The sequence below is a fragment of the Akebia trifoliata genome, chromosome 7 (assembly GCF_017979445.1).
Source record: "Akebia trifoliata isolate Shusen 1 chromosome 7, ASM1797944v1, whole genome shotgun sequence".
Lineage (NCBI taxonomy): Eukaryota > Viridiplantae > Streptophyta > Magnoliopsida > Ranunculales > Lardizabalaceae > Akebia > Akebia trifoliata.
The window spans coordinates 4,391,768-4,463,856 of NC_141381.1; the positions used below are offsets into that span (position 1 = coordinate 4,391,768).

The window sequence follows — 72,089 nt, forward strand, 5'->3', positions numbered from 1 at the left end:
TGGGTGAGAGGACGAGCTAGTACTCCATAATCACGGACAAATTTCCTGTAAAGCCTAAAAAGCCACGCAATTCAGTAATATTGGTAGGTTGTGGCCATGCGACCATAGCCTCAATCTTCTTGCCATCTACCTTGACACCTTGATTTGTCACAATATGGCCCAAATACTCCAATTCCTGCTTACCAAAGTCACATTTGGTTGCTTTGACGAAGAAGCTATGTTTCTTCAAAATCTCTAATGTTTTCCTCACATGGGTTAAATGCAATTCCCATGTAGGACTATAGACTAATATATCATCAAAGAAAACTAATATGAATTTTCGGAGGTAAGGACGAAAAATAGAGTTCATTATAGCTTGAAAAGTAGATGGGGCGTTACATAAGCCGAAGGGCATAACAAGATACTCAAAGTGTCCATTATGCGTCCTAAATGCAGTTTTTGGAATGTCGGGAGCATGTACTCGTACCTGATGATAACCAGCTCGAAGATCCAGCTTAGTAAAATAGGTAGCTCCGTACAACTCGTCCAACATGTCGTCTACTATTATAATAGGAAATCGATCTTTAATCGTAGCTACGTTTAGTGCTCTGTAATCCGTGCAAAACCTCCAAGTATCATCTTTCTTTTTCACCAGAAGGACAGGGGATGAAAATGGACTAGTGCTTGGTCGAATGATTCCTATGTCCAGCATTGCCTGCACTTGTTTCTGAATTTCTGCCTTTTGAAAATGCGCATACCGATATGGTCGAACATTGATGGGCTGGGTTCCTTCCTTGAGAGGTATATGATGGCCGATTTCTCGTCGTGGAGGCAGCTTAGAGGGTTCTTGAAAGACATCCTCAAAGTCGCTTAAAATTTGTTGCATATCAGGTTGAATGCCAACCCACGGAGATTCTTCCAATTTTTGAACATAAACAGGAAAAACCATTTGACCTTGTCGATGCTCCTTTGCAACGGTCTCAAGTGAGGTAGCTTGAATGGGCTTTTGTATCCCTTGTAGCCTTCGTGCTTGATTCTCCCATATGAAATCCATGGTTAGGTGTTTCCAGTTACAAACTACAGACCCCAGCATCTCCAACCATTGTATTCCCAACACCATGTCTAGTCCTGCTAATGGCAAAGAGTAAAAAGTAAGAGAGAATGGAATACCTTGTAAATTTATCGGTACCTTCTCAAATCGCTCTTGACACAAGAGTCGCTCTCCATTAGCAACATGGACTGTGAAGGACTTTGTAGGAACCACTGGAAGCTACAATATTCTAGCCACTTTGTTGCTCAGAAAATTGTGTGTAGATCCACTATCGATTAACACCATTATTGGTTGGGACTTGATGGTGGCAGCTACTCGCATGGTCCGTGGAGATGCCCATCCTGTCAAGGCATGTATAGAAACTTCAAGTTCATCTTCTCTATTGCCTTCTTTTTCTACCTCTTCTTCTTTATCCTGAACATCATCATGGCTTTCAATGAGTAGTAGTCTAGGTCCCTGGCATTTATGGCCTGGTGTGAATCGTTCATTGCAGTTGAAACATAGCCCCTGAGCTCGTCGTTTTTGCATCTCTTCCCAGCCCAATCGTTTAGGAGCTATCGCTATTTTTTGAATGATTGAAGTCACGGTTGTCGGAGGGCGATTTTATGAGATTGGGAGAGTAAACCTCCTTTGTCGTGTCAGTTGTTCATCTCTAGTCCTAGCTAAACTGATGGCCTCTAACGTTTTTGGCTTGAACATTCGTATCCCATGGGTTATCTCTGAATTTAATCCGCCCATGAAAGTTCCAACGAGAGCCTTTTGAGTCCACCCATGTACTTGATTGCCCAATTTCTCGAATTCTCTTTGATAATCCCGAAGAGAACCACTTTGTTTTATATGTGAGAGAACCTCGTCAAAGTCTTCTCCATCTGTTGGACCGAACCGTGCCCACAGCTCGTCGGCAAATATAGTCCAAGTCATCGTTTGATTTTCTTCCTTGTATGTCCGATTCAACCATTGCCACCACTGGTTTGCTTCACCTTCCATGTGGAAAGATGCCAAGCTCACCTTTTGATCTTCAGGAGTTCTTTGAAATTCAGAGAACTGTGCTACTCTATTGAACCACTCAGTTTGATCATCTCCTGCAAATCGCGAAAACTCGATTTTGGTTCGAAGAGGGGGTATATTCAGACGAGAACTTTCTGTTTCATCAGTTTGGTATTGATACGTGTGTCCCTGTTTTGCCGAGTGCGGAGACTGAATTGCCTTTGAGGAGAGAACAGCATCGGATAAAGCTTTCAAAGACTCCTCCAGCCGGTGCATACGATCATTTATTCCGAGTCCAAGTCGTTGCACCTCATCCTGTAATCCTCCCACTCCCTGCTCTAACATTTCAATACGCTCTTTGTTGGTTGTCATTGTAGTTCTGATACCAATGATAGGTCCCAGTCAGATTACAATGAAAAACATTCAGTAACTTAACTTTCTTTGGGTGAAAGACAACCACAAGTTTGAATAAAAATGCTTGACGTCCCATTCTGCTCCCAATAAACTCTTTAAATAGAGTTTCATTACATCAACTCAATAGCTAAACTGACTCCTACACATCAGCTAGTCAAGTGGTCTTAAAACTGATTTGAATGGAAGGTTCAACTGGATTGAAAGAACAGACCGATCGGATTCTGTTGAAGACACAATGAACGTAGAAAACAGGCTGATCGATTTCTGTTGAAAACGCGAAGAACATGGCTGAAAACTGATTAGAATGGAAGGTTCGACTGGATTGAGAGAACATGCCGATCGGTTTTTGTTGAAAACACGAAGAACATGGCTGGAAACCGATTAAGAATATGGTGTGAGGTCGAAAGCAAGCTCAAACAACTAAGCTTTAGATCGTTCGAGTTTCGCAAACCAAAAATACGGGTTTAAAACCTTTGAGGAGTCGATTTCTCTGTTGAGGCTGATAGAACCAAATGGGGAAAAAGATGATGGATTCTTTTTTTTTTTTTTAACTGTTTAAAAGGGTTAAAAAAAGGAATAAATAAGTAGAATTGTTTTCTACTAACAGCACCCCATTGAACATCATTGGGTTTAAAAACAATTAGACTGATTTGTGCTAGGGACACACCACCAAAGATTACTGCTGGTAGAAACTCAAAAAAAAAAAAAAAATTATTTTATTTATTTTATTTTATTTTTTTATTTTGTCAAAGGGGCAGCATGTCTTGCCTATTGAAAAAATTGAACACCTAAATAAGCGAAAAACAACCAACTAATAAAAACAAAAGTTTCTCCCCTTTTTTTTTAAAAAAAAAAGAAAAAAACTTTATCAAACAATATATCAACATGTTTCTTTAAGAAAAAAATCTTTTGTTATCCAAAAACGGATCGACATACCCCAAAAAGAAGAATAACTAAAAAAAAAATCCCTTTTGTTTCATTATTCCATTCTCAATGATCATTATTTCACCCTCAACAAAATTATCCGTTGAAATTTGGTATTATTATTTAAAGTCACCCTAAGTGACTTTCGATTGAACTATATAAAAATAATAACATGCCAGATTAACGTACCCAAAATTGAACCTAAATCAAAGATTGGTATAATAGGTACAGTGTATACGTGGAATGTGTTTGGTTGGAGTTTGAAACACATCAGACTCCTAATCAAGTCGTTTTTCAGTTGAACGCAGCCCAATGTGTTTGCTCTCCAATAAATATTTTCCACTTAGTCATCATTGGTTGCTCTAGGAACGTGACATCCTTCTAAACTATGACTCTCTTTGTATTGCAACTTTGGATTATGTCTAACCTTCACACCTAACCTTGAACTTGGACCAAGTTCAAGGGTTGCAGTTGAATTTCTTTTTGGACCCTCTCCAACTGCTTGAAGGTCTGTAAAGAAACTTTCTTGTCATCACCAAAATGTTGGGAATTCCAAGCCTTCAAAGTAGCCTTCAACCTTTTGAGCTTGAGCACCACTATGTGCATTGGGTTTCCTTTGCTTACATAATAAATACTATAAGCATTTAAGTATTTTGAAATAAATATATATATTTTTTGTAGTAAATACTTTGGCAATCAATTCCAACATAATCAAGGCATTTATTAATAACGTAATAAATATATTTATTGTGTAAAAGACTAACATGTCCTTGTTTTTTTCACTAAAAGAGAAAACAATGAGGGATATTATTAGGAAAAAAAAAGTATTAAACAATGCTAACGTCCTTATGAGGTCTTGGAGGTTGGCATTCCCTGTAGCAAAGAGATGAAAGAAAATCTTAGAAATATTAGTAATTTATTAAATATTTATGGATACCTTAACTTATTAAGGGTATTTATGATATTTTCATATAATAATTATAACGGAAGGTACAAAAAGTCCTTTCAAGGATGAAGTTTGAAAAACAAGACCGTGAATGGTCCATATTTCAAAAAGGGAGAGTTGTTGGTTTATAATTTCAAAATTTTGACTTTAAGGGTCATTTCCCTAGAAATAATTTATTTGCTAAAATCATTTTTATTGACTTTGTACATAATTTGGAAAATGTGTTGTCCCAAATGACTAAGAAGATTTCGACCCATGATTTGGAAACTTGCCCTTTAATATATCTTTTTAATTAACCTGATTCTATTGAAGTCTAATCCAGTTGAATCCATTTAAGTTTTAAGTATAACTTATTTAACTACGCGAAAACTGAAAATTTTGATAAGAAAATTCGACGGACCAAAGCCCAAAAATTTTAAATTAAAGTTCCCCAATTTGATGGCTTAGAGCCTTCAAATTTCCCCCATCCTCCATTAATTTGACAATTTCGATTCGTCAAAAAAAAATTGACAATGAAAAATTCGACGCCTTGATTCATTGAATTTTATGATATTTGCTAGCCTTGAGCTGTCAAATATAGGCTTTTTCCACTTAGTGTTCATGAATCAACTATTGATAAATAAAAGAAATGGTGCACTTTCCAAAGTAATTATCCAATCTGTTTTTTTTTTTTTCCTGACTGGGTGATTAATATTTTCAATAATCAAATCATGCTCATGTTAATTTGCTATACTCTTAGCAGTGAAATGTCCTAAATACCCCTGCTAAATAGTCATTGGTGGGCCTGGCAACCCAGATGAGCTTTATTAGTAATTTCTAGCCATCTGAGCATTTTCACTTTACCAACTGATTGTATCTTAGCAATTGTAAGTTTAAATAGATCACTAACATTTAATTATTAGAAGATGATATAAAATGCAAAATGGTCAGCCTGAGTTCCAATAAACTTGGCCATGAATTTTCAAAGTGTCGAGTCATATAGGATCTGAAATGATTCAATGTAATTTTCTCACTCAATTGCCTCCAAGAAGGAGATGACTTGCCCAATATATCTCTTTGACAAGTTTAGAAATTAACCATGAATAATGGTTAAAAAATGGAATTCTCATACATCAAGATCATCCAACAATCCTATTTAACACTACAAAGACATTCGGATTAAGGACATTTTATGTTTTAAAGTACATTGATATAAGAAATCAAAGATCATAATAGTTGCACTAACCATTTGATAATAACATCCATTTTCATGCTGTCTATCAACATAATCTCATAGAAATTAAATCCCAAAGGGGGGTATTTAATCATACAGATTTGTCACTGGGATGTGTTTGATTTTGTAATTCTCTCTGCCTCCGTTGGGACTTAACTTCCGTGCAAGATCACCATGCGAAACGCCCACGTACAATTCTTCGAGTGTGGTGATTAATTGCAAACCTTCAGGTAGAGTCCTCAATCTTGGACAACTATAGAATTCGAGGCACTTCAAGCTTGGCAAAGCTCCTTCTTCAAGTTCTATCCATTCAATTAGAGATTGTGATTGAATAATGAGAACTTCCAGACTAGGAAACCCACGAGACCTGAAAAATTCTCTACCCATATGTTTTGCTGTGAAGGCGTCATTCAAACTGAGATGGTTTAAGTTGGGAAGGAATTGGAGGTTAGAAGTTGGGGTCTCAGGTAAGTCAGAGTTGATTAACTCTAGTTTGGTAAGATTTTCCATTGAACTGAGCCAGTTGGGCATTTCTTGTAGGCACCCTACAAGACGAAGATTTCTAAGGCAAGGCGGAGGAGAGAAATGTTCAAAAGAGGGGAGTAGTTGTTCATTGAAGGAGAGTCCTATACAATGACTTGTGGTCTCTGCTGATAGAGACAAGGAGAGAAGTCGAGTCATCTTCATTATAGAAGCATATAACTCAATTTCATCTTCTAATTCTGACAAATAACAAATGTCAAGACAAATAACAAATGTCAAGTTTTCTTAGTTGTGTTAAGTTACTTAACTCTCTAGCAATGTTACCTCTGGCGTACAAACCACTCAAAGTCTGGAGGTTTGTCAATCGACCTAACCCAGTTGGGATCAAAACCGAATGAAATGCTTCCATTAGAAGGTGCCTCAATTGTTGAAGATTCATAATTCTACTCGGTAGTACATTAATGCTAGAATATGCAATCTCTAAAGTTTGTAAATTTCCAAGACTAAATAGACTATCTGGAAGCTCTTTTAACTGATGACAGTACCTCAAGCCTAGATACCTTAGATGTATCAGATTACCCACTTCTTCTTGTAAGCTCTTCAACTTGGCAAACTTTAGCTCCAGCACCCACAACAGTTTCAAACGGTGGAACATAGTTTCCAAGAAATTCAAATGGTAAATTGGACAGTCCATATCCGAAATAATTATAGATCGAATACGGATATTATTCAAGTTCATTTCAATTGTGTTACCGACAGCCTCGATCAATAGCCGATGAATATTGAGAGGGATACCTGTTTCTGAATTTGTTTTGGTCATGAACATAGTTTCATCTCCTGCTACAAAATTGAGGTATGGGATTGGGACAGCACAAACAATCGATTCTTCATCTGGAGCTTGAAACATTCCTAGTTCGATTAACTTGTTGATATTTTCTTTGGCTGTATCCTGCATTCTCACTCCTGGAATTTCTTGAATTAGACCTTCAGCCATCAATAGCCGAATCAATCTTTCTTTCCTTATCCAGTTATTTTCAGGGAAGATGCAACAGTACGTTAAGCAGGATTTAAGGTAAAACAACAAAGAATTGAATTTTAGAGCAAAAGAATTTTCAGTACCTTTGTCCTCTCCGCTATGTTCAATCGATGCAATTGACTTATCCAAGTGAGACTTGCATGGAGAATTTCAACCAGACATTCGTTGATCATCCGTAATTCACTCTGGAACACAACACCAGCTACTTCCCGATCCAACCCACCGTCGCTATTCCTCCGAATGATGAACTGATCGGTACAATCATTTGTGTTGTAGATGGTATCTCTGAACCTACCCAACCAATTTTGAATGGAATTTTTCAATTCTGTGCTTATGTTGGTGGTGGCAACTTCTTCTTCACTTAAAAAGTAACCAATTTCAATGAGTTTCTTGGTGAAAAGTTGGATTTGAGATTTGAGATCTGAAAGTTTGGTCTTAAGAAGTAAAATTTGATCCTCTAGACCATAAACTATTTTGGATTCCTGAATCAACAAATTATTCAATCTCTCAAGGAAGGAGGTTACTAAGGTTTCTTCCATTACTTGATTTTAAGAAACAGATGAAGTTTTAGTGTATTTGATAGATGAGATGAGATGAGAAGAGTGAGGTCAACAGTCAACAAGGGGTTCTCTCTTCCTTAAGAAATTACTGTAGCTTTTCAACGTAAAAGACCAAAACTAGCTTCCCTGTCGGTGCTCTCTCTTTTTCTGAAGCAGTTATTGTAACTTTTCAAATTAAAATACCAAAACTAACCTCTCTCTCACTACAAAATAAACGGTTTTCCCCGGCGGTTTAAAATCGCCTCAATATGACAAAGAACCGTCGGTATTATATATTAACGGCGGTTAGTATTTAGCGGGTAATTATGATTAATTTAGCGGCGGTTATAAAGTACCGATAGAACTTTTCGTCCATGGTTATTTTGTATTACCGGCGGTTATAAACGGCCGACAATATATCATATAAACGGCGCTTATTAGAAATCGCCACTGAAATAACAGCAGTTTTTATTAACAGCAGTTTTTATAAAACCGCCGTTGAATGAGGTATTAGAGGCGCGTTATAACTGCCACTACTATATCAGATTAACAGCATTTTTGTAAACCGCGGGTAAATCTTTGTATTAGAAGCGGTTGTGTTAAATGCTGGTAAAATATAATATTAACGGCATTTTGTAAAAAACCGCTGGAAAATCATAAGTATTAGGGGCGGTTTAGAAACCGCCGGTAACAGTATTACTAATATATTAAAATAATACCGGCTGTTTCCAATAAAATGCCATAAATCTTTAAAAAAAAACAGAAAATTAATAACAAAATAAACAGCCACAGCTATGAATATGGCTCTAATTCTAAATATAGACACAGCTATAGTTATGAACAGCCACAGCTAAAACTACAGCACTAAATCTAGACATACATATCATACCTGGATTAATCTAACATTTTAGAATGTCACGCAAACGATCGTCCATGTTCTATTTTCTTAGATACATTAATGCAATATTTATAAGTGGATGAATGTTATAAGTATACAAATTGTTAAAAGAGAATAAGTGAATTGTTACCATATAAGTGACTGAAAATACTTCCATTGGGAATGTACTCATTGATACGTATTTGTTGTCCATTTTCTTGGCAGTAACCCAAAAGACTGACGAAATTCCGGCGCTGAATGGATGAGAGATAGCGTACCTGATAGGAAATAATCTCAATCATCCACGACAAAACATGAAAAAATAGAATGCAAATTTATGGAATTCAAAGAAAAAAAAGATCATCATTGGCAAATTTGCCAACACAATATGAAAGAAGTCACTACAACATTTTTGGTCTACAGCGGCGGATTTTTCCGCCGCTATATTCTAATATTTCCGCCGGTACAAGATATTGCAGCGATGAGCAGTGGAAATAAGATCCGACGCTGTTGCCTCCGTCGCTAAGTGTAGCAGTGGAAAAGAGTATCCGCTGTTAAATGTACTATCTTTAGCGGCGGATATACATATCCGCTGCCATAGATCAATTTTTCAAATTAATAGAATATTCAACATCTAGCGGCGGTTTCTCATACTCGCTGCAGTATATCAATTTAAAAATAATAGAATATGGAACATATAAAGGCAGATTTATATATCCGCTGCAATAAGTAAATTTTTAATTAATAAAAATATACAACATATAGCGGTGGATTTAAAGATCCGCTGCAATAGTTAAATTTTTAATTGAAAAAAAATACAGCATATAGCGGCAGATTTTTGAATCCGCTGCAGTAGGTAAATTTTTAATTAATAAAAATATACATCATATAGCGGCGGATTTTAAGATCCGCTGCAATAGGTCATTTTTAAATTAAAAAAAATATATTTATTTTTTGTCCTGCAATAAACAAAGATCTGTTTTTTCTCCTATGTATTAACAGCATTTTCAAACCGCTGTTAAATCAATTTTTATAAACTTAAAAATTATTCGTATTATTTAACGGCGTTTCCAATAAAACATCGTTATTTGTATTATATTACCAGCAATTTACTAGGAAATGCTGTTATTTCGTATGTATTACCGGCATTTGTAAACCGCCGTTATATATATTTTTATAAATTTAAAAAATATTCGATTTAATTAACGGCATTTGCATAAAATGCCGTTATTTGTGTTCTATTAGCAGCGTTTTAATATCAAACGCCGTTGTTTCCTATGAATTAACGGCATTTCCAAACCGCCGTTATATGTATTTTCATGGATTTAAAAATATTCTATTTAATTAACGACGTTTTAACGTCCACTGCCGTTGTTGGTTGATAATTAACAGCGGATTCTAGAAAACGCCGTTGATGGTCTGCAATTAACGGCGGTATTTAGGAAACGCCGTTAAATTTTCGCCGTAAAAACCGGCAGTTTTTGTAGTGTCTCGATGCAAAAGAAACAGAAATCAAGGTTAATTTAATTGGATACTTGATAGTTTTGAAGTGTGCCCATGAACATTATACAGCTTCGCTTGCCTCGAAAAAATAATTAAAGAGTTCTATAAACCTAATTGTGGACAACTGCTGCAGTTGTTTGAATGTGTTATAATGCTTTGTAGCGTTGAAGGAATCAAACTTTTGTAATGTTTGAATGGTGTATGTGTTTTAATCTTTAATTAGAATCTAATAAATATTTTAATAAATTGAAATGTAATAAGTAAAAGTTAAAGTGCCATAACAACTCTCTTAAAATATCGTACAAACAAATTAAACATAAAAATTATCATTGCTTGATTAGGTTTATTAATGGCTTTTCATGGATCCAATTGCATTGGACTTTCAAATGTCCAACAGTTTCCAAGGATTAAAAAACAAATAGCTTGCTAGGCATCCGCAAGTTTCCTAAGGATCAATTTCTTTAATGATCATATTCTAATCACAACTGTTCATAGGAGACTAAAATTTTCCCTCTATTAATATCTTATCACAAGTTACAGTTATTATATCATTATAAAACGAAGTGAAAATCATGAAAGATACAGAAGAAAGTACCAAGACTGTGGGATTTGAGGTCAAAATTTCAAAGTCCCATTATGTTTTTAAAGTGTTTACTAAAAGGGTTAAAGATCAATTTTGATGATTATTTATTTTTACCAAAATGAGTATTTGGTATATGATCATTTTACTATGACACCGAAAGATCTATATATATAATTTTATTTTTTTTGATCGGTAAACCTATTTTTAACGAGTTCAGTAACTCTGTGTTAATGGTATTTGAACACAAGTCCCTGGTATTATCATCCAAAGAATATTAAAAAAGTTAGCACCTGCCCAAAAGATAAAGCTTATTGTAGAAAAAAGAGGAGAGGAAGCAAAGAATTGGATGAACTGTGTCTTTAATATAATGAAAGAAGGACAAGAAGCTTTGAATGTGTGGACATGATTCCTATTAGATACTTTTCTAGATTTTCTAGAAATCAATCTAACAGTTCATCTAAGATTTATTTCAGTATTTAATTAATTTAGTTTTTAAGTGTATGATGAGAAAATAAGAAATAAAAGTCACACTTGGTGGACCAATTGTATATAGGAAAACAAATTTTATTTCTTTAAATTTTAAATTTAAATTATCTTTGTTTAATGATTTTAGTTGGTAAAGCCTATGGGTTATGTGATACATGACTGGGTACATTTAATTCCCTATCATACTGAGTCATCGATGTCATTAAAAACAAGCTTACTCAGAAAAAGGAAAGTTAAGATGGTGGGACTTTAAACAAAAATCTTGTGTGGGAAAGGATTTAAGTGAAAAATGAAAATGGTGATCATGAGAATTAGGGAGATTGTAAGAAAATAACATCCAAGGGTAGGGTGGGAAAATTGCTTTAGGCAACAAAAGAATAGATATGAGAATTTAGATGTGAAAGCTAGGACTTGAGAAGAAGGATTTGGTCTTCTAGACCATAAAATATTTCCCACTCCTTTAAGCAAGAGAAAATTTAATCTCTCAAGGAAAAATGTTACTAAGGCTTCTTCGTCCATTAATTCTCCTGATTATGTGAAGAAAGAAAACAAAGTCCTTTAGGTTTAAGAAGGCAAGAGGTTTTTGTTTAAATAAATAAAATATTAGATAAGAGATGGACATCATTGGAGTCAAGGTCATCTCCATCTCTCACTTTTGCACCAAAACTCCTAACTAATAACTCCACTCACTACAAGAAATATGGTCTACAGCAACAAACTATTCCGAACTATCGCGACGGCCGTATTTTACTTGTTGGTATAGGATCTTTTAGCGACGACCACATATGCCAACCGTCGGCACAGGGTTTTTAGTGGAAAATACGCACGACTTCCTCTTCTCTATTCTCACTCTCTGATTTTATCAAAAGTTTTTGATCCAGTAAGTCGATCTTCCCTTCTTTGCTTTAGTCGAATATCTTGTTTTCATCGTTTCTTTTTCTTTTCAAATTTAAGATCAAATCTCTCAAAGTCATTTAGAGTTTTTCCATCATGAATTCCTCATCTTAATTTCAATTTTTTTTTATTTTTTATTTTTAGATCTGTGGATCCCTCTCATTGTTTATTACTTGAAGGTAGCTTATGAGAGCTGGTTTTCTCATCAAGTGTGCTCTTCTAAATCAATGTTTTGTTTTGGAGATTTTGAAGTGAAATTGATTTGGAAAAAATAATAAACTCTCCAACAGTTAGTTTCTCTCTCCTTCCTTCACACTACAGACCAGATCTAGGGTTTAAAGATTTTGAATTTATTGGATTTTCTTTTATGATTCATTACTTCATACTACAGACCAGATCTAAAGATATTTCTCCATTTTATTTTTTCTTCCAAGTGGATCCATAGCGATGTTCAGTTTTTTTTTTCTCATTCTTGATTTGTTGTAACGTTCGAGTACTCAGTCTCACTCAGTGATTTTGGTTCTTTTTTTTTATTATTATTTCTTCATATCTATGCATTTGAACTCTCGGTCTCTCTCTTTCTTTATAATCTTCGGTGTCTTTGATTCTAGGTTATCGATATGATATCGAAACTTTTATCAGGTTCGATAATATAGTTTTGTTTTTATTTTTTGTTCGATTTTAATCCAAAACACTAATTTGTATAGTGTTGATTCTATTTTTGGTTCGATTACAAACCAAAAGCCTAATAATTCTATAGTTTTGATTCTATTGTTGGTTAGGTTTCAGACCAAAATCCAAATTTCTCATTTTTATAATTAAGATTTTAATAAAAGAATGTGGTAATTTTATTACAGCGTAGCAATCGAACCCTAAACCCTAAATTTCATTTGCTATATTTTTAAAGGTTCCTATCAAGAGGAGATCGTCTCAGTTGAGCTTCTTGCACCGATAGGTAGGTTTTATAAGGTTTGAAGGTTTGATTTCTTTGGATGCATCAGTGCCTCATGTCATGTTCATTCTATAAATGTGTTTATTTCTTGATTCTGTAACATTTAGGGGTCTATAAGAACTGCAGCCATTGATAGAATATTCTAGTTTGATGGGTATTATATTATTTAAAATTTTCTCTTAACTTTTAATATTGAATTGTTAAGCAAAGGAAAAAAATTATGTTTGATTGTTGCCCTGTTTAATTTATTTATTCTGAGCTGTTAGCTGGATATAGTCATGTTTTTTTTTTCTTTTAATTAATCCTGAACTCCTGATATATAGTATACAAGAATTGTGGGGGTTTATTTCCTCATCTTCATCCCAAAATTTTTATCAACTTTATTTTGATATTCAAGTGTTGAACAGGGTCCCTGATTCATACCTGCAACTACATTTGTTAGAAATTGCCATTTTCCATCATCAAGACTGTGGATGTGATAAAAGTTAGACCCTAATTATATATGGGTTTCTATTTTAATAATAGTAAAGGTCAAGAGACAGGACACAATTTAAAAACACACAGGTATCTCAAATGTGCACAAGAGCACAGAAGGATGACATGTACAAAGGCCATTTTTTCAAGCCACCTACTTCAAAGCGTTTCCTCAGGAAAGGTTAGACCCTAATTATATATGGGTTTGAGTGTTAAATTTGATTGACATGTATATTTGTGCTTATATATTGGTTTAGATGAACTTCTAATGTTTTTTCTTTTCTCATCAATGAAATATGATGAATTAAGGAAAACATAGTTGTGTAAAAGGTGCGAGAATGAATGCTAAATTGAGGTATGCTTCAAAGTTGATATCCACTCATTGAAGTTTGAGGGTGCTTTGTACCATTGTTAGATTTTCAATGAATGAATGATCTAATTGGCTTATGTTGTTGCAATGTCCGGTTAACTTTTCATCAGCTTCGTATGTACAGATATTTTGTTTGATCTATCATGGCATTGTTATATAAGGTACATAACATGTTAATTAAATTAGCCCATTGCAAACAATTGTATCTGATATGGATACACCACTAATTTTGAGGTTGCCATGTAACATATGCTAGGTAAGCCCACATGAAAGGATTTTAAATTTAAGTTGTGGGTTTGTCATAAGATGGCTGGGTGCTGGTTTTCCTTTCCATGGCCTTGAAATTCTCCAACTTATTGTTCCTTAATGTGTTCCCACCCAAATAACCTTAGCTTATGATAGGAGCACTTTGTTCTAAATGCTTATACCTTAGTGTTCCCCAGAACCAGATCTAGATGATTCCTCTCTTTTAAGGGTCTTTGCTTCTTTATGAGTGATATTTTTCATACAAAATATTGACATGGATTTACTATTTTCTGTTTATAACTTTATGTTACTGTACACATAGGTCTCATAAATGAACACATGTGAAGTAACATTTGTTGTTGAACAAGTTTTCTTCCATGGCTTCTTAATTGATATGTAGGTTACAGTGCTGTAAGATAAGGCATTTTTAAGACTGGACAATGATAATGCATTGCTAAGCACCTCTGCTCTTTGTGCATCTAACTCAGCCATCTGACCAACCCTTAAGAAAACCTTTGTTTTGCCAATCTACAAACCATTTGGTGATCCTTTCAATAAGTAAAAGCATTTGCATTCACAAAATGTATGGCAATTTATGGGGAACAAACTACATAGATTCAACTTATAGAAGAAAGAGTTTCTTTAGCTAGACAACCAAATGCTTCAGTGCATCTGAATTTTACAAAGGAAGTCAATTCAAGCAAACACCCATGAAAAAAAATGTGGAAAAAAAAGTATCTGCACATATATAGCACCATAATTATATCCAATCTCAAACCAATATAAAGCTAATACATTGAAAGAAATCAAGAGAGAAAAACCATAGGACTTACCTACAATTTTTTTTAGTATACCCATCATGAAGAATAGAGAACTCCATAATACATCGTGAAGATGAACTGAACAGGAATGAAAGATTAAAATCTATTATTGGTTTGGTAGGAGACTAAACCAATGATTCCACTGTCTTGTGCAATGCTAGCTTATGATGCCTTATTGACTTCTTTAACTATTATTTAAATTATTTCTAGTAAAGCACTTGAATGGTTTTATGCAATTTTTTTAGTTTTTCTGGAATATTTCGCATGTGGGTATCTCTAATCTTCTTGTTTTCTGCATTTTTTTTTTTTTAAGTTTTTGGTCAATGGGGTACCCACCTTTGTTTTTATTGTTTTATTGTTTTATGCATTTTTTTATTTTTTCTGGAATTTTTCACAAATGGGTATCTCTGATCATCTTGTTTCCTGCGTTATTTTTGTTTGTTGAAGTTTTGCCCATATGGATACTTCTGTTTTAATATTTTTAGTAGGGGAGATATGATTTAGTTCAGTTTATTAAGCTGGTTAAGAAAGCAAGCCTTTATGTTCATCTCAGGATCGGTCCCTATGTTTGTACTGAATGGAACTTAATTGTTACATCAAATTTCATTCATTTGTAATTAGTACATTTTGTCATAAAATTGTTGTACTATATAATAGTTTAATATATGATAAAGTGATGGTCTGTTTTGTATGTATTTTTGTTTATTTTTGAAACCATAAGTCTCTTATAAGATTTGTTCAATTGAATCATAGGTTTAACCAAGCTACAAAGTCTATAATTCAAACTGTCTGAAATGTGCCCAACAGAAATTTGGAGTGGCAGCTTTGCAAAAATTCTATTTGGACAGAGTGGTAGTCGTGTCCTCATTTACATTCTTTTCATTTTCCTCAGCCTTCTTTTGCAGCGTTTGTGCTACACACATATTGCACCATTTTAGTGTAGTGTGGGAGTATCATGTTGTTTCTTTTATTCATTATATGAACTACATATTGTATAAATTGCGGAATCCTTCTCAGGGATTTAGTAGACTTGTTTTGGTCCAATGTGTCATAATATTGTCGAGTTTGCTGCATTGCATCATGTTTAAGAGTCTAAATTTGTACTTCTACTCAATGGATGAGCTTCAAAATGGCCCAATAGCCTTTTATCTTCTTAAGTATGATTCTTCTTATACATGGTATGAGCTAGATGTTATGGTGTGGCTCAAGATGTATGCAAGATTGCTAATACTAGCTGGCTGAGCAATTGTAACTGCAGTCGGTGTTACTATTGTGAAAGAATTGCTTTTCAGTTTGTGGTTGCCTGAAGAAATAATTGTAGATCTTGGGCATCACCGGGCAGTTATCATTTCAGGACTTGCATTTTCAATACTTTAGGGGTATGTTCTTCCACCTTCACTGTGAATTACACATGTTGCCTTCTGCTACTTGCACCCAAACATCTTTTCATTTGTGTCCCTCTTATTAATTAAGATTTTCTCTCAAGTTTCTGCCATATTTGAGAAATTCATTTCATAGACACTAACAATAACAACCTTTACCAATCGGAAAAAAAATAATAAAATACCGATCTTTATGTTATCTTGATTTTATTAGATCATACAAATATGATAAACGAGAAAGAAGTTTGGACCTTAGCAAAAACAAGAACTGGCATGTAGATTGCCTTGTTCTGCAATCGATGTAATATGTTTTTTTCCCCTAGAGCCTGGTGGGACTAAATACTTGATTCCATAATGGTCTTAACTCCCATGTATAAATATGATAGATCAAATTATTTAAACTGTTTTATGCATTAATAGGGTATGATTTATTTATACCTACTGATGATATTGCAAAAACAAACGCAAATACACGTGTGGAGATGAGTTTCTTTCTAAATCTAAGGCCATGGAAGAAGTTCGATTATCCGTTGGTCTTGAGTGTAAGATAGCTTGCAATTCATCCAAGGTATCAAGCGGCTATACTTTCTTTTTTGGCTTATTGTGGGTATCCCCACCCTTCAGGTGAGACTAATCCCCCAGTCACACACACCGGCCCTCCTAGGAAAGTCCTATGTCGAGGGTAGAGTGTGGCCTTGAGGAATTCATTGCTTCGTGGGTTTTCAAACACTTGACCTACCCTTCCCAAGGAGCTTATCAAGGCTCGCCTACCACTAGACCAACCCCTTGGGTTATCAAGCTACCATACTCATTAGTTTTGATATATATGAATTTTAATGTCGTTGAAGAGTAACATGTCAGTTCTTTCAAGTTTGTTATTTTGGAATTTGTGTGTGATAGGTCTCCTATGTTTTGGACACTGAAGATTTCTTTCACATGAGAAGGAAACAGAATAGGTCACTTGAGGGAAGATATTCATGCCATGACCAGGCTAAGTCTTTAAATGGTTATGCTTTAAGATTACAACGGTTCCACAGATTGCTCTCGGGCTCCTAATATCCCATTTATAACACTGAAGGTAAAGATGATAATTATGTCTTTGTTACCGGAACTGATTGCTTCTTTACTAATTATAATTCAAATGTTCTATCATTTTTGCATGCACGTGAAAGTTATATAGACAGAAAATACCGCAAGAGTCACACTTCAGAAAACTAGAACTTATACCTCTATATAAAAATCCTTATACCTGTCTGCTCTTACATAGTTCCATTTTTGTACTCTTATAAAAATCCTTTTTACTTGCATAGCTCCATTGCATTAGAACTTATGTTGTAAGAAATTATTATGTTGCCACAGGTTTTCGCAAAAGGTGTTGACAAGGATATGGTTGTACTGATGGCTGCTAGAGCTTCAATGTTTGAGAATCAAGATGCTATTGAATACTACCATTGTCTCGATGTTGGGAGATCCTAAAGAGGTATTGGGTTTAATTTATTGAACATCATCAAGCAATGGTCTTTGTTGATTTTTTGTTTTTTATTTTTTCATTTTTTAACAAATTGTTAATGCTGAAAGATCCTTGTCCAGTATTCTTGTGAACTCATTTGTTTATGTTTGAACCCAACTTCTATCGTATTTTACTTTTATCTTTCTCCGCATTCCAATTTTTTTCAGGCCTTTTTATCCTTTGAGTTACATATTTAGTGTCTTCCATAGTTGAAGAATCAATTAAATGTTGTATACAAGACAATAAATTTTCAAGTTCAGCAAACCAATTTAAGCCCGATTTTTTACAAAGAAAACATAATGAAAACTAGAAAACAATATAAATTGGTGACTTACATGATGGGAATTGAAAGTACCCTTGTACCTCTAGAAATTGAAAAATACTACAATGGATTTAAATGCGTGTGGTCATAGTTCATAGACAAAATTGCCGAAACTATGTGAGACCATGCTTACATTGCTTTTAATATATTCTGACTTCTAGCCTTTATTTTTATTCATCTACCATAAAGCCTCTTCTAGTTAACTTGCATATTGTTTTGTTCGTTCAGGCATTGTTATTGACATGTTACTCATAGAATTCATGGTTCAATTTCAGTTGGAAACTCTAATTAGGAGGGTCACAAAGAAAGTGATCCTCACTTTTGATTTGGTTTCATTATGTTTTTGTTTGTCTTGGAACGTTTCTATTGAATCATTCTGCGGCATTTCCAGAACATTTCGAGACAAACCAACATGGACAGAACATTCATCAAAAATTTGATCTTAGATAGGTTTTGCATAGGAGGATTCAAATAATTGTTTGTATCGGCCAGTACATTCTTAAACTGTATGATGATTTAAACTATGATTCTAACAATAATGATCTAAAACAATCTTAGCTAACTATTGTTGTGTCAATTATGTTTTCTTAGCGTGTGACATTTGGAATGCATATTGTAGGAGTTTCAAATTGTAGATTAGAATTTGGATTGGCAATTAGATTTATGAAAATTGAAGAGGAGGGCATTTGGGTCTTTTCATGTTGGTATTTGGGGTTTAGGTCATCAATTTCAAAACATAGGGGTATTTCCAATATTCAGCAACATGTGAAGAGGGGGGGGGGGGGCTGTAAAATCAATTTTTTTTTCAAAAATTCTTATAGTGACGGCCGTGACCGTAGCTAAAGATCTAATGTTTTTTTTTAAAAAAAACAACCTATAGCGACCGTAGCTAAAAGTCCTCAACTTCTTTTTTTAAAATACCCTATAGCGACGGCCAATAGCGGCTGTCGCTATGAGTCCCATATATGACGACGGTTTTACCAATAGCTGGCCGTCGATGATACGTATAGCGATGGAGGTTTTAACAACAACCTCCAACGATAAGGGTGGCTGTCGTTATATGTACTGCGACGGTTTTACCCCTATAGCGACGTCGGCGACCGTCGCTATATCCCTATTTTACTCTAGAGACTGTCGATGCAAAAGATTACATTGGATATTTTAAGAGTCGATTTTTGCTCGGACTCCTTGGTGTTTGCCAAGGAAGGAGGTTACTAAGGTTTCTTCCATTACTTGACGTTAAGAAACAAATGAAGTTTTAGTGTATTTAACACAGAGATGAGATGAGATGAGATAAGATGAGAGAGGTCAACATTCAACAAGGATTTCTCTTTTTCTGAAGCAATTATTGTAGCTTTTCAAAGAAAAATACCAAAACGAACCTCCCATTCGGTGGTGCTCTCTCTCTCTCTCCCCCTGAAATAATTATTGTAGCTTTCAAATTAAAATACCAAAACTTACATCTCTCGGTGCAAAAGAAACAGAAATCAAGGTTAATTTAATTGGATACTTGATTGTTTTGAAGTGTACACATGAACATTAGACAGCTTTGCTTGCCTTGGAAAAAATAATTAAAGAGTTCTACAATCCTAATTATAGACAACTGCTGAAGTTGTTTAAATGTGTTATAATGCTTTGTAGTGTTGAAGGAACCAAACTTTTGTAATGTTTGAATGGTACATGCGTTTCAATCCTTAATTAGGGTGTGATAAATATTTTAATAAAGTGGAGTGTAATAAGTAAAAGTTAGGGTGCCATAACAACTCTCTTAAAATATCATATAAACAAATTAAACATGAACATTATCATTACTTGATTAGGTTTATTAAGGCCTTTTCATGGATCCAATTTCATTGGACTTTCGAATGTCCGTCGGTTTCCAAGGATTAAAAGACAAATAGCTTGCTAGGCATCCACACATTTTCAGATCAATTTCTTTAATGAACATATTCTCATCTCAACTGTTCATAGGACACAGAAAATTTCCCTCTATTAATATTGTAGACACCTCAATTTTCATGAACCCCTTTAGAAAAATCTAAATTTTTTCGAGATAATTCAAATTTAGAACTCAAACCTCTCAATGGGCCTGCGTTGCCACTTGGCATCATTTTCATGCATACATGCATCATGTCATATAGTTTTGCATGCTCAACCTTGTCCTTATTCCAAGTTAATTCAATCCGAATCTGAATTCATTCTCCATTAACTGATCCATCATCCATACCCTAACTCAAGTCCATAACCAAGTCTATCTCCAAACTTATTATCCATTATCCATCATCCATAACTGGCATAGTAAAAACAATTTGCACTTTAGGAGTGAGTGGGGTCTAGCGATTCCATCGGCATTTATGGTTAAACATGATTTTAATGATAAACTAATAGTCTAACATTTATTTACCTTTCTCTTTTGAAGTTTGATACGTTAACATTTCCCTTTGTTTCATCCATAATGATTTGGAAAGAAATTACTAAAAGAACTAACCCTTAAACTCCTTCATTCACATATATTCTTTAGTATGTGAATCCCCTTTGGCATTGACAAGGTTGAAAGCTTTAGAGAGCCTCAAGAAGAAACTAGAATAGTTTCAAATTTACTAACAGTCATGTCAGAAGTTGAAGGAATGGACCCATTCGATGACTTTTGTGGTCACCCTCAGTTAACCAAGTTGGATCTGAACTACGATTCAGATCAATTCTTATGGAAATCTCTATGAGTAAAGGTAGAGAAAGCCAAAAAGCAAAGGCAAACTTGCCCATACTCTATCTCACGTTCTCCCACCACCTTTTCCTTTGACCTCAACTGTGGGGGGTTCATTAGATTATTTTAGGTCTTCTTTAGTGCAAGGACAGGTTAACCTTATTTATTCACATGCTCCAAATCTCTATGTGTGTGTGTGCCACCATTCCAAACCCTTTGGTTGCATCCATTTTGTTATACAACATCAGGCTTGGATACTTTCTTGATGTCTTCAGCTTATGACTAAAAACCCATGCAATACTTCCATGGATTTTTGTCTGTGTGTGTGTGTGTAGGGGGGGGGGGGGGTCATTAGTTTTTTTTGTTTTTGCTTGTCTAGTTTTACCATTAAAGTGTTCAATTTGTTCCTTATACTACTTTATTAAGCAAATAAGTATGTTGGTTCCTCAAAATAATGCTCTATGTCAGTTCAAGATTTCGTTAGATTGTTGGCTGTTGAGGGTTGTGCACATCCTACCTGTCATTATTATAAAGATAATTGATGGATTCACAAAAGGAGTAGGGTTCCACTCATTACAAAAAACTATTACAAGATGTTTTATCTTTTGGTAACTAGTATTATAATACGTGTTGTAAGCTTGGAACCCTCCTTTCTGTTGTGTATTGTTTTATTTATATCTAAATCAAAACCAACCCAATCAGTTATTGTAGCCACCAATCATCTTCAAAGCCTTAATTCTATCTAGAGCAAGTCTACTTGTAGATAGAGATGATTTTGAGAAGTTGTTATTCTGTGAATATAGATAGTTTTCAGGTTTGTCTTTCTACTCCAAATCCATGCTGGTTGAACCATCTACTAATAATGATACACATATTTCCATATTTTTATTACGTAGGTTACGACTTCAGCATTGATTACTCTTTTATGAATCTTTGGCCTAAATTGAAAATTTATTGTCCATATACATCTAGATCTACTATGTTCTGTTTTACAATCCCCTTAACAATTGACAACTATATGATTTTGTTCTCCATTCTCCTCCTTCAGAATTTACTTGAATCTTTAGTAACAAAATTTAGAAGATCTTCTCAAAGTCATCATTTTCTACTTGAAATCCAGTCGGTGAATTCATGCTTTGGTACAATAGTATGTAGATTCATGCCTTCGTTTGAGAATATTTTTTGCAACAAATACCCATACAATAGTATTAAGTGAGATGTATGTAAGCTGTCATCTCTGTTTATTGTTAGATTTGTAAAAAAATGCAGCCAGAAAATGCATTCTGTTTTGTTGCTCTAGGTTCCAACAATGGCGTTTATTAGTAAAGTTGGAAATTTACTTAAGTAGAGTTTAAGCAAGCACATCAATTCTGAATTGTCTGCATCTAATCCATCTATATTCCAAGCAATTAGATGCATGTCATCTTCCAAGCTATTCATTGGAGGTGTGTTCGATCTCTATCTAGTACAAATTGAAACATCATCATGCTTCTACTTTGTCATGATCTCTTCAAACTTGGTTACTCAGGTCTATCATATGGCACGGGTGATACAAGTCTGAGAGAAACTTTTTCTTACTCAGGTCTATCAATATACCCAAATCTTTAAATTGCCCATGTTATAATTTGAATTGCCCATGTTAGTTTGCACGGTACTACATAATTTTTACCACTGTTCGCTGAAGATTATGCATAAATCTTGCCCTAGTAGTTAGCACAAACGAGAGGTTCAATTAGCTTCAAGGTTTGTACTTTGTGAAAGAGATGGAATCCATAGACCATCCGTTCTTTAGTTCCTTGTTTTCTTCTTCTACATGGAAATAGACTTTGAGTTGGTTTATTAGGATTTTACCTCAGCAATGTTCGTTATGGTTGGTAGCCCTTCTTTTTTTCTTCTCTCTTTTGTATCCTTGAGCATATTGGATATTTTGTGTTGTGAAAGTGTGTATTGGGCTGGTTGGTTTTTATCTAAATAGTTTTTTGTAAGCAGATTTAATATCGTCTCTCTAGTCATTCCAACAACTCCATGTATCCACGTCTCTCTTTCTCCCTTAACACTCACATCCAGTCACTCACTAAGCTTCCAGATTTCCACTATATGGCCTTAAATTATACACTTGCATTCTTGATTATTTGGAGTAGTAGTTGTGATGGGTTATGCTAATTTCATCCACTTCATGTGTTGTGTTTTTAAACTTGGATCATGGTTCAACTGAATTTTCTTCAATGTAAGGTGTTTCCACTTCAGTATTGAGGAACTACACTCGTAAGTCATAACTTGTAAACTAGGCAATTGATGACAATCTCTTTTAAGCACTTGTTGCTCCAAGTGCCTTTTTGGGCTAGGGTTAACTTCTATTTAATCTCTATGATAGAATATAGTACATTAGTAATGATTTTCTCAATAAGTTTATTTTTTTTGCTTGGTGCAGTAACATCAGTTATTATATGCACAAGATCCTTATATCTTCCTCTTTCAAATTTATTAGATTCTGCAATCACTAAACAAGCAAACTAATGGTTAGTAGCAAGCTAGCACCTAGTACTAGATTCTACAACCAAAGTATTCAAATATAATTGTATAACTTCTTGATGCACGCCTTTTGGAAATATAGTCGTTCTCAACTTTTCTGGTAAAATCTTTGTAGTGCATCTGATCCTACATGATTTGATCTGTCATTTGATATGAGGAAGGTGGTTCGGTTATCCATGACCTTGGATCTTTCTTTATGCTATTTATGGAGTAGTTTCTAACTTGTTTTTCCCGAATCATGAAGAATTTGTATATTAATTTGGACATTTATTGATTAGGCGAAGATCTTGTTTCTTAGATTTCTTGAAATTGAGTTTGGGCTATTTGTTATTCTCAAATGACTTGTTCTTGTAGTCTCACTCAAGACTTTCCTTCAATAAGGTTAGTATAGTTCAATTTTTACATTTTGATGATTCTCACACTCCCAACATAGATCCATTGTAGTACTTCAGGCCACTTCCAACATATAACCATGTTCTAGCACTTTTAGTAACATATTTCTTATTTTTTAACATTTGTGAATAAAATCTAGCTATGTTTTTTCTATTACTTTGGGTTGATATCTCGATATACCAAATCTTTTTCGTGCAGGTACGAGAACGCTATTAGGATTTCTTTCAGAACAGTAGCAATGTGGGGGAAATTCAAATCTTGTGGAAAATAAGAGGACGCGATAGAGCAAAGAGAGCCAGAAGAGATCAAAGGCATCACGACCATTTGCTTCTAACTGTGTTTTATTTCTAAACAATTATGTGACGTAACTTCATTTGTAACTACCAAATTGCTTCAATTAAAACTTGTTTAGTAATGAAATTTCAATATATAATATGAATTTTGAGTTGGTTAGTTTAATTTGGAGCTTGTTTTATGAATTTTTTTTTTTTTTGTTTGTTATTCTTTTGATTTTTTTTTATATTATTTCATTTATTGTAATTGGTGAATTAGAAGACCGTCTTATTGTTTGTTAAACCACCATATTCAATGGCTATATTCTATGGATTTTTTTTTTTTTTTGAAGCCCCTTCTACAAGAAAATATTTGATAGTCCAGGGCCGTCAAAAAAAAAAAAAAAAAAAAATTCTGAAAGAGAATATTTGACGGGAGGGTCCGTCAAATTTCTCAAAATTTGACAGGCTAAGACAGTCAAATATGGGCTTTTTTCACATAGTGAAATAGTGGTGTTAGTGCCATATATGTGGGCTGTGACTATGCTGGGGGTGACGATCAAAGATAGAATGAGAAAGAATTTTGCATGTAAATACCCTAATTAATAGCTCCAATTTGATAGCTTTTTTCCATTAATTTGCATAAGTGATGCCCTATTGAGTATTTAGAGTTCTTTAGTTCCCTTGTAAAAGTTGCGAGTTTAATTTGTAAATGCGTTGTGTCTTTGAAGCACCTATGAATACCCTCAAATATCGTATTGGTTTGAAGCTTGCAAAGAAAGATCGTGTCATCCCACAAATTGGAGGTGAGGGACAAGCAAACGCTTTCCCCATCAAAAATCTTTTGGGAAGCAAGCTTCCATTTTATACCTTTCTAGTGAGCTTATTTATCACCTTTCTTACCAAGATATATAGGAAAATCTTTAGAATTCCCACATAGATCAGCTGGAGTTTAAACTCTTACATTTTCTGTTTTATGTCGAACTTCAATTTACATACTTGTACTACAAGAAGTCTTTAAAGAGCCTTCCATTCGTATTGGAAATCTGAAGGACCAAAATTTACATTTCACCAATTGATCCATTCACTTGTGAAAGCTGTAAGCCCTCAGCATCACAAGGAGTACCGCTTGGAGGGATGGGGTATGTTGTGGAACAATTAGAATAATGATACAATAGTTCTTTCAATAGCATTAGTTCTATGCCATATTTATCAACAAAAAAAAAAAAAGAAGCATTAGTTCTATGCCAATAACATTGGTTTCTCTTTATTACATCACAGAAGTGGTAGCATTTCACGAGGTTTTAGAGGAAAATTCTGACAATTGCAAATTATTCCTGGATTGCATGAACCTTCTCCTATCATGGCCAATCAGTTCTCGGTAAATTCATGCCCATTATTTTTCTTATTTATTGTCATCTTGGTGCTATATGCTGTTTTGTTCCTGGACGTTATACAACAGGCAAATGTTACACTATTTTTTCCATTTTTGTTTTGAAAAGTGTATCCACACGCTGTTAGTGTTGGTTAATGAAGAAATGGACCTAAAAAATATTCTCAAGCAATGATATGCATGTTATCAAATTTATTACACCTTTTATCAGTGTCACCAAAGTTGTGGTATTGAAAAATAAATTTGAAACGACATCCAAAGAGATCACTACGTGAAAATCCTAAGTTTTAATGAGAAAAATTGTTGGGCCGGGCCCGTCGAATTTTAATACCCAAATTCCGCGGCCCATGGACGACAAATTTCATATCCACAGACCACATCTGCGATTGCCACTTCGTCTCTCTCACTCACTCAATCACTCTATGTGTGTCTCTCTCGAATGTCTCTCTCTCTCTCTCTCTGTATCCCTATCCCTTCGTCTCCCTCGATCTCGTCTCTTGATCGATCTCGTCTCTCCCTCTATTTGATCTATCGATCTTCTTTATCTAATCGCTCAATCTCTGAACTCTCGTAGTGATCTCTCGGTCTTTCAAGATTGGAAACGATGGAGTGAAGAAGAAGTTCTCTATTATTTTTGAAGGTGAGTCTCTCTTTCTCCTTTCTCTTAGATTGGTAGATCCATAACTCTGTTCAGGTTGTTGAAGATGAGATCTAAGATTTTTGATTCCACAAAACATATAAATTTTGGTTTTCTATTTCCCAAATGTGTTAATTTTTCACGAAACAAAACCTAAGAACAAAACAAAATTTGATGTATTTACCGAAGAGTTGTTCTCAGATTCTTCAAGTTGAAAGGTAATTTTGTTATTCGGTTTCTTTTTTTTCCACCGATTAGGATTTCATATCATTTTAATTTGATTTACAAAAGTGAGATACATGAACATCGACACTATTTCTTCTCCTGTCAATCTGTTTCAGAGTTTTTTGAAATCAGCAAGATTTTTTGATTGTATGTTGGTGTCCTTAATCTCTAAAAGAGTTCGATTCAATTGCTTCGTTATCATGTTTTAGGATTTTATTAAATCTTATAAGCTTTGGAGATCAGGTAAGTTGTTGCAAAAAATATTTAGAATTTGAAATTTTGTTTCGATACTTGATCTAAATATTTTGGTGATCTGTCGATAATTCTGGAGTGGATGTTGTAGGTTTGTTCGATTCCTTATTTAATTTTCATATATTTTTTTCGTTGATGATCATGAGATTCATTGTTTTAACATTACTCTCAGATTTGTTTACTTTCTAGAAATTAATTGCATTTCTCTAACTAATATTTTAGATAAAATAGATCATTTATATGATGTTTTACGTATTTTAGATTTTTATTATATGTTTTTTGTTTGCTATTTGTGTGCTAGTATTCTGTTGAAGTGAATTGGAGGCATTATCTATTCTGATCTGGTTTTGTATGTAGCTGTTAAATGGTTCCCAACTTACACAAACAATTCCTCTATTTATACAGTGATGATCTTCTTCAAGTTTACTTATTTTATTTAAATTAGAAGTCTAATATTTTTTGATGACTCTGGTTGAGCATCTTTGTTACTGCTTTTGGCTCTTTATATATGTGTATAGAGCAACAAAAAATAAAATACTTAAGAGTGCAAATGGCATAAAGTAAATAAACTATCGAAAACTTAAAAACATAGTAATAAGGCAACATTTCCGTTTACCAAAGCTCAAAACAACCCAAACAAGAAAATGAAAAACAGAAAGATAGTGTTGTTTCATTTCTGGTGTATGATGGGCTCTTTGAAGAAATGCATAGGGTTTTCCTGCTTGCCAACTATTTTATTTCAATTGTTTCGACTCCGTATTGTTGTGTTGCTGGTTTTTAATTTTAGACTGTTGCTTCAGGCTGTGGTAGTTCTTCTGGCAGCGAATCAAATGGTATTAAAGCTTCATCTCCTGTGAATAGAATAAAGGTATTTCTAATTAGATTCACATAATTGTTTTTTTTTTACTAATTGCCTACTCCCACTCCTGGTAGAGTAATATTATATGACTACCTTCCTTACTTTGCTCAACTATGGGTATATATGACTACCTTCCTTAGGTGTAGTATCCCATTTCATCTTACATGACTCTGAGTGGCCAAAATTGTACAAGTACTAATAAGTGACAGAGTAACGCTGCTGTCAGATATACCCATAGTTTAGGTAATGAATTTATGAACGGTGAAGCAAATTCGCTGATGGATCAAAAGAATAACAAAAGATGTTAGTGGTGCAGATGATTGCTTGGCAATTGCAATTACCTCTATTATGTCTTTGAGAATTCATGTAATCAATGAGTAGTGTGTTGCGTACTTAAAAGACAAACCATAATTCTCAAGCTAACCATGGGATTTCCATTGTAATTCTACCTATAAGCTTCAAAGGGTAGGAGGTCAGAAATAATATTTGCAGTTGCTCCCCCCTAGTTTCTATAGGTAAACATTGCATTAGATACAGTAATACCAAGAGAGAATTCATAGACATAAAAAAGAGAGACCATTATGAAAAAGTTACATAACCCATAGAAGGTACGCCTTGAAATGAGTATTCCACTATAATGTTGTCATGGGGCACACTTGAATATGGAGGGCATATGGGCCACAGACTACCTTCTCAAGTGTGCCACTGCTACCCCAGGCAAGCTTTATGTTAGTGTGGGTGATCCAAATGCCTATCATAAGTGCTGGGAGCGTCCCGAGGACATGGACACTGTTCGCTCTGTCTACTCTGTTTCATCGGGGAATCCGGGCTCTGATGTAGCGGCAGAGACCGCAATAGCACTCGCTGCTGCATCCATGGTTTTTCAAAAGGCTGACCTGGCGTAGTCAAGTTTACCTACCTTTCTAGAGCTCAAAACATTCATGGTTTCTATATAAGTTCTTTTAGACGTGCCCCTAACTGCTAAGAATAACTTATGTCCAAGCCAAGATAACTATCATGCGTCCTCTCTTGGGTAAATCCTTGTTCACATGAGTTGAAATCTGGAAAGTTTTAATTTAGTCCCACCTTTTCCAAGTCGTACCCCCCTTCTAGTATTGTATGTGTTGATGCATCTCTCCAACCGTACTCGGATTTCATCTACTAAACCAAATATAGAACGACTCACTGCAAAAAATTGGACCACTTGAATAGTTTCTGATTTGATCTCAGCTGACTTTTTCTTTGCTTATCGCATTTTGGAACTACTACATTTTCCCTAATGTGTTCGTTTCTGATTTGATCTTTCATAGTTTTTCCTCTCATCCATCTCAACATCCTCATCTCTGCTACACGAATGGGTTGACTTCTTGATTTGGACTGTGGTACAAGGTAATCTGATTTTGAGTCCAATTGTAGCTACTGTCAACGGAAGGGGAAAAAAAGGCTCATTCTTTAATTACACCACGAAAGTTCTTCATTACAATTGTTTTATGTGTTAAAGAACTTAATGAGGTTGTGAGTTTGGATACACAACAGAAGGATAGAATGGCAAAAATACAACGAAATGGAAACTTCTTGACTAAATATTATTACATGAGTTGATGGAATTATGAGGTTTCAAGTTCGATCTTGGCTTACCCCTTGACAACATAATAGAAAGGAAAATAAATGGGTTCATATTTTACTATATGTGGAGAGTTCTTGAATAGAATTGTTATATTAAATATAATTATGAGGTTAAAAGTTCTAGTTTACTTACCAACTAGATAATAAAAAAGGAAAAAAAAAAAAAAAAGGTTAATTTTCTAACTACATGAAAAGAAGTCTGGACTTTATTTGTTGTTAAAACAGACTCACCAACAAAGAACAAAGGAGAAAAATATATGGAAAAAGTTTTTGATTAAGATTGTTGTATAAGTATGGAAAAATTATGAGTGCACAAGTTGAATCCTAGTTTACCCACGAGCATAAAGGGTAATGGACATCTTTGAGTTCATTATATTTTTTTAGACTAAAATTGAATAGAGGAACATGCCTTGTTCAGCTGACCCCAAATTTTTGAGATACGGTTTTTGGTGGTGATGATGTTAATGGTGATTAAATTGTAGGATTATCTTCTCACTTGACTCCGTGAGTTTGCAAGGAAAAGCAGATTAATGGCAGAAGAAACCTCTAAAGTTACAACTGCTCCTTCTAGGAAGGTTTGCTTTCATCTTTGTAACAAGATGAAACTTTGGCTAAACACCTCAATTATTCACAGTAAAGAAATCGAGGATACAGAAGCTGCCCAGACCCAGGAGTTGCTGCAACGTGTCAATGTAATTGTGTTCTCCCCATTTTTCCAATCCTTTATTATGGACATTTAGAGTCTCATTTGTTTTAATTTTCTTGTATCAAATACTTCTTGATCTAAGTTCTTCTGCATTTGCAGGAAGGTTCTAGGAGGCGAGGTTCTAAAGTTGAAAGGAAAGGCGAGTGTTTTCCTAGTAATATTTCTCTTTGTTTTTTAATATTCATGGTATAGATTGAATTGAGTGGATTACTGAATTGGTGAGCCATGCGTACTGCATGATGTGCACCCAATTGGACACGAGGAACCTCAGTTCCATCATATTTATTCTCAAAAGAAAATAAAAATATGTGCCTTAGTAGACAATATGAATCTTAATTTATTAGTTCTTATGGGTGCCTTCTATCTGATTTCTGACATGCAACAGCACCAGTGCAAGTTGCATTTAGTCCTAGTAGTGCATCACCTTCTATAAGGACATTTGGCCGAGGTATTAGTAGTAGAAGCATTGAATCCGCATTTCAAGAGGGTAGTAGTAGAAGCAGTGAACCTATACTTCAAGATCTTGAATCCAACGGTAAGTAAAAAACCTGTCTATTGAAATGAGTCTTGATGAAGACCTTCGGGTTAGCAATGTGAACCCTATTTTGTCTTTTAGTCAGCCTGACACAACCCATTCCTTCATCCCTGCTTGGGATCGGCAATACTAAGTAGCTTGCATAGGTGGAGGATGTTTTGACATAGCTCACCTAAGTGTAAAACCCTTGATCGATGACAAATGCAACACGGCCATCTTATATTTTTCATTCCAAATGGTTACTTATTTTCATAATAAGTTAAAGACGCATATTACTTACTTCTTTGGCTTTCAGAACAACTTGATGAGGAAGATTTTGGGGGGGGGGGATTCGGCAAACTTGGAATATGATGAAGATTTTATAAATCATGCTGCAGAACTCGGCCTGATGGTTGGTAATTGGATTATTATAAGATCAAATAGTGACACTTTTGACACATAAACCTTGTTTAAATCTTTATGGATGGTGGGTGTCACAGGAGGAAAGTGAAGAAGCAAGGAAGTTATTTCTTCAGCTACCCACTTCTCTACCATTGGTTAAGCGATCTGCTAGTGCAAAGGGGAAAGAAATAGCTGAAAGTTCGAGCCCACCAAGAAGAGTGGGTACCGCAGAGAAGGGGTGCAGTTTGGAAGAGTTGTCTGCTGGCTTTGTGGGAAAAATGCTGGTGCACAAGAGTGGTGCCATAAAGCTGAAGCTTGGACAGACCTTTTATGATGTGAGTACATATGAATATAAGAGGGTCGCGGGGCTTAACTATACACTCAAAACTCCCCCTCAACCATAAGGGTGGAAAAAATCGAACCAATGAGCTATACGAGCCCAGAGCTCTCATACCTTGTTAAGCAACCAACTACTCCAAAAGACCGATCTATTGGAGAGGGGGAAAACTATGAATATAAGAGGGTCACAGGGCTTAAATGGGGTATGACACACCCGAGAGTGGAAAAAAATATACACTTAAAATGTAGGTCATGTCAATGAAAATGAAACATAAAATACATGCTAAAAACTAGAAAACTTAAATCAGTTTATTTGAGAGTAATGCATTGTTGCTTTACTGACATCACCTATGCCCTAACCACTAATGATGTCTTGGATTCACAAATCAAATCTTTAGGCCCAACCGACAATTTGGACGTAGAATGTGACTAGGGGTGACAGTGAATGGATGACCTTGTTAACCTTTAACACAGTTGTTTTGTGCTGCAACTTCAGAATGTAGGATCTGTCTATCTATGTGCATCTCTTTATTACCGATAAACTTGTAATGCTTATAAGGTTTCTCATGTTAATTTATCTTGTGAGGTTACAATCAGGAGGATGATAGTGCACTCCTGTGTTTCCTACAATGCAAGTTTGTCAAAGGACAAGCAAATGGTCCAGAGTTCTTTTATGATCCCTAGTATGCATTGCGCCTTTGCCTCAAGGAAAAGCGGATGCGTGCTTGTGTCCACATATACAGCATGATGTCCATGCTTGAAGAGGCTGTTGCTCTTGCCCTCCAGGTGATAGTCATAATGCTTGAGTAACTTTAGTCAGTGCCACTTGAATCCCTTTTTCATTTGCTAGGGGTCCAACTCTCAATATTATTTATCTTTCAATATATATATATATATGCTAATTTAAATGTTGAATTTCTTCAATGCTCTTTTAGGAGGCAATTTGCTTAGCGCTGGAGGACTACAACAAACAAATTGAACAACTGAAAGAGGAGATGAATGATGCAACACATGGTGCAGACAACATGAGGAATGATATTAGTGCTCTTGCTCAAAGATATGCTGTTATTGAATGTGATGAAAGCTATGAGGTATTGATCTTAATAAATTTTGTAGTTATACTAATATTGGTTTCAAAAATTTATATTTTGTAGTTCAATGGTAAACTAGAATGAAATCCAATTCTTTAGCATGGCTTGGTAGTGTTCCACCTGGTTACTCTGGAATTTATGTTCTATTGACATAAGATCTGTTTTAGCTGGCTCAGCTTAGACTCTCATTTGTGTAGAACTTTGGAATGGAGAAATGATGCTTGTGTTAGCCTGCACAAGTGTTGTTTTCAAGGAGGTGTGTTTTTTTTTATTACAGTATCTTTTTTCTTTTTCACTTATATTTTTTCTTGTTGTTGCAGTATATCTCTCTGTTATTCATTGGGATGTTAGTCGTGATCTTTGTCCGAGGCTTCTTAACAAATCTAATGAAGGTAGACTTGGTTTTTCTGTTGCTTCATTGATTTTATTTTGTTTTTGTGAATTAGAAGAGTTTTCTTAAGATACAATACCCCCTTTTACTCTGTTTTTTAAAGAAGGCTCATTCATCCTATTTGAAATATTAGAAAGAAGAATCACGGGGCAAAAATTATTTTTGAAATGTTACTTGGTAGGATTTTAAAAGAGTTTGTTTCCGTGAATTTGATTGTTTTATGTTTTACCTCACAATTATTGTTTATATGCAGTTCTTTTTTTTTTATTGATATGTTTGTATGCAGTTTGCAGAGTTGGGAGTGGGTCCTCTACCAATGTTGTACTTTTTCTGTCTGAAATAATGGGAATGTATTTTGTATCTTCAATTGTATTGATAAGGAAAAGCTTGGCAAATGATTACAGGTAATCTTCCATATTTTTGTTATTTGTACATCCATGTGTATTATGATAAGTTCAATGATTTAGTTGGCATGATTTAAAAACCTGGGTTTTCGGATCTTCTTAGTACTCACCGAGACCTCTTCATGTATCGAACAAGTTAAAACACTTCCAAACCAATTTAAATCATTGCTTTCAATCACAGTTTTTTGTCTTGTTCACGAATGATATATGGAAATGAAGTATAGAAATTTAGTTATACTGTAGGATTTAGTTATTTTTCTCAAAAATTTGCACATGGATAGCATATATATAATCATGTTTTACGTGTAACTATTGAACTTCATTTCCTAGACAACCTAATTTTGATTTTTAATTTTACTGAAATCCTTTGTTGTTCATGCAGAAACTCTCACTTTTGGTTACGGAGGCATATATGGAAGCCCATCAGAAGAGTGTACAGGTAAGGATCTTTCCATCTTTTAGAGAAGACAGATTCTATGCCTCTTATTGAATCAAAAGTTTTGGTATCGGATTTTCTCAGGCCATGAAGGAGAGGATGGGTAATCTTGCCCAAAGCCTATGACGTTATCTAATGCGGCCGACGAAAGTGAGCTTCAATTTTGTATTCTAGTTGGATCACTTATATTGTGATCTTGTAATTGTAAACTCATCTATTTAATTCATGGTTTTAACTAACAAAATAGAGATTCAAAACCTGTAATTTTTGTTAATGTGTTAGTTTATTTCCTGAATAATTATGGGCCTACACAATTTTTTATTTTTATTTTACTTTTGATTTTTATGGTCGATATGGATGCCCATCATATTCTTGTTCTATGATTTTTCTTTTGTTTTTTATTTTTTTTATTTATTTTTATATTATTTCGTTCATTGTGATTGGTGAATTAGAGGAGCGTGCTATTGTTTGTTAAACCTCCAAATTCGATGGTCATACTCTATGGGTTTTTTTATATATTTTTTTTGAAGCTCATTCTTCAATAATTTGATAGTCCAGGGCCGTCAAAAAAAAAATTCTACAAGAGAATATTTGACGGGCATATGTGACGGAATGGTCCGTCAAATTTTGAAAATTTTGATCGGCTAAGACCGTCAAATATGGGCCTTTTTCACATAGTGGATCTACATAATTTATTTTAAAGTGATTATGGAATTGGTTTTCTTTGTAAGCAAGTTTTTGAATGTTGGACGTTTGTCTATGCCTTTTATGGATCATACAAGTATTTTTTGCAGTCTTGGAGTAAGTTACTTGACAACTACAATAGGGTTGAATTTGAACATTAATTTTTGTTCTTTTAGGAGCAATACACTATGAAAAAAATATTTATAGTAGTCATAATTCCAACATTCTAGTGGAATAATTTTTAATAACTTTGTGGCACTGTGCACTTTGATTTGGGATTCACATAGGTGTTGGGGGTCAATTACGGTTCGTATTGGGTAATGGTCATATTTCATTAAGATATTTTGGACGATCTTTAATGCCTCACACAGGTCTGTGACCGCCATCAGTTGTAAGAATGTACATATTTTCCTTGGACAATACATTTACTATGTCACATAATTTGTATATCAAGGAATCACTGTTTACTTTTTCAGTTGTGGATTGAATTATCTACTAGGTCAAGCTAAATACATCTTCCACCTTTGCTTTTCTGAAGTATTATTTTGGTTTTGCAGATTTTCATATCTAGAGTTGTGGGAAGTAAAAAATATTCATCAGTGTTAGCTCCTGGTCAACATGAATTAGGGTAAGAGGAACTTTTTGGAACGGTTTTCCATCATTTGTTTAAAACAGGAGCCATGTGCTTCTTATTATCTAATATTTTTCTTCAGAGATTATAACTCTGACAGCTTGATGACTGCTTAACATAGAATAAACTGGATTGGATGTTGACGCAATTAATCACCTATTTATCTACTGTTATTACATGTTCAAGAGCTTGTGTGATTGCTAGAGTAACCCATGCTATTTCATAACTTAGGAAAACCTAAACATGACAGCATTTAAATGTTGAAGGACATTTAAGAGCTTCCCCTGTTTTGAAGGATTTTCAAAACAATGTTTCTTATTGATCCCTCCATTATAAATTGGATCCAAAATCGCGGCATTGTTCTACTTCGTAAGTGATCAATGTGCCAGGAACCAGGTACAAATAGACTCATACCTGTGCTGATTGTCAATCGGGTCCTTGAAATTAAAATGGACCACAACCAAGATTTGGCTCTTTTGGGTAGAATAGGCTCCCTCTAAACACTACTTCCTTCGAAAGGGTTACTCATGAAGTAACAATGATATCTTAGTATTTGAGGGCAATGACAACAGATAAAAGAGAAAAAATGAACAAGATGACAATCACCTTAGAACACTTCAAATCACTCAAGGGCAATAACTATAAATAAAAATCAATCTGTTTTGAGCATTGACACCATGTTGATGGCCCAGCCAATATAGCATCTGCTATTGTATCCCATTTCGATTCCATCTCTTTTAGACATTGCGACTTCCCAACTATATTCAGATCAGGTACATCATTAGATTGTTTGGAATATCCTTCAAAGCAATCCTTATCATTATATTCTTCATCAACTATGCATTCTTGTTACTTGTCAGATGAAATTGTAAATGGCCATTCATGCAACAACAATATACACCTGTGTTTCTTATAACCAGGGGGGCATGTGATTCAAAATGGACCAAGAGACTTGGACAACGCCGAAAGAATACTCTATTTGGCTTTTTGATGTAGCTCATTGAGTTAACCATGGGCTGATCGATGCAATTTTGGCTTATGTTTGAGGTTCATCCTCATCCCTTCTCAACTTTAGATATACTTAGGGATTAGGTTTTATTATCTTTGTGTGGGATGAATGCAACTCAACACCAGGTAAATAATTCCTTTTACAAGGTAAAAATCCGCCGGGTTGGATGTCAGTCTATGTTCTTGAACTGGTTTCTGGCCTTATGTTATCTTTGTTTTACAGACTGAACTGGCTAGTTATCTCTATGAAAACCTGTGCACTCTTCCCAATATCCACGTATATGGCCCTGTTCCTTCACAAACTGTCCGCCGTGCTGCTATTTGTTCCTTTAATGTTGAAAATATCCACCCAACAGACATTGCAACTTTCTCGATTAGCAGGTATGACACTAGATCCTAGTCACTATGTTTAAGTTGCTATTATCTTTCTCTCTTTCTTTCGATTATGAAAATAGAAATATCTACATCCCAGGGCCGGAAGTACAAGATGCAGGTTACCCATTTAATTTTTATAGTTGAATCTTTTTCTGTACATTTGATTAAATAAATGCATGCCTGTGGTGTAGATATATTAATGCAGGTTACCTTTTTTTCTTTTAAAAATTTGTAGGCATCTATGTTGAAAATATATAACGAAACAATTCGCGAAGTATTTTAGACAATGGTAGGGCTGGAAAGCAATACACAATTAAACATGAACCCCATGTTAACACGTGCTGATAGGTCTCATTGAGATTGGCACCACCATGAACCCCACTTTAACACATGCTGATAGGCTGGTGGGTCAAGTTCTTGGGGAGATTGGGTCACTCCCGGAAGTTTTTGTTGAACTCAAGGTAAGAAGCTGAACCTGCAAAATTACTTTTACTATTCTGCATCTGTATCTTCTCATGTGTGGGACATGACAGAATGTGATGAATTTGTTGACGTGCTAACAATTAGGTCCCCATCAAAACTACTGTTTTTGTCCAAAAGCAACTGGATAGGTTGAAGGCATAAACAACTTGTATATTCTTTGCTAGACCATTTGGTTTGTACATGAATCTAGTTTTCTTTTACTGCACAAAGGCTGAAATAAATGGTTTGGTCAACATCCAAGTAGATGGAGTTTTGTCCTGACTCATTGATTCTTCACCTTGACTCTGCGTGTAGTTGTAAATATATCAAGATTCGTCGTCTAACTGTATTAATAGCAGTTGTTTCTTCAAATAAATTATCTTATCCATGTTGCCCGTTATTAATTAGGGCAGGTTGGACAAAATGTCGAAACCAGTGAAACCAAGAAGCAAAAGACTGTTGTTCCATCTATTTCACTGAGATCATTATGTTATTCTGTGCGTGCCTTGTAAAATATGAGTAATGATGAATGACTTTGTTCTTGCTCTCCAACTTTTTCAGGTGAACTTTTTCCTTCTTTGACGGCTTCTTGGAGTCAGAACCAAGGGTACAGGGAGGCAAGGAAACGTCTCAAAGCTGGCTAAAGGTGAGATCCTGATGTTGAGCATAGGGTCTATGTCAACAGGTGCTCGAGTTATTGCTGTAAAGAAATATCTTGCTAAGCTGCAATTCACGTCACCTGTGTGCACTGGCAAAGGGGAGAAGGTTGCCCTCAGCCGACAGGTTGAGAAGCATTGGCGACTTATAGGATGGGGCCAAATTCAAGCAGGAAGTACCCTTGATGTCCCACCCTGCCCCATCTAGAGAGAGAGAGAGAGAGAGAGAGAGAGAGAGAGAGAGAGATGGCTGCTACTAGAAACAATTTTTGTTATGTTGAGAAGGATACATGGATTTCTTATTATGTTGTGTAGTTTATCAAGTGATTTTTCTTTCATATTTGAAATGTTACGAAGATTTTATTTTTCTAGTACCAATATGTTGTACATTAATAAAAAATCGATTGAGATGGTTTGTTCACCAACAAAGGTTGAATATTGTCCCAAATTAAAGGATGTACAAGTTGTGAAGGTTTTATAAAGAATGAGAGGAAAGCTCAAAAGTAAGCAAATTGAGATAGTAATGTTGGATATGAACACTTGCAATCAGGTTCTGTTTTTTTAAGTCCATTCTCCAATAATTTGAAAGTCCAGGGCTGTCAAAAAAAAAAAAAAAAATTTCTACAAGAGAATATTTGACGGTAGGGTCCATCAAATTTCTCAAAATTTGACGGGCTAAGACCATCAAATATGAAACTTTTTCACATAGTATTGATGGTGTGTTATTGATAAAAAATTGGTGTGACAATAGAAAAAGAAATTTTATTCTCTCCTTGGCGAGGGAGAGAGGGCTGTGAGTAATTCCATGTTTTTTTAAAAATAAAAATTTATAAAACAAAATTTTTTCTTTTATATGTTGAAGCTAGCAACTCTCACAACTAAGTAGAAAATCCCTCTTTTGTATGTTGCTACCAGCGACACACAAATCATTACCCCCTGTATGTTGCTGCCTTTTTAAAATAAAAATTCGAAGGGAATTGCCACATCTTCTCTACTTTGAATGTTAGTTCTTAGATAAATCTCTCCAAAAAAATGCACTCCCGATCTTTCCACCAATTGCATTCTCCATCATCAACCAAATTGAATAATCTACTAATCCAACGGCATAAAAAACAATAACTATACCCTATTCTCTAGTCCGATTCCAGCCAAATCCACATTCGAACAAATCGACAACCATCAAGGGTTAAATCACCCAAGAGATCAGATGTGACTGAAAACAGATTGGAAGAAAGGGATCTTTAAAAGAGATCTTCCAATTAAAAAATAAATAAAAATTAATAAAAATTAAAAAAACGTAAAATTTACTGCTAAAACAAAGCGAATGTCGCAAACTAAACGATAAAGAAAAAAATCTGATCTACAGAAGAAATTTTGAAAAAGAAAAAATTAAGACTTTTAATGAAACACGAGAGAGAGGGAAGGGAATAGGTGTTTTTATTTTTTATTTTTAAATTCTTTATTCTCTCCTTTAATGCCTTCACACGCACAGATTAAGAAGAAAAAGAAAAAAAAAATTGAATTGAAAACTAAGAATTTCATCGAGTCTCTTGTTCAGAACTATGATCGATCAAATAAAGAAAAAACCTAAGAAATTTTTTTTTTGTTAAATAACTTAAGAAACTTATCAAGAACTAAGGTAGCAAGTAATAAAGAGTCAAATTTTTTTTTTTTTTAAACGAAATAAACGAGAAGAAAAAAACAGACCTTTTACATGAGAATTGAAACAAATCAAATGACACTACTCCAACAACCCCAAACACGAGTGACCCGCACAAATGCAATCGAAAAAGATTGAAGAACAGATAAAGAGATCAATATTCTTGTTTTTGAATCTTAAAAGAAAGATATCCGATCAAATTTCAACAAGAAACACGGATTCTTCGATCAATTGACTGCGGAAGAGGAAAAAAACGAAAAAGGGAGAAAATTAAACAAAGAGAGAGAGAGAGAGAGAAGTCTCTCTCCTCTTGCTGCCCTCTTTTTCTTCCTTGGGAGAAGAAGATATAAAAAGATAATTCTTTTTTTACCAACGACACACCACGCACAATAGAGTTGATTTTTTTTTTTTTTTTTTTTAATTATTATTATAAAAAATCCTTTCTCATCACGCACAAAAAAAACACATCACTCTCGCAAAAAAGAAATTTTTTTCTTTTTTACAACTCACCATTCATGCTCAGCAACACTGATTAAAAGAATATTATTATTTTTTATTTTTATATCTAAAAAAAAAAAATTGAACGCTCCCCATCCCAACCACCATCATTCCATCCTTATTTCATTAATCTTTGAAATCTTAAATTATTTATGATCATAAAAAATGACTCTTGATTGGATCATAAAAAAAAATCAAGAATAATATACTCAAAATCCAATAAAATAATCCACAATCAAGCCAAAAGAACAATAAATAATAAATAAACAAACAAACAAAAAAACATATACAAACTAGGTTGATTCGACAATGCCCCAATATTTGGGATTTTTCAAGTTTGACACTCAAAATGTCCCTAGTGAAGTTGTCACTAAAAGCGCCCCAGATTTGCATGTTACGGATCTGCTTTTTTTGGTGTTTTGGAGTCACCACCTAGTTTTACAGTTTAGGAACTAAATCATGACTCTAAATAGATAAACAATCTTGATCTACGAAAAAAAATTATGCGTCCAGAGAACACGTTACAGGATTAAAAGGTGTTAGGTGCCAATCCCGCTTGGCAAATGCCAGTCTTTACTTTTCCCAAAAATTACATTGCTAAAAATGACCTAAAAATAATAAATAAATAAAAACGTAATTTACCTGGATGAATGAGATGGTTAATTCCCTCAAAATTGTGAAGAGCGTTCCTCATGTGAGTCTTCTTGTTTTTGTCTCCGTTACTAGATCCGATTTTAATATCTGAGATGGAGTATTCTCCTTTTAGATCTAAATATTTTTTTGGATGTTTCTAGGTGTTTTGAGGGTTTGTGGGTGTTTTTTGAGGATTTCTAGGTGTTTTTTGAGTAAAAAATGGGGTTTAGGTGTTAGGTAAGGATTTGTGACTTCAGATTGGATTTTGGAAAAGGTCGGGGGGAGTTTTTAGCTTCTCTTTCCTAGGATTTTCTTGACCTGCTAGATTAGGTTGTGAAGGCTCATTTTTATAGAGTTTTGGGAGTTTTGTAGTTTGACTACGTTTCTTCGAGATAAAGTTTTTTAATTAGGATTTTGAATTAGGGTTTTGAAACTTACGTACAATGAAAGAGTATTTTTTAATTAAAAAAAAAATCCCTAATTATATTTTTAATTCTTTGAGACCCCAAATGAAAAGGTTTTTTTATAATTATCATATGGGCTTTACTTAAATAAATGGGCCACCACTTAAAATTTGACCCGTGGGCTTGATTGATTGATTTTATTTATTCAGATTTTTAATTTAATTTATTAAGATTTCACTTTACGTTAATTAATTTTTTAATTATTAATTTCAAAAATTAAAATTTTAGGGTTAGAAAATTACCCTTTTACCCTTGAGAGGTTGATTTTCGACGTTTTAGGATGTTTTCAAATCAGTTTTTCACAAGGAATTTAATGAGAGTATGGGTTTGTGTCACTTATAGGTTTTTGACATGAAATGATCGTGGATCGTATGAGGGGCATTTTCATCATTTTGTCAAATTTTATAAAAATTGACGAAATAATTTATTTAATTTTAATTTGTTATTTTATGTATTCGAAAGGGCTTTCCTAAGCGTAATATAGGCTCTAGGGATGTTTTAATGTTAAGGGTATTTTGATAATTTAATCAATTTTTAGTGATTTTTCTCGTAAAATTCTTGTTTGTTTCAAAATGATGATTTTTATGTTTTTGGGTCATATTTTCCTATCATAGCATGGTTTCTAAAATTTTACTTGATTGAGTTACCTCTTCTAAATTTTTGAAACGTATTTACTAACAAATAAAAATATTTGAATATTTATCAATCATTGGGAACAGTCGCAATCGGGTTGATGAGTTAATTAATGAAGTGAGTGAGAAAATGGGGTGTTTATAATCTCACATAAACACTCAATACTCAATGCTTAATCTAATTGGAGAGTAAACTTCCCCTTGTGAAAATCCAAGAATATCTTTCCTCAAAAGTGTAGTCAAACCAAAAAGGTCATTCGTTTTTGGTAAAAATTCATAAAATTGAGAGAACTTCCAATCAAACCTTCAAAAGGTAAGAATCTTCAAGTACATACATAGAGCTCTCTCATTAGTCCATTTCAAAAATATATATCAACCTTTGCTTTATGAGTTATTTACAAATGAACTAAGGTCTAATTTTCACCTAACACTTGACTTTTACACATGTCACTCTCCTACTCACATTTCCAAAAGTATTTTTATTCTCTCATTAGCTCATTTCAAAAATATACATCCACCATTATTTTATGAGTTATTTACAAATGAACCAAGGTCTACTTTTCACCTACCATTTTATCTTTAAACATGTCACTTCCTATTCACCCTCCCAAAAAGTACTTTTGTTCTCTCACTTTTATTTATCAAAAAATCAAAAAATATTTTTTAGATTTTTCACAAATGTCATCTTTACCCTTATACAAATGATAAATCTAAAAGAAATAACATAAACCTCATGTCCATTCTTTCTATTTATAGGGTTGGACCACTTTATTCCAAATGTTCTTCAAAAACTCTATAAATACCCTCACTTTCTATAAACAATTGATGCTCTCAAGCCCCCACTTCTCTACCCCAAATTCTATAAAATTTTCTACTCATTTCTCCAACCCTTACTCAACCCAACCTTCTAACTCAAAAACTTCCACCCATCTCTCAACCTTCAATCAACAAACTCCTTCCTTTCTAACCATCAACCCAAAGACTCAACTCTCAAGGCCACTTCAAGACTCAAGCTCATTCAAGAAGCCTCAAAGGACAAGGTGGGTATAGTCTAGGTTTATTGTTTAACTTGCATTTTCTTTTTCTAACCCTTTACTTTCTTTTTAGAAATCCCTCAGGATGTAATGCACACCCTGTCTTATCTTCGATAGGTTGGACTAAGGTACTATCAAAAGGGTAGGGATTGTAGCTTTTTTTTCTTGTTATATCTCATACCTATGTCGTACACAATGCACACGCTCATACAAGCATGGCAATAATGAATAAATGTGTCACTCTCTTGATGGGGTGAAATACTAAGTTTCTAGCTATGCATACAGGCATCAAGGTTATGGCCTCAAGGGAACTCCTTAAAATCTCTCTAATAGCTCAAGACCAATATTTACATACATAAAAATAATGTGGCGATATGGGCCATCATTTTCCATGGGATGCCTCCAATGTCACATTGAAATCAAAACCCTTTGTTTAAGGGAACATTTTACTCAATGCACATACCACCTCTAACATGCATTTTATTTATTTTTTTAAGTTTTACAAAAAGAATAGCCAAGTAAGGTAACCACCTATGGTGGAGAGGATGGGGTCACTACGTGAAAATTTTCAAAATTCGACGGTCAAAAACCGTCGAATTATGGGACCATTCGACAGTCTCGACCGTCGAATTGGCCTATCGAATTTGGCCTTGTCGAAAAAATATTCGGCAGTTAAAAACCATAGAATTTAGGGATATAGCGACGGTCTCCGACCGTCGCTATAGAGGAAAAACCCGTCGCAAATACATATTTATAGCGACAGCTGCTATTGGCCGTCACTATAGGGTATTTTATTGAAAAAATATTATATATATTTATATTAATCCTTTAGCTACGGTCGCCGACCGTCGCTATAGGGTATTCCTTTAAAAAAACCATATTAGGTCCCCAGCTAGAACTCGTCCAATCTGGAACTCGCTGGAAGTAATACATTTTCACGTTTCAAATCCCTGTATATTATACCTGTATAAAAACAATGATTTTCCATGAAATGCTCATGTTTGTTTGATGACATAAATGGGTTAATATCAGCATGTTTTTAACAATCAACAAAATTGAAAATTGATTCTATCAATCACTAGTGTTTCATCATGAACTGTTCCACAAATTCATCATCTAACTTCATATCCTTCTCATCATCATAGTTGTTGTTGATGTTATCAGCCAAAAGGAACTGTACCATAGTGAGGCTAGTGCTCGGCTTCCTAGCAATGAAATCTGCATAGGACAGTGCTTCACGAGATTCCGCTCCACCCATGAAAATAACAGCAACATGGTTCATTGAGGAGGCCAAGGAATGGGGCAGAATCGCTCCACCAATGGACTTACATATCCCCATATCCAAACATTTCTCCATTCCAGCCCATGTTGACTCCATGTCCAACTCTTCGAAGTCTTCTTCATCAGGCACAACATATGAAGCCCATTCCTTCAATTTGGCTGGCCAGTGTACAAGGTACAATACATTCATATTAGTAAATCAGAAAAAAAAAAAAAAAAAAAACAGGATCCAAAAGTTATAATACATTCATATTAATGTTGGAAACAATGAGACTAACATTTACTTGACAAAAAACTATCACACGTAAACAACTACTAATCATCGCTTGCCTAGCCAAATTAAAGACGTAGTGAATTGCCCTCTAAACAATTCCTCTTGTTCCTTGCAAATTAAATGATATATCATAATGGTAAATACAGGCTTATTTTGGGATAAAGAAAGTACACAAATCTCAAAGAGCGAAATCCCAAAAAAACCTCTACATGAGTATCTATTTTATTATTATATATGCATTTTAGATATTTCTTAAAGAAATTATATAACTACTAATTCATTAGTTTCAAAAGCAATGTATTAACCACCAAATGGAGTCTCTTGTTCTGTTTTATTGTTATATATACATGTATATTTCCTTTCCATTAGAGATACATATATACATATGTACAATGACTATAATTCTAAGCATAGAAATATGTATACAATAACTAAGAGGAAAAATTGTATGAAAATAATTTGGAAAGTCAGGTAGAGGTCCATTTCATTTAGTTCATAGAGATTTGAGGTCCATTTAATTGGTAAGCAAATTGTTTTGAAGTTAATCTTCGTATAGAATGTCCAAAAAACACATAGGGGTTATATTCATAGAGGATTCTATATACAGTACACCAGTTGTCATAATTTCTCAAACTTTGTTCAAGTGGTTAAGCCTAGATAGTTATGCTTCACCTCTCATTATGGTTTGTGAAAAATAGGGCTGGATTTTGGAGTGCAATGGCATCTAATGTAACATTTCAATCTTGTAATGTACTCAGTAAAAAGTTCATGGTTAAGAAAGAGGTAAACCTGTAATCACATATAGCTAACCTATTACATTTTCTTCTATTTAGATTTCTTTCTAGAACTAGTTATTAAATGGGTCTAGTTATAATTTACTATGTACACAGGGCTTGAATGTTAAAGACACGTGCATAAAAGCTCTTGTGGCTGGGCTCTGCTTCCATGCTTACCAGCAGGTGAGTTTTTTGTGTCGCTTTTGTATCTTATCCTAGAATGGCATTATGTTTACCATGATGTATTTTAGCTTACTAGCACTAGGCCATTGCTTGATAGCCAATACAACATTCTAAGAACATGGGGCCACAATGCTGAAGCTGCACTCGCATATTGCTCCCACCATTGAACTTTGGAATATGCGAGTGCTTTCTTTGATTTGATCATTATGTCTTTGAGTGCAGAGTCTGTTTCTTGTAAAATGCTTAATTTATTGGTTTGAATATGGCAGGTTTCGTATATGATATTACAGAGGGTTTCCCCTGTTACACACTCTGTGGGCAACTAGTGTGAAGTGGGTGGTCGTCATTGTGACCTCTGTACTCTTCTTCAGAGCACCTGGGTCAGCTATACTTTTGCCATTCATTATGATCTATGCCATAAGTTTTACTCTAAGAACAGAAGATTAAGGCCTAGCATTGAAATATGATAACAAAGGACTCAAAACAGGTCAAGTGAGTCTTGGTTGGTGTGGGAAGGGAGCAAGTTATCAAGTGTTTTAGACTTTCAATGTTATAAATGAACAGTAAGGACCTTAAGCATATCTCAAACTCATAAAAACCAAATTCGGACTTTGTCTGAACCTATTTGGATCTCCTACAGGTGGGGGCTGGGTACATGACTCATCATCTCTATATGCACACCACCCAAACAATTCTAATCCTCTAATCCAAAGCCTCTTATGAACCAAAGCCTCTTATGAACATAGATCTATAATTAATTATCAACGTAAATAGTCTAAAAGGATAATTCACCTCAATTAGCTACAGTTTAAAATTCATACATATTGGACAATCCCAACTCTGAGGTTTGAACCCATGACCTCAAAGTTTTTTCACAATGTGTCAAACCAACTATAACTCACAATTCAAACATGTTCATATGCATACCTGAATCAATTGATGCCATTGCAAGCCTGTACTACTACAACACCAACAGCATCACCAAAGAGAATACAGGTTCCTTTAGCTGTTCAACAAACATATTGGGAAAGAGAATCAACATCAATTACTAAAACATTTTTAAACCCACCGCCTCTTATATGACAAGTAGCTGAGACTAGGCACAGCACTAACCCACTACATACAACTGTAATGTCATAGGCCAAAGGACTTGTTTTACTACCCAGTGATCTCTGGATCTGAGGAGCACTGCCAAAAAGATCCTCTGGCGTAGATGTACACATAAGGATTAGGTCCACTTTATCATGATCAACTTGAGCCATCTGAAGAGCCTTTATGCACTTGTCTTCAATATTCAAGATAGCAGACTATAGACATGAGGGAGTAAACTTGAAACCATCCACAAATAGAACTGCAGGGGCCAAGAAGATGAACGACATTATATTTTTATTGAGAAGAGATTTATATATGTCTGCCCTTGCCCTTGGTCTGCAACATTCATGGCTTGGGTTCTTATGACAGAGTATCAAATGCAGATAATACAAGGAAGAAATAATAAATATAAGTAACAGTTTATGAGATATACTTTGATTACTGGAATTGCAGAGTTCAAGATTGGAAGATCCATAAATAAGAAGCCACGTGAACATGGAAATATTTTCCACACTTCTATAAGAAAAAACCACTTCCACCAATATCTAAGACATACAATTCAAATAGTAAACACCTTGAACTAATTAAAACCCAGTGAGCTTTTTGCCACATCAAAAGAATAATTTCTAAAAGTTGGTTGGTATGTTCCATCCTACATATGCTACTTTATAAGTTATTAAATAGAACAAAGGTAAAAGTCTGTGAGTGTTGATACCACAATGTATTACACAATGTGTCAAACCAACCAAGCTATGGGTCCCTTTCCATTTCATTTACTTGGCTACTTCAGCATGGTTTCTCTAATACTATTTTTAGTTTGAGGGAGTTACAAGTTTAAACACATTGAAACATGTATATGTACATACAGTAATGTTGCTGGTAGAGTACCTTTGAGGCTAGCTACCAAAAGAATGCAAACAGCCCGTGGACCATGATGAGAAAATGACATTATTTTTTAGGATACATCCTGAAATGTAAACAAGTTAGTAACTTCATCAAAATCAACCCAAATTTCTGTTATTTAGATTTCCACTTGTTTGGGTCTAGATTTTGTCCTGCATCACCCCCGCCCCTCTTTTCTTCTCTTTAATAAAATTTTCCTTACCTATCAAAAAAAAAATCAAGGGGTGCACTTTTTCCTAAGATCTTATTTTTGTGAATATCACAGGAAAATCAAAACAATAAAAACACTAAAAAACAATAATAAGATATCCTGTACATGTTTATTAAGTAAAATCAGAAATTAAAACATAGTTAAAAATATCCCTATATTTTACTTTTCAAAAGAAAATTCTAATATTAGTGTGATATTCTTGCAAGAAAATGACACCTAAACAACTTAAGTTTTGCCTTGTCTTGAAGACCTCATGATAATGCCGCAAACATATCGATTTCTCACTTATCCTCATCAGAATGGTACACTTAGCAATGCCAAAGGTAGTAAGAAACAAATAAAAAATAGAATAAACATCGGACCTGTTGTCTCTCAAGCAATTATCAACCGCGGAGGGTTGATTAAAGAGCTCTTCTGCCTGTACAAATTCAGCATTCCATATCACTGCAGGATCCTTTGGGATGCATGCTTGCACACTATAGACCTAAATTGAACAATTATCTTCAAATTCTTTTTTGATTTCTGCACACAAGGGATAAGAACTACACCTGAGTTAGTCTCACTTCAAGATGGCAATGTACTGATAATAAAGTTCCACTCATTCCTTTGTTAATGTCACAATAGCATCAACAAGCACATAAAAAGTTAAGCAGAGGTCCCAAGAGCCATACCAGGAAGGACACACTTCAAGTTTTTTCAATTATTTGAGTTCTTGGACATGTAAAATGGATTAAAAGTTAGGAACCTGTTTCTATTTTGGAGTATTTTTAATTATTTTTGTTTGTAACGAGATAATCAGTGGTAATGGACCGACCCTATTTGATGTTTGTGCTTTGTCCTATCTAATCTTATCCAACATGACTAATCCTCGGATTGGATGCACCATTCCACCTTGTCAAGTGAAGTCAATTAAGTAACCACCTTTTAAGTAAAGGACATAAAGATTCGAAGTCACGACCTCGAGAGCACACCAAATTAAGTTTACTAGCATTCATTGGGGAGGTACATCAGAAGGATAACTAGGGAAGTCCAAAATAAAACAAAGCAAGAGTATCATGAAAATTCTATTAATAATGCTTGAAACCATATTTCTACAAAGAAATGCTTAATAGTCATTAAAATTATAAGATGGATGCAAAAGTTACTCCTTTCTACACAAAAGAATTAGAATCAACACTAATAGAAGCATTGTGTTTCGTTTAGCCACATAATCTGACCTTCAAGCATAAGTTTGGAAACAAGCTGTATATGGTAGATTGAAGCGTTGTTCTTTAACCAACCAGACAAGGTATATATCACTTCCAACTCACTTCCATGTTGGTCAACAAACTCTTGAAGTAGCCTAAAAATGATGACAAAAGTCACACTATGAAAATAAACAGACTAACAAAGATGCAGAAATTTCAGACACCAAGCTCTCTACAAAACATAATTTAACTCAATAAGATTATTCAATTGAAATAGCTACCATTTTTCATTGAAAACTAGAAGGCAATGTATCAACAGATTAACAACAAAGAAACAAAATCAGAAGAAATTAACAATTAACAACAAAGAAACAAAATCAGAAAGCAATGTATCAACAGATTAACAACAAAGAAAAAAAATCAAAAGAAATTAAGCAATACCTCAGACGAAGAAGAGAGATCTAGAGTGATTTTTTTAGGGTTTGTGATCTTCAGTTCTTAGTGTTTCGACTTGAACTTTGATTTGAGCTCCGAGAGATCAAAAGTTCATCGACGAAGTGAAAAGAGCTAGGTGTTCTTCGATTTGAGGGACGTGAGCGATTGAAGACAAAGGCGTAGAGTGAGAGATCGTTCAGAAATTCTCGAAACAGGAGATTGAGGGATTTGTGAGTTTTCGATCAAAACAGGATATCGATACAGGGATCTGTGAGTTTTCGATCGAAACAGGAGATCGAATGTGAGTTTTCGATGTATAGGAGATCGAGTGTGAGTTTTCGATCGAAATAGGAGATCGAATGTGAGTTGTCGATGAAACAGGAGATCGAATGTGAATTTTGGTTCGGTGTTCTCCAATGGCTCTGTGAGTTTTCGATGGAACAAGAGATCGAATGTCAGTTTTCGTTCGGTATTCTTCGGTGTTCTCCAATGGCTTTGAGTTTTCAATGAACAACAGATCGAATGTGAGCTTCGGTGTTCTTCAATGAAAATTCTCAGATTTTTTATTTTATTAAAAAGAGAAATAAATCTGATGGTTCGTTGGGCTTAGCCCGTCGAATTATTTTGTTGGACTTCTTTTTAGAAGAGAAATAAATCTGATGGTTCGTTGGGCTTAGCCCGTCGAATTACTCATGAATTATTTTGTTGGGTTTAACTGCAGGTTTTGGGCGGTCCAAATAAACGTGAGACTTGGACTGCCGAATTTAACGCTATATTAATGCCGAATTTTAATTTTTTTGAGGTAGTGGGTGTCTAATACCTTCCCCATCCTCAAATCAGACCTCCTTAACTAGATTTTAGGTAGACTTTGTCTTTTCCAATAAATAAGAGTCACTATAATATAAAAACAATTTCAAAACTATTCGGGGGCCCATTCATATCCATTTCAAAAAAAGAATAGTGACGACTCCAACAATGTAGCACTGAGGTTCAAAGATGAACTTCTCATGTCTACAAATATCTTATCACAAGTTATAGGTATTATACCATTATAAAACGAAGTGAGAATCAAGAAAGATAAAGAGGAAAATACCAAAATGGTCAGGTATGAGGTCAAAATTTCAAACCCCCATTATGTTTTTAAAGTGTTTACTAAAAGGGTTAAATATAGATTTCGATGATTATTTATTTTTTTTACCAAAATGAGTATTAGGTATATATGATTATTTTACCATGACACCCAAAGATAAATAAATAAATAAATATATATATATATATATTGATTGATAAACCTATTTTTAATGAGTTCAGTAACTCTGTGCTAATGGTATTTGAACACAGGTCCTAGTATCATCATCCAAAGAATACTAAGCAAGTTGACACTTGCCCAAAAGATAAAGTTTACTGTATGAAAAGGGGGAGAAAAAGCAAAGAAATGGATGAACTCTGCCTTTAATATAATAAAAGATGGACAAGAAGCTTTGGATGCGTTTACATGATTCATATTAGATACTTTTCTAGATTTTCTAGAAATCAATCTAACACTTCATCCAAGGTTTATTTCATGACTTAATTAATTTAGTTTTTAAGTGTATGATGAGGAAATAAGAAATAAAATTCACACTTATTGCTGGACCAATTGTATATTGGAAAACAAATTTTATTTTCAATACTTTAAATTTTAAATTTAAATTATTTTTGTTTAATGATTTGAGTTGGTAAAGTCTATGGGTAATGTGATACATGACTGGGTTCATTTAATTCCCTAGCATACCGAGTCACTGATCTCATTAAAAACAAGCTTACTCATAAAAAAGGAAAGTTAAGATGGTGTGACTTAAGTAAAAATCTTGTGTGAATTTATAAGTGGAAAAAGAAAATGGTGATCATGAGAATTAGGGGGATTGTAAGAAAATAACATCCAAGGGTAGGGTGGGGAGATTTCTTTAGGCAAGAAAAGGAATTATTGGTAAATTTCTTTAGACCAGAAATAGTTTTCCTAAGAAAATACACAATAATACAATTGAAAATCACATTTTTAAAGAGAAGTCATTTTTCCACCCATTTTACACTATGAACAATAAAGATCAGAAGTGTCTTGAAAGTAAAGGAACCTCAAAAACCAAGTTGTACCTCCTCATTGCTTCCCTTATCCCCCCACCAAAGCATGGATTTAAAACTTATCAAAGACAAAGATAATTTGGGTGAGTCATTTCGGTCTCAGAGCCAACTTCATTAGATTTTGGGTTTTTGATTTGGAATGGGTTTACTTTTTAATTGATTTAAATGTTTGTTATCTAAATTATATAGAAGTATACAAAAAGTTAGTTCCGCAATGGTCAAGGCTATTCGTCGCAGATTATTGCAAATAAATAACAAGAACAAAATAATAACTCCTTGGTAAGCAAGGAGTCAATCCTCAAAGACAACGTTGATTCAAGATTCTAACTTAACACGATTAAGGTTGAAAATAACTAATAAAACCGATTAACAAAAAATTGAGCTACTTAGAAAAAATAGAGAAATATGAGATTGCAATGTAAAAAGACTTCGAATGATCGAATCCACAAAGAACATTAAATCTTACTCGAATATCTGTATTTGCTCTTTATCTCGATTCAACCAACAATTTAATGTTGTTGGATCAGAAGATTAATCTTTTTAGACACAAATAGAAATCTTAAATGGCAATTACTTTTAGAGAAACAGAATCATAAGAATTACATACGTCAATTTTAATGAAGCATGATTTAACTTGATTTGATCGAAGATTAAATCATAAAAAATTAAGACAAGTTAGTATAGATCTATTGATCTGTTTACTAAAAACATTATCACATAATATTAATAAAGCATAATCACAAAACATATATTTTTATTAAGATTTCTTGCTCTTGGCTTTATTGACGTCTCTATTGGAGAATCTTGCCCCAAATCATCTCAAAAGCAGATAAAAGCATAAAAAAAGTGATTGAGGGAGAAAGAGTTATTATGCTTTTATTGATCTTGAATGAGCAAGTTGTTCCTCCTTGATTACATCGCTTGAATTTATAATCTAAAACCTAAAAACATATAACAAAGAAAATAAAGAAAAGAGAGAACACAAAAAATGGAAGATGGTCTTTTTGGCTTTGTCTAGCCTCTATTTATAGAGACTAGATTAAGGTTTTTAGATTTAGAACACTCCATGTAGAACAAAAACTCTAAACCCTAATTTATTAGATCATAAATCACATCATCATAAATTTGCACGAATCTCGAGGTATTTATTGTTCACTTCACCACTCCATCATAGGGGTCCATCATACCACGGCTCCTTGGACCTGGATTTTGGTATGGTTCTTTATTTCAAACTCTTGATCGTAGTGGGCTGTCTCGTTTTTTCTAAAATTGTCCTCTTATCGATTGTGCTTCAGATGCGTCACAAATAAATAACCAAAATTAAGCCAAAAATCATAAATTATTCGAAAAAATTGATAAATATGGACTATAAATGAATTATGTCTATTTAAGGGATTTAATGTAGAATTTATCCTTAAAGTGCCTATAAATCGGGCTTTAAAAACAATTTTCTAAGCCCTAATCAAAGGCCATGGCCCAGTATTCGACTTCGGCGCTTGACCTAACCATTGTAGGTTGTTTTCTAGAGTTACAAGAAATGCAATTGGCACCAAGAAAACACAAAAACCAATGGAAGACCTTTGAGTGTTAGGACATCATGCCCAATTGGCATCAGAGAAACCATATAAATGAGGCAAGTTATGAGATAAAAATTGAATGTCATGAGGTTAATTCCATTTAATTAACAAAAAAATATGCTTTACCACTTGGAAATGAGCTTCAGAAAGAGCATGCCTAAATTAGCATGCCAAGTTTACTGCTTAAGAGAGGTCTAGATGAGTCAAAGTTAAATATTAAAGAAATTCGACAATCTAACGGTAATAGAAGGCATCAGAAAGGATCGAAAGGCATGATGTATGTGGTGTTTTTGAGAAACTGGCTTGGAGATGTCCTTGTAGTCCTACCATATTTTCTTGAGCAATTACTTCACAAGCATATTTAGATTGGGTTAGAAATTGAAAGCACCCTCGATCCGTTTTTTTATTTTTAGGGAGTCGCCACCTAGTTTTATAGTCTAAGAACTGAAAAATGACTTTAAACATATAAAAAGTATTGATCTACGAAAAGAATGGGTCTGGGGATCACGTTACGTGATTGGAAGGTGTTAAGCACCAATCCCGCCCAGCAAACGTTGGTGTTTAATTTTCCTAAAAGTTTTACATTGCAAAATAATGACCTAAAAATTAAATAGAAAAAATACCTTCTCTACCTAGGTGATTGCAATGGTCGATTCCCTCAGAACTGGCGGAGAATATTCCTCGTGTGAGTCTTCCTAGTTTTTCTCATTCACTAGATCCACTTTCAATATCCGAGATGAGATATTCTCCTCCTAGATCGGAATATTTTTTGACTTTTCAAGGTGTTTTTAAGGATTTCTTGGTGTTTTTTAGGTAAAAAAATGGGATTTAGGTGTTAGGTAAGCACTTGGTGCTTTAGATTGAAGGTTTTGGAAAGTCATAAGAGAGTTTTTGACTTCTCTTTCTTAGGATTTTTCTTGACCTATGAATTTCGGTGGTGGAGACTCATTTTTATAGAACTTTTGGGAGATTAGAGTTTGGGATTAGATCACTTAGAGATAAGATTAAGTTATTTTAATTAGGGTTAATTTAAATTTTAAATTTTAAATTTGACTAACGTAGAATGAAGATTTTTTTAAGTTTTTTGGAAAAGCCCCCAATGGAGATTTTTTATTAAATTATATTTAATTCTTCAGGACCCCTGATGGAAGGTTCTTTATAAAATATCATGTGGGCCCCACTTAAATAAATGGGCCACCACTTAAAATTTGACCCGTGGACTCGATTAATTGATTTTATTTCTTTAAAAATTTTACTTTAATTTATTAAAATTTTACTTTACATTAATTAATGTTTTAATTATTAGTTTCAAATTTTTGAATTTTAAGGTTGAAAAATTATCATTTTGCTCTCAACGAGGACTTTTGTGTTAAAAGGTTATTTTTCAATACTTTGAGATATTTAGAAATTAATTTTGTGAATATTGGCGAAGTAGTTTATTTGATTTTGATTTGTTGTTTTATGTGTTCGAAAGGATTTTCTTAAGTGTAATGTAGGCTATTGGGATGTTTTGATGTCATGAGTATTTTGATAATTAGGTTAACTTTTATGATTTTTCTCTTAAAGCTTCTTTTTGTCCTAAGAATGATGATTTCTATGTTTTGGGTGATATTTTTCTAGCGTAGTGTGATTTTTAAAGTTTATTTATTTGAAATATTTCATCTAAATTTTAGAAATACATCTAGTAATAACAAAAAACATTAGAATATTCATTCATTATTGGGAACCGTCGCAATCGGGTTGACGAGTTGATTAATCAAGCAAGTGCAAAAATAAGGTGTCTATAGATGCCCCTCTTTTATAGAGGGTTGAAGTAAACTAGATAGCAAATCTACTTTGGTAGATAATACGATATCTAAATGCCAAAACTAGTGATAGTTCATTTTACAACCTGATTTAGTAATTCATCGGGATATTTCGATCTTTGAATGTAAAACTCTCCTCGATCTAAAAGTTTGTCAGGTCCTCGAGCATGAACTCTCACTAACAATGTCAAATCCTTAAATTTTGAAAAATTCGCCCTGACTAATGCAAATGTAATGAATGTACACGTATGTGCAATAGTGTAATGATGATTTTGAAAAACCACACTTCCATTTTTGGCATTCATAAAAAAACTGAGTAAGATGACTAAGTAACTAATAAAATCAGGGCAAAACTTGAGAAAACTTTGAATAAAAACGAAGCAAAACTCGTAAAAAATCTGAATGAGGTTTGAGAAAAATCTGAGCAAAAGTTGAGTGTCCTACTTTACCAACCCTAAGTGAAAGAGTAATGAACTTATTTTCTAGGAATTCTACTCTACCTGCTCAGGGTGAGAGAGTAATGAACTTATTTTCTAAGAGTTTTACTCTACCTGCTCTTGATGAAAAAGTAATGAACTTTTTTGGGAGTCCTACTCTACCTGCTCTGGGCGAAAGAGTAATGAACTTATTTTCTAAGAGTTCTACTCAACCTAGCTTGGGTGAAAAAGTAATGAACTTTTTTCTAGGAGTCCTATTCTACCTGCTCAGGGTGAAAGAGTAATGAACTTATTTTCTACAAGTCCTACTCTACCTACCCTAGGTGAAAGAGTAATGAACTTATATTCTAGGATTCCTACTCTCTCTACCTTGGGTGAAATAGTAATGGACTTTTTTTGGGAGTCATACTCTACTTGACTTGGGTGAAAGAGTAATGAACTTATTTTCCAGGAGTCCTACTCTACCTGCTCGAGATGAAATATTAATGAATTTATTTTCTGAGAGTCCGACTCTACCTGTCCTGGGTGAAAGAGTAATGAACTTATTTTCTAGGAGCCTTACTTTACCTGTCTTGGGTGAAAGAGTAATGAACTTTTTTCTAGGAGTCCTATTCTACCTGTTTGGAGTGAAAGAGTAATGAACTTTTTTCTAAGAGTCCTACTCTACCTATTCAGGGTGAAAGAGTAATGAACTTATTTTATGGGAGTCCTACTCTACCTGCCCTGGGTAAAAGAGTAATGAACTTTTTTCTGGGAAAACAAATTAGAGATTAACACCATTTCAAGATGTTTTTATTATTATTTTTAAAAGAGTTGGATTTTATGAAGATCAGGTCAACATTTTAACTTTCTTTGAATTTCAGGGGTCTTCAAAAATTGTTATCAACATGGTAACCTTTTCCTTTGGGGTTGAAATTAATCAAGCTTCAAAACAAAATTCCCCTAGTTTGACAAAGAACATTGCATTGGGGATAATTTGAAAATGAATGCCCCCAATATAAGGAGGGAACTACACTTTTTAGATAAGGAAAGTGCCCCTTGTTTTAAAGGTTTGAAATCTCTGATTACCACAAGTGAAATAAAGATTTAACTTTTAATTTTGACTTTTTACATTGAAGATTTTGAGTCAAGTTCAAGGGAACAAAATGCTTCCTTTTAAGATTCATCATAGAATTTATCATTTCTCCTCTTCAATTTACTTAGGGAAGTGAAAATTTTTAGATCATTCGTAGACAAGATACTTGTGGCATCCAAGTTTTTGCCTGGTTTAAACTGGGTATTGAAGTTTGGTCATTTGGACTTTTGATGTTTCGACTCAGACTGTTTTTTTAGATTTTCAACTTGATTGAGATTTTCTTTTGGTCGCTCTAACTTTTGCCTAGATTGCCTTTTAAGGTTTTCAATCTAACGAGCATACTCTAATTTTTTCCTAGATCAACTTTTCAAAATTTTAATCTAGCGAGCTTACAATTTTTTATCTTTTTATTTGCTCTGATTGTTGTTAAGGTCATCCTTTTGGATTTTCAACCCTGCAAATTTGCCTTAATTTTTGCCTAAGTCGCTGTAGACACCCCATTTTTGCACTCGCCTAATTAATCAACTCGTCAATCCGATTGCAATGATTCCCAATGATGGATGTGTATTCCATTACTTTATTTCGTTACCAGATATGTTTCAGAAATCCGGATGAGGTATCTCGAATTGACAAAATCTTAGAAACCACGCTACGGTAGGAAAATACGACCCCAGAAACATAGAAATCATCATCTTGCAGACCAAAAAGAAGCTTCACGATAAAAATCACTAAAAATTGACCAATTTACCAAAATACCCCTAACCTCAAAATAACCCTATAGCCTACGTTACGCTTAGGAAAATTCTCTCAAATACATAAAACAACAAATCGAAACCAAATAAATCATTTCACCAATTTTAACAGAATTTGACAAAATTACGAAAATGCCCCTCATAAAGTTCATGATCGTTTCACACAAAAAATTTCATAAATGACACAAACTAATATTTTCATTGAATTCTTTCAAAAAATCGATTCTAAAACATCCAAGAACATTAAAAACCGACTTGAAACGTGAAAAGTCCTCTCTAGGGGTAAAAACGATAATTTCACAATTTTCATAATTAAAAAATTCGAAATTAATAAATAAAATATTAAATAATTAAAGTGAAACATTAATGAAATTAATTTAAAATTTTGAACCTAAAAAATCGATCAATCGGGCTCTCAAGCAAAATTGTTGAGGGTTCGTGAGATATTTCTTTAAGGACCCCTCCATTTGGGGGTCTAAAGAATTAAAGAAATAATGGAAGGGGGTTCTCCAAAAATTAAAAGTAAATCAAGCAAGACTGAATTCAAGGTATTAAAGTCAATTAAGTGAGACTGAAGTCAAAATTAAAGTCAATTAAGCAAGACTGAAGTCAAGATATTAAAAGTCAATCAATTAAGACTAAAGTCAAAACATTAAAAGTCAATCAAATAAGACCAAAAGTCATAATAGAATTCTAATTAAATAATAACTCAATCTAATAGAGTTCTAACTTAAAAATAATTCTACCTAAAACAATTCTAATTAAAACACAATTCTACCTAAAACAAGTCTAACTAAAACACAACTCTAATTAAAAGAACTCTAATTAAATACTAACTCTATCCAAATCAACCCTCAAAAAATTCTATAAATAGAGGTGTTCACACCCTATTTTCGTATCAAATAATAAACCCTAATAGAAGTAGGTCTAGAAGCTCCCCTAACCCCCCATAAACCCTAGTTTTGAAGTCCCAACTCCTTACCTAATATCCCCCCTTCAATTTTAGTCTAGAAAACACCTAAAATCCCTCCAAAAATACCACTAAATCCACAACAAACATGAAGAGTTCAGATCCAAAAATAAGGAGATACCTTGATCTAGGAGATCCGAAGTCAAATCCGGAGACAGATCGAAGCAAGGGAGTACAGTACAAGCAGCTCTTTTTGTCAGATCTGAGGAAACAAAATCCTTGCTATCGGAAAGGTATGTAAGTTTTTTATTTTTATCTAGATTTTTAACAATGTGATATATTTGGGAAGTTAGTAGAGACCGGCTTTGGCCGGGCGGGGTTGGTGCCTAATACCTTCCAACCCCGTAACATGATCCCCGAATTTAGATTTTTTATGGTAGATTAGTTCTTTTTATCCATGTTATAGTCAGTTTGGTTCCTAGACCACAATAACTAGGTGGCGACTCCCAAACCTCAAGGGTCAAAAGCAGATCCGCGCACCCCGCGGATCGAGGGCGCTTTCAGTGGCGACTCCACTGGGGACTATTGAGGATCAAACTTGAAAAACCCCAAGTATGGGAGCATTGCCAAGATGACATAGTTTTTTTTTTTTATTATTTAGTTGGATTTATTTTATTTATTTTTTCTGTTTATTTATTTATTTATTTTATCTTGATTGTAGATGATTTTGGGCATTGCATTTTTTTTTCAATTAAGGATCACTTTTTGATGATCCCTAAATAATGAAAGATTCAAATTGATGGAATGATGAAGGTTGGACAGAAATATTAAAACATTTTTAGAGAATATTCTAGTGAGAATTAAGTCTGGGAGCCTATGAATAAAACATAGATCTCGTCGAGTAGATTAATATAGAATCTGAGTTCACTCAATTTCGTTATCGGAAGCCTTAGATATCATCGATGCAAGTTCAATCTGTAAATCTGGAATTATTTCTGAATGAAAGTTGGGATAGTAATGTTAAAACTCTTTTACAGAACATTCTAGTGAGAATTAAGTCTGGGAACCTTTAATAAAACGTAGATCTCATCAAATAGATTAATTTAGAACTTGAGTTTACTCAATTTCGTTATCGAAAGCCTTAGATATCATCGATGCAAGTTCAATCTGTAAATCTGGAATTATTTCTGAATGAAAGTTGGGACAGCAACGTTAAAACGTTTTTACAGAACATTCTGGTGAAAACTAAGTCTAGACACCTATTAATAAAATTTATATCTCATCGAGTAGATTAATTTAGAATCTGAGTTCACTCAATTTCATTATCGGAAGCCTTAGATATCATCGATGCAAGTTCAATCTGTAAATCTGGAATTATTTCTGAATGAAAGTTGGGACAGCAATGTTAAAACTTTTTTACAGAACATTCTGGTGAGAATTAAGTCTAGGCACCTGTTAATAAAATGTAGATCTCATCGAGTAGATTAATTTAGAACTTGAGTTCACTCGATTTCGTTATCGGGAGCCTTAGATATCATCGATGCAAATTCAGATTGTATTTTCCTAATTCACAGAAAATCTGAATTTATCTAATGTTGGCACAATTAATGTTCTTGAGAGTGAGCTCATCTCAACCATTGTCATTCTATCATCAATGTAACACCTATTGGAATCTCGATTTATTTTGGATCACCCAAAAATGATCATTGATTGGACCTTAAAACTTATAAAAATTATGCCTATTGCAATGTTTGTTTGATCATTATCATATGCCATATTTATTGATTAATTTACCATGATCTTGCTTGAAATACATGATTGATGTTGATCGTAATGTTAATGTGCTTATGTGATGGGAATAATGTGATCTTAATTGAGTATTCATATGATTTGAATGATTTTGGTTTTGATTAAATGTATGATTGGTTTGATTGGATCCATGGGCCCATTTGTTTGAAAAAGGTCCCGAGTACACCCCCACCCTGTTTTGCACACACCACATGCACGTTTACTGTTTTGAGCACTTACACGTCCCATTTAGCCAACGTGGCACTAGTGCGTGGCCCGGTCTCTTCGGAGATACGACGTCATTCATGAAACTCACAATTCCAGTCACGTACCTTAGGATATATCAAACTGGGGGCATTAATACCATCTGATCAGGTGATTCTGAGAAGCATGTTGATGCACCCAGGCTGGAGCGACCTGAGCCTTTGACCTATTGTAAGCCACACAGTCACATGTCCCAATTGCCAACGTAGTACTAGTACGTGGTCGGTCCCCTCGTGGGATGCCAAACCATTTATGAAAGCTACAACTCTTGACTCGTACCCGTAGGTATAAAAGGTGATCTAAGTATATCAATTGCACTTCTTGGTCAAAACTGGTGCCTAAGCAAGATCTTGCCCCGCTGTACCCTACTGTACGAGGGGGATAGATTACGTCTATTCTAGACGAGAGGTATTTAAGTGGGCCCTTGCTCAGCATTGTGCGCTACCTCTCAACTGGAGATCAAGCTGGCTGTTTTTGGCTTCAGAGAAGTGAGTTGAGGTTTTAGATTATCACCTATACGGTATATCAAACCAAGTCACCACGTATCGAGAGGTATATGGGTGTGCTTGGACAAGGGTGGCTAGATAAAAATGCATTGCACGTAATAAACCTAGAGTCTAAAAGCCTTCCTATAGGTCACAATCCGAACTGACTATGGGTGTTCCCGGGTTGCTTTATTCAACCCAACCAACAGGTAGGTGGGCAGACTGATCCAGAATAATCAAACAAAACCTGTAATATCGGTCCGACCCAATCGGTGAAATGTACCTATTAATTTGAACCACTTAAACCAGTTGGCCCAATGGACAAATGGATCAAACTGATCAATACCAAATCAGTTGGACTAATTGGTTTCACTTTTAAAAATCCAGACCACTTTGTATAGAAAGATTCGATCTTAGGATCAAATTAATTTGTCTGATCAAATGTTCGATCCCAATCAGGGGTAGACCCGCATCTAACCTTTCTTATTTTCTTGGTCACTATAACTTATAGTGTATTTGGATTCGGTATTTCCCACCAGAGGGCTAATTTATATCAAAATTTTAATCACGTGGTTAAGAGTGAAACCTTCAGAATCAATGATTAATCTTAGGTGCCCCTTAATGTTCTAAACCCTCATCTGTGTTATTTTGGATCCGTCAAAAGAGTCATCTAGTCAAAGTATCAATGTTAAGTCCAAGTAGTCCATCCACCTAGAAGGACCTTCTCTCTTTGTAGATAATTGTCCCTTAGTTTTCTTTGAGTTTCAATCCAGTTTTTGTCAGTCTTTAAATCTAGTAGTCGAGTTTATCAATCTATGTTTTTCAATTCCAATAAAATATAGAAGCTTTTGATTATCATGCATTTAATAATGATTTGAGCACAATATCTAACATGAGAAATGACTTAAAGCTCACTAACTGAACTTAATAAATATTGGAATTAAAGAGTACACTCAAGAAGTGCAAATGGGTATTACATTTTCCTTAGAAGAACATGAGAGAATAATAAATTTACTTGAGAAATTCAACAACGTTCCTGCATGGTCTCATAAGAATATATGGATAAATTACACAAAAACATAGATCAAGTCAAGAGTGATTTCAAAGTCAAAGATTATCGGTCAAAGATGATATAGCTGAAAGCATCAACGAAGATGCTAAGACTTACAAGTGGATCTACCATATTTTTCACTCAAGTGAAGAAAGTTCTCATTCACAAAAGAATATGAGATTTCTTTTGAAGTTTGGAAATAGTTGAACGAGTCAATGTCAAATACAAAGAACTCAGTCTCACTCAACTCCGTAGAAGAAGACTGAAGATTACTCCTTCTCAGAAGAAGACTGAAGAATATTCATTCTCCAAAAGAAAATCTAAGTTGACAGAGTAATCTAGATATCGAATTCCTGAAACTTTGATCAAGTTAATCAGCATTCACAAAAGGAGGCCTTCTTTGGTCGAACCATTTTCCTGTTTTACCAAGATGAAGATAACCTTCTTTAGCCCCTCGCAGCCTTTAAAAAAAATCAATAGCCTTTTTTTTCTAAACCACGCCGACCAACCTTGGGAGGGAATCTTAGTATGAACTACGTTTTGACCTGATCCCAAAAAGAAAAAAAAAAGAAATATTTGGGGTACGTAGGCAACCTAAGAAGTTACTTCAGGCCCAGTCATTAAAAGAAAAATGTATTCTCTTAAGGAAAGTGTCATCCAAAAGAAAAATCCCCTATTGAAATCTTCAAAAGAAAAGAATGCCAAACTAGGGGCATTAAAAGAAAAAAAATCAAAAGAATTGATAAAAAGAATGTCAAACTAGGAGCATTTAGAAAAAATTAAAATAATTAACAGAAAAAAGAGAATATCAAACTAGGGGCATTTTGGGAAGTTGAGCCTTATATCTTTTCTTTCTAAACCATATCCTAAGCTCACCTATTAAGTCCTCCTGAAGGCTAATTGACTCAGTTAAGGTGTAGGGAACTGAGAAGTTGTCGAGTTGGTTATACAAGATCATCAAGAAAAAAAAGAGAAGCCCGCTAAGTCGAAAACCTGAAAAGGCGACTTAGGCAAAATTTAGGGCATAACCATAAAAAAGAAAGCCTGCTAGGTTGAAAACCTGAAAAGGCGACCTAGGCAAAAATCAAGGCATCATCAGAAAAAGAAAAATAAAGCCCGCTAGATTGAAAACCTAAAGAGGCGATCTAGGCAAAAATTAGGGCATCATCAAATGAGAGGAAAGGTCCCGTCAAGAAAAATTCAGAAGGAAGCTTGTGTAGAAACTGTAGAACCATTCAAGCCACGATATTTGTCTTTTAGTCAAGAGCTCACATCCGACAAAGACAATATTGAAGTCGAAAAAATCAGAAGTCATCTTAAACATTGTAGGATCTTTAAAAGTATGTTTACTTGTTCAAGTGTTCGCTAATGAAAAATGTAGAATCATCAACCACTTTGAAGAGGAAGATCTTTTATTCTAATATTTATCAAGATTTTTTAAGTCCAGCGCAAGCATTTTTTAAAAGAAATTCGAAAGAAAATGATCAATTCTTTATTGCACATATGATAATCTTAAGAGTCTTAAATTTAAGAGAATGTCAGTTCTTCTATCTATCATACATCAGAGTCCATATTTTTCAAGCGTAATCCATTCCATCAGTCTCGTAGTCAAGTTCCAGTTAAAGCCAACCTTGAAACTAGGGGCATTTTTGAAGATCATTTAATTCCAAAGTTTTTGTTCTTAATCACATGATAAAAAGAAAATCAAACAAAAGTTTAAAAGTCCAGCGAAGTCCAATGATAATTACGAATCCAGATGCATGATAAGCCAATAAAGGCCTAATCTTTCAAACTTTGAGTTCGATTTTGAATCATAGAATGAATAAATAGGATTGTTTAAGTTCCTATAAATCTAAGCTCGAGAAACGTGACTTAGTAAGTTCGAGTCTGAAAAGCGAGTTCCAACTTTTTGAATCATAGAATGACTAGGCTTTTTGAAGTGCCTACAAACCTAAGTTCGAGTCCGAGAAATGAGACTCCAACTTTTTGAATCATAGAATGAATAGGCTTTTTGAAGTGCCTATAAACCTAAGTTCGAGTCCGAGAAATGAGACTCCAACTTTTTGAATCCTAGATGAATAGGCTTTTTGAAGTGCCTATAAACCTAAGTTTGAGTCCGAGAAATGAGACCCCAACTTTTTGAATCATAGAATGAATAGGCTTTTTGAAGTGCCTATAAACCTAAGTTTGAGTCCGAGAAACGAAACTCCAACTTTTTGAATCATAGAATGAATAGGCTTTTTGAAGTGCCTATAAACCCAAGTTCGAGTTCGAGAAACGAAACTCCAACTTTTTGAATCATAGAATGAATAGGCTTTTTGAAGTGCCTACAAACCTAAGTTCAAGTCCGAGAAACGAGACTCCAACTTTTTGAATCATAGAATAACTAGACTTTTTGAAGTGCCTACAAACCTAAGTTCGAGTCCGAGAAACGAGACTCCAACTTTTTGAATCATAGAATGAATAGGCTTTTTGAAGTGCCTATAACCTTAATTCGAGTCCGAGAAACGAGACTCCAACTTTTTGAATCATAGAATGAATAGGCTTTTTGAAGTGCCTATAAATCTAAGTTCGAGTCCGAGAAACGAGACTCCAACTTTTTGAATAATATATAGGTTTTTTGAAGTGCCTATAAACCTAAGTTCGAGTCTGAGAAACGAGACTCCAACGTTTTGAATCATAGGCTTTTTGAAGTGCCTATTAACCTTAGTTCGAGTCCGAGAAACGAGACTCCAATTTTAATAGGATTGTTTAAGTTCCTGTAAACCTTAGCCAGAGTCCGAGAAACGAGACTCCAGCTTTGTTTGAAATCATATTGAATTAATAGGATTGTTTAAGTTCCTTAGCCTGAGAAGCTTGGCTACAATAGGCTCCAGTCCGATAAATGAGACTCAAACTTTTTCGAACTCTAAAAAGAATTTCAAATAGGATTTAACGAAGTTCCTACAATGTTATAACTCCAATTATCTTTGTTAAACCTTGCTATGATTGTTTTCGTTGCATAAGTGCATCTCAATTTTGAATCATTATTGTCAGTGAGAGAAGATCTCTAGGACCTGACACTTTTTACTCAGTTTCACACAGCATCACACCATTGCACACACATGCACTTTTGCATTAGTCAGGGAGAATTTTCTAAAATTCGAGGATCTGACATCGTCAGTGAGAGCTCACACTCAAAGACCTGACAACCTTTTAATTCGGGGAGAGCTTGACCCTCAAGGATCCGAACACCGACGAATTGCTAAATCAGGCTGCAAAATGAACTGTCATTAGCTTTGGCATTCAGATATCGCACTATCTACCAAAATAGATTTGCTATCTAGTTTGCTTCAACCCTCTGCCAAAGAGGGGCATCTGTAGACACCCCATTTTTGCACTCGCCTGATTAATCAACTCGTCAATCCGATTGCAATGATTCCCAATGATGGATGTGTATTCCATTGCTTTATTTCATTACCAGATATGTTTCAGAAATCCGGATGAGGTATCTCGAATTGACAAAACCTTAGAAACCACGCTACGCTAGGAAAATACGACCCCAGAAACATAGAAATCATCATCTTGCAGACCAAAAAGAAGCTTCACGATAAAAATCACTAAAAATTGACCAATTTACCAAAATACCCCTAACCTCAAAATAACCCTAGAGCCTACGTTACGCTTAGGAAAATTCTCTCAAACACATAAAACAACAAATCGAAACCAAATAAATCATTTCACCAATTTTAACAGAATTTGACAAAATTACGAAAATGCCCCTCATAAAGTTCATGATCGTTTCACACAAAAAATTCCATAAATGACACAAACTAATATTTCCATTGAATTCTTACAAAAAATCGATTCTAAAACATCCAAGAACATTAAAAACCGACTTGAAACGTGAAAAGTCCTCTCTAGGGGTAAAACGATAATTTCACAATTTTCATAATTAAAAATTTGAAATTAATAAATAAAACATTAAATAATTAAAGTGAAACATTAATGAAATTAATTTAAAATTTTGAACCTAAAAAATCGATCAATCGGGCTCTCAAGCAAAATTGTTGAGGGTTCGTGAGATATTTCTTTAAGGACCCCTCCATTTGGGGGTCCAAAGAATTAAAGAAATAATGGAAGGGGGTTCTCCAAAAATTAAAAGTAAATCAAGCAAGACTGAAGTCAAGGTATTAAAGTCAATTAAGTGAGACTGAAGTCAAAATTAAAGTCAATTAAGCAAGACTGAAGTCAAGATATTAAAAGTCAATCAATTAAGACTAAAGTCAAAACATTAAAAGTCAATCAAATAAGACCAAAAGCCATAATAGAATTCTAATTAAATAATAACTCAATCTAATAGAGTTCTAACTTAAAAATAATTCTACCTAAAACAATTCTAATTAAAACACAATTCTACCTAAAACAAGTCTAACTAAAACACAACTCTAATTAAAAGAACTCTAATTAAATACTAACTCTATCCAAATCAACCCTCAAAAAATTCTATAAATAGAGGTGTTCACACCCTATTTTCGTATCAAATAATAAACCCTAATAGAAGTAGGTCTAGAAGCTCCCCTAACCCCCCATAAACCCTAGTTTTGAAGTCCCAACTCCTTACCTAATATCCCCCCTTCAATTTTAGTCTAGAAAACACCTAAAATCCCTCCAAAATACCACTAAATCCACAACAAACATGAAGAGTTCAGATCCAAAAATAAGGAGATACCTTGATCTAGGAGATCCGAAGTCAAATCCGGAGACAGATCGAAGCAGGGAGTACAGTACAAGCAGCTCTTTTTGTCAGATCTGAGGAAACAAAATCCTTGCTATCGGAAGGTATGTAAGTTTTTTATTTTTATCTAGATTTTTACAATGTGATATATTTGGGTTTAGAGACCGGCTACTTACTTTCCAGTACACCGGCTCTGATCTCTCCGAATACCTTCCTAACTTGTTATCTTGATTATTCATTTATTTTTTAGTTGATTTTTTTTATCCACATAACTAGTTGGCCAAAGACTCCCAACCTCAATCAAACCAGGATCCGCGCACCCCGCGGATCGAGGGCGCTTTCAGTGCGACTCCACTGGGGACTATTGAGGATCAAACTTGAAAAAGCCCCAAGTATGGGAGCATTGCCATATTGTTTTTTTTTTTTATTATTATTTAGTTGATTTATTTTATTTATTTTTCTGTTTATTTTATTTTTTATTTTATCTTGATTGTAGATGATTTTGGGCATTGCATTTTTTTTTCAATTAAGGATCACTTTTTGATGATCCCTAAATAATGAAAGATTCAAATTGATGGAATGATGAAGGTTGGACAGAAATATTAAAACATTTTTAGAGAATATTCTAGTGAGAATTAAGTCTGGGAGCCTATGAATAAAACATAGATCTCGTCGAGTAGATTAATATAGAATCTGAGTTCACTCATTTCGTTATCGGAAGCCTTAGATATCATCGATGCAAGTTCAATCTGTAAATCTGGAATTATTTCTGAATGAAAGTTGGGATAGTAATGTTAAAACTCTTTTACAGAACATTCTAGTGAGAATTAAGTCTGGGAACCTTTAATAAAACGTAGATCTCATCAAATAGATTAATTTAGAACTTGAGTTTACTCAATTTCGTTATCGAAAGCCTTAGATATCATCGATGCAAGTTCAATCTGTAAATCTGGAATTATTTCTGAATGAAAGTTGGGACAGCAACGTTAAAACGTTTTTACAGAACATTCTGGTGAAAACTAAGTCTAGACACCTATTAATAAAATTTATATCTCATCGAGTAGATTAATTTAGAATCTGAGTTCACTCAATTTCATTATCGGAAGCCTTAGATATCATCGATGCAAGTTCAATCTGTAAATCTGGAATTATTTCTGAATGAAAGTTGGGACAGCAATGTTAAAACTTTTTTACAGAACATTCTGGTGAGAATTAAGTCTAGGCACCTGTTAATAAAGTAGATCTCATCGAGTAGATTAATTTAGAACTTGAGTTCACTCGATTTCGTTATCGGGAGCCTTAGATATCATCGATGCAAATTCAGATTGTATTTTCCTAATTCACAGAAAATCTGAATTTATCTAATGTTGGCACAATTAATGTTCTTGAGAGTGAGCTCATCTCAACCATTGTCATTCTATCATCAATGTAACACCTATTGGAATCTCGATTTATTTTGGATCACCCAAAAATGATCATTGATTGGACCTTAAAACTTATAAAAATTATGCCTATTGCAATGTTTGTTTGATCATTATCATATGCCATATTTATTGATTAATTTACCATGATCTTGCTTGAAATACATGATTGATGTTGATCGTAATGTTAATGTGCTTATGTGATGGGAATAATGTGATCTTAATTGAGTATTCATATGATTTGAATGATTTTGGTTTTGATTAAATGTATGATTGGTTTGATTGGATCCATGGGCCCATTTGTTTGAAAAAGGTCCCGAGTACACCCCCACCCTGTTTTGCACACACCACATGCACGTTTACTGTTTTGAGCACTTACACGTCCCATTTAGCCAACGTGGCACTAGTGCGTGGCCCGGTCTCTTCGGAGATACGACGTCATTCATGAAACTCACATTCCAGTCACGTACCTTAGGATATATCAAACTGGGGGCATTAATACCATCTGATCAGGTGATTCTGAGAAGCATGTTGATGCACCCAGGCTGGAGCGACCTGAGCCTTTGACCTATTGTAAGCCACACAGTCACATGTCCCAATTGCCAACGTAGTACTAGTACGTGGTCGGTCCCCTCGTGGGATGCCAAACCATTTATGAAAGCTACAACTCTTGACTCGTACCCGTAGGTATAAAAGTGATCTAAGTATATCAATTGCACTTCTTGGTCAAAACTGGTGCCTAAGCAAGATCTTGCCCCGCTGTACCCTACTGTACGAGGGGGATAGATTACGTCTATTCTAGACGAGAGGTATTTAAGTGGGCCCTTGCTCAGCATTGTGCGCTACCTCTCAACTGGAGATCAAGCTGGCTGTTTTTGGCTTCAGAGAAGTGAGTTGAGGTTTTAGATTATCACCTATACGGTATATCAAACCAAGTCACCACGTATCGAGAGGTATATGGGTGTGCTTGGACAAGGGTGGCTAGATAAAAATGCATTGCACGTAATAAACCTAGAGTCTAAAAGCCTTCCTATAGGTCACAATCCGAACTGACTATGGGTGTTCCCGGGTTGCTTTATTCAACCCAACCAACAGGTAGGTGGGCAGACTGATCCAGAATAATCAAACAAAACCTGTAATATCGGTCCGACCCAATCGGTGAAATGTACCTATTAATTTGAACCACTTAAACCAGTTGGCCCAATGGACAAATGGATCAAACTGATCAATACCAAATCAGTTGGACTAATTGGTTTCACTTTTAAAAATCCAGACCACTTTGTATAGAAAGATTCGATCTTAGGATCAAATTAATTTGTCTGATCAAATGTTCGATCCCAATCAGGGGTAGACCCGCATCTAACCTTTCTTATTTTCTTGGTCACTATAACTTATAGTGTATTTGGATTCGGTATTTCCCACCAGAGGGCTAATTTATATCAAAATTTTAATCACGTGGTTAAGAGTGAAACCTTCAGAATCAATGATTAATCTTAGGTGCCCCTTAATGTTCTAAACCCTCATCTGTGTTATTTTGGATCCGTCAAAAGAGTCATCTAGTCAAAGTATCAATGTTAAGTCCAAGTAGTCCATCCACCTAGAAGGACCTTCTCTCTTTGTAGATAATTGTCCCTTAGTTTTCTTTGAGTTTCAATCCAGTTTTTGTCAGTCTTTAAATCTAGTAGTCGAGTTTATCAATCTATGTTTTTCAATTCCAATAAAATATAGAAGCTTTTGATTATCATGCATTTAATAATGATTTGAGCACAATATCTAACATGAGAAATGACTTAAAGCTCACTAACTGAACTTAATAAATATTGGAATTAAAGAGTACACTCAAGAAGTGCAAATGGGTATTACATTTTCCTTAGAAGAACATGAGAGAATAATAAATTTACTTGAGAAATTCAACAACGTTCCTGCATGGTCTCATAAGAATATATGGATAAATTACACAAAAACATAGATCAAGTCAAGAGTGATTTCAAAGTCAAAGATTATCGGTCAAAGATGATATAGCTGAAAGCATCAACGAAGATGCTAAGACTTACAAGTGGATCTACCATATTTTTCACTCAAGTGAAGAAAGTTCTCATTCACAAAAGAATATGAGATTTCTTTTGAAGTTTGGAAATAGTTGAACGAGTCAATGTCAAATACAAAGAACTCAGTCTCACTCAACTCCGTAGAAGAAGACTGAAGATTACTCCTTCTCAGAAGAAGACTGAAGAATATTCATTCTCCAAAAGAAAATCTAAGTTGACAGAGTAATCTAGATATCGAATTCCTGAAACTTTGATCAAGTTAATCAGCATTCACAAAAGGAGGCCTTCTTTGGTCGAACCATTTTCCTGTTTTACCAAGATGAAGATAACCTTCTTTAGCCCCTCGCAGCCTTTAAAAAAAATCAATAGCCTTTTTTTTCTAAACCACGCCGACCAACCTTGGGAGGGAATCTTAGTATGAACTACGTTTTGACCTGATCCAAAAAGAAAAAAAAAAGAAATATTTGGGGTACGTAGGCAACCTAAGAAGTTACTTCAGGCCCAGTCATTAAAAGAAAAATGTATTCTCTTAAGGAAAGTGTCATCCAAAAGAAAAATCCCCTATTGAAATCTTCAAAAGAAAAGAATGCCAAACTAAGGGCATTAAAGAAAAAAAATCAAAAGAATTGATAAAAAGAATGTCAAACTAGGAGCATTTAGAAAAATTAAAATAATTAACAGAAAAAAGAGAATATCAAACTAGGGGCATTTTGGGAAGTTGAGCCTTATATCTTTTCTTTCTAAACCATATCCTAAGCTCACCTATTAAGTCCTCCTGAAGGCTAATTGACTCAGTTAAGGTGTAGGGAACTGAGAAGTTGTCGAGTTGGTTATACAAGATCATCAAGAAAAAAAAGAGAAGCCCGCTAAGTCGAAAACCTGAAAAGGCGACTTAGGCAAAATTTAGGGCATAACCATAAAAAAGAAAGCCTGCTAGGTTGAAAACCTGAAAAGGCGACCTAGGCAAAAATCAAGGCATCATCAGAAAAAGAAAAATAAAGCCCGCTAGATTGAAAACCTAAAGAGGCGATCTAGGCAAAAATTAGGGCATCATCAATGAGAGGAAAGGTCCCGTCAAGAAAAATTCAGAAGGAAGCTTGTGTAGAAACTGTAGAACCATTCAAGCCACGATATTTGTCTTTTAGTCAAGAGCTCACATCCGACAAAGACAATATTGAAGTCGAAAAAATCAGAAGTCATCTTAAACATTGTAGGATCTTTAAAAGTATGTTTACTTGTTCAAGTGTTCGCTAATGAAAAATGTAGAATCATCAACCACTTTGAAGAGGAAGATCTTTTATTCTAATATTTATCAAGATTTTTTAAGTCCAGCGCAAGCATTTTTTAAAAGAAATTCGAAAGAAAATGATCAATTCTTTATTGCACATATGATAATCTTAAGAGTCTTAAATTTAAGAGAATGTCAGTTCTTCTATCTATCATACATCAGAGTCCATATTTTTCAAGCGTAATCCATTCCATCAGTCTCGTAGTCAAGTTCCAGTTAAAGCCAACCTGAAACTAGGGGCATTTTTGAAGATCATTTAATTCCAAAGTTTTTTGTTCTAATCACATGATAAAAGAAAATCAAACAAAAGTTTAAAAGTCCAGCGAAGTCCAATGATAATTACGAATCCAGATGCATGATAAGCCAATAAAGGCCTAATCTTTCAAACTTTGAGTTCGATTTTGAATCATAGAATGAATAAATAGGATTGTTTAAGTTCCTATAAATCTAAGCTCGAGAAACGTGACTTAGTAAGTTCGAGTCTGAAAAGCGAGTTCCAACTTTTTGAATCATAGAATGACTAGGCTTTTTGAAGTGCCTACAAACCTAAGTTCGAGTCCGAGAAATGAGACTCCAACTTTTTGAATCATAGAATGAATAGGCTTTTTGAAGTGCCTATAAACCTAAGTTCGAGTCCGAGAAATGAGACTCCAACTTTTTGAATCCTAGATGAATAGGCTTTTTGAAGTGCCTATAAACCTAAGTTTGAGTCCGAGAAATGAGACCCCAACTTTTTGAATCATAGAATGAATAGGCTTTTTGAAGTGCCTATAAACCTAAGTTTGAGTCCGAGAAACGAAACTCCAACTTTTTGAATCATAGAATGAATAGGCTTTTTGAAGTGCCTATAAACCCAAGTTCGAGTTCGAGAAACGAAACTCCAACTTTTTGAATCATAGAATGAATAGGCTTTTTGAAGTGCCTACAAACCTAAGTTCAAGTCCGAGAAACGAGACTCCAACTTTTTGAATCATAGAATAACTAGACTTTTTGAAGTGCCTACAAACCTAAGTTCGAGTCCGAGAAACGAGACTCCAACTTTTTGAATCATAGAATGAATAGGCTTTTTGAAGTGCCTATAACCTAATTCGAGTCCGAGAAACGAGACTCCAACTTTTTGAATCATAGAATGAATAGGCTTTTTGAAGTGCCTATAAATCTAAGTTCGAGTCCGAGAAACGAGACTCCAACTTTTTGAATAATATATAGGTTTTTTGAAGTGCCTATAAACCTAAGTTCGAGTCTGAGAAACGAGACTCCAACGTTTTGAATCATAGGCTTTTTGAAGTGCCTATTAACCTTAGTTCGAGTCCGAGAAACGAGACTCCAATTTTAATAGGATTGTTTAAGTTCCTGTAAACCTTAGCCAGAGTCCGAGAAACGAGACTCCAGCTTTGTTTGAAATCATATTGAATTAATAGGATTGTTTAAGTTCCTTAGCCTGAGAAGCTTGGCTACAATAGGCTCCAGTCCGATAAATGAGACTCAACTTTTTCGAACTCTAAAAAGAATTTCAAATAGGATTTAACGAAGTTCCTACAATGTTATAACTCCAATTATCTTTGTTAAACCTTGCTATGATTGTTTTCGTTGCATAAGTGCATCTCAATTTTGAATCATTATTGTCAGTGAGAGAAGATCTCTAGGACCTGACACATTTTTACTCAGTTTCACACAGCATCACACCATTGCACACACATGCACTTTTGCATTAGTCAGGGAGAATTTTCTAAAATTCGAGGATCTGACATCGTCAGTGAGAGCTCACACTCAAAGACCTGACAACCTTTTAATTCGGGGAGAGCTTGACCCTCAAGGATCCGAACACCGACGAATTGCTAAATCAGGCTGCAAAATGAACTGTCATTAGCTTTGGCATTCAGATATCGCACTATCTACCAAAATAGATTTGCTATCTAGTTTGCTTCAACCCTCTGCCAAAGAGGGGCATCTGTAGACACCCCATTTTTGCACTCGCCTGATTAATCAACTCGTCAATCCGATTGCAATGATTCCCAATGATGGATGTGTATTCCATTGCTTTATTTCATTACCAGATATGTTTCAGAAATCCGGATGAGGTATCTCGAATTGACAAAACCT

General features: G+C 34.5%; 2 protein-coding genes and 2 long non-coding RNA genes across 7 annotated transcripts; 2 read left to right on the top strand and 2 right to left on the bottom strand.

Moving 5' to 3' along the window:
* Positions 1-5,601: 5,601 nt before the first annotated feature.
* LOC147398059 (putative disease resistance RPP8-like protein 4) lies at positions 5,602-6,991 on the bottom strand. The gene is made up of 2 exons (XM_086448907.1): positions 6,322-6,991; positions 5,602-6,236 (listed from the first exon to the last, which is right to left on the bottom strand). Exons 1-2 carry the CDS (start codon positions 6,989-6,991, stop codon positions 5,602-5,604), a joined length of 1,305 nt encoding a protein of 434 aa, XP_086305033.1.
* A 17,427-nt stretch (positions 6,992-24,418) lies between these two features.
* Positions 24,419-37,558, top strand: LOC147398060 (uncharacterized). Of its 2 annotated transcripts, none has more exons than XR_015179723.1 (6): positions 24,419-25,035; positions 25,175-25,274; positions 34,410-34,480; positions 35,715-35,872; positions 36,102-36,327; positions 36,890-37,558. It is a non-coding gene; the product is annotated as an uncharacterized LOC147398060 (long non-coding RNA). The 2 variants fall into 2 exon arrangements; XR_015179724.1 differs by having other exon boundaries at positions 24,421-25,035; positions 35,344-35,872; positions 36,890-37,552.
* On the top strand, positions 25,824-32,872 carry LOC147398061 (vacuolar sorting protein 18-like). 3 transcript variants are annotated; one of them, XM_086447174.1, is made up of 5 exons: positions 25,824-25,926; positions 31,444-31,632; positions 31,782-31,937; positions 32,258-32,329; positions 32,615-32,872. In XM_086447174.1, the coding sequence occupies exons 2-5, from the start codon at positions 31,564-31,566 to the stop codon at positions 32,669-32,671; spliced, it is 354 nt and encodes a 117-aa protein (XP_086303300.1). In that variant the 5' UTR covers positions 25,824-25,926; positions 31,444-31,563; the 3' UTR covers positions 32,672-32,872. The 3 variants fall into 3 exon arrangements, with proteins under 3 accessions (XP_086303300.1, XP_086303298.1, XP_086303299.1); XM_086447172.1 differs by lacking the exon at positions 25,824-25,926 and adding an exon at positions 26,917-27,268; XM_086447173.1 differs by lacking the exon at positions 25,824-25,926 and adding an exon at positions 30,607-30,842.
* A 5,661-nt stretch (positions 37,559-43,219) lies between the features above and the next one.
* On the bottom strand, positions 43,220-48,800 carry LOC147398062 (uncharacterized). Its single transcript, XR_015179725.1, has 5 exons — positions 48,254-48,800; positions 47,843-47,967; positions 46,988-47,147; positions 45,347-45,770; positions 43,220-43,345 (listed from the first exon to the last, which is right to left on the bottom strand). It is a non-coding gene; the product is annotated as an uncharacterized LOC147398062 (long non-coding RNA).
* Between the last annotated feature and the right edge of the window lie 23,289 nt (positions 48,801-72,089).

What these genes read in the sequence shown, in the direction of transcription:
- LOC147398059 (XM_086448907.1), bottom strand. Translation starts at nt 6,991, where the DNA reads ATGGCTGAAGGTCTAATTCAAGAAATTCCAGGAGTGAGAATGCAGGAT. An exon ending in GAGTGGTTTGTACGCCAGAG is followed by an intron (nt 6,237 to 6,321) that starts GTAACATTGCTA and finishes GTTATTTGTCAG; the next exon opens with AATTAGAAGATGAAATTGAG.
- LOC147398061 (XM_086447174.1), top strand. Translation starts at nt 31,564, where the DNA reads ATGCGTGCTTGTGTCCACATATACAGCATGATGTCCATGCTTGAAGAG. An exon ending in CTGTTGCTCTTGCCCTCCAG is followed by an intron (nt 31,633 to 31,781) that starts GTGATAGTCATA and finishes ATGCTCTTTTAG; the next exon opens with GAGGCAATTTGCTTAGCGCT. An exon ending in TCTTAACAAATCTAATGAAG is followed by an intron (nt 32,330 to 32,614) that starts GTAGACTTGGTT and finishes GTTTGTATGCAG; the next exon opens with TTTGCAGAGTTGGGAGTGGG.